Source organism: Sus scrofa, chromosome 4 (genome assembly GCF_054392235.1).
Source record: "Sus scrofa isolate SSC_HxYL_T2T_F1_AM1 chromosome 4, Sscrofa_HxYL_maternal_Yorkshire_Landrace_v2.0, whole genome shotgun sequence".
Taxonomy (NCBI): domain Eukaryota; kingdom Metazoa; phylum Chordata; class Mammalia; order Artiodactyla; family Suidae; genus Sus; species Sus scrofa.
In genome coordinates, this window is record NC_139386.1 from 95253180 (window position 1) to 95323520 (window position 70341).

Sequence of the window (70341 nt, forward strand, 5' to 3'; positions counted from 1 at the left end):
GAACTAAGGCAGTCGTAAACTATAGCAAACTAATTAGGAAGGGATGGATTTTGAGTACTGATCTCCTGTGTCTTAATAGAACTCAAATTTATATAATTTACTTTGTAATAATGGCTACGTTTAACAACTGGCTTATAAACCTTAGGCAGGAGTTCCCATTGTGGCTCAGTGGTAACGAACCTGACTAGTATCCATGAGGATGTAGGTTCGATCCCTAGCCTTGCTCAGTGGGTTAAGGATCTGGTGTTGCTGTGAGCTGTGGTGTAGGTCATGGATGAGGCTTGAATCTCCTGTTGCTGTGGTTGTGGTGTAGGCTGGCAGCTGTAGCTCCAATTGGACCCCCTAGCCTGGGAACTTCCTTATGCCTCAGGTGCAGCTCTAAAAAGCAAAAAAAAAAAAAAAAAAAAAAAAAGCAAAAAACAAAAAAACCTTAGGCAGATCATGTCCCCAGGCAGGCAGCACTGTGTCCACAAAGGCTGCTTCAAGAGAGTTCCCTTGTGGCTCAGCAGGTTAAGGATCTGGAGTTGTCATAGAGCAGCTTTGGTCGCTGCTGTGGCAAGGATTTGCTCCCTGGTCTGGGAACTTCTACATGCCACAAGCACGGCCCCTCAAAAAAGGCCTTCAAGGGAGGGAATTTCAAGTTCAGTCCTGATTTTTCTCTGTTTTTCCAGAGAGATACAGAAAGCACCAAGTCAGCTGTGTTCATCCCACTTCCTAGTTCTGCCTGTTTGTGTCCCAGCTTTGCCAAAACTGAGTTCTAGTTCCTCTGGCTGATGAAAAATTATTCAGATAATTTATATGGCCTTGGTAGCCATCAGAAACCTAACTTGGCATCCACAGAATTTCCATGAATTGGTCTCTCAGGGCGTCCAGCCCTGGGAAATCTACTCAGAAGACATTCTGTGTCCTTCCTGACTCAGTTCCTTTTCTGATCCTCTTGCCCAGGTTTTAGGAAGTCATCCCCTAGTCACCTCTTAAGCCCCACATTCTCAGCAGCGTGACTCTATGGAATCTCAGTGATTTGTCTTCTCTGCTCCTATGAGAGTAACTATGGGTGCTGCCCCATTACCTTTCAATTACTCTAGGCCCAGTCACACTGTGTGACTCTGGGGAGGGATTAATTTTTTTTTTTTTTCTGCTTCGCTGGTCACAAAGGAGTTTTGAGAATTAATTTTCTATTCACTGCTTAGGCAGCAACCTGTCATAAGGCAGGGAACTAGATCTGCACTTTAGCCCTGTCCCCTCTGCTTCCCAGGGGGAGCCTCAGGTGAGAGCCTAAGAAACCTGACTGTGGAGTTTACACTCTTGGTCCATCCAGCCCATCTGCAGAATCATTTTGAGACAAGCTGGGACCTGGGACCTGAGACCCTTTAGGGGTCTGCTTGAGCCTGAGCAAATGTCTCCTAGAGGAATACAAAGAAGCTTTAAGGGACTAAAAATAACTGTACCCATGCGGCAGGTGGGACAAATTATGAACAACAAGATACAAAAAGACCAAGACCCATCGAAACAACTTTCGGTTGAGTGACTCAACAGGGAAGCCAGAGAAGTTCCTAAATCCCTAAATAAATTATTGCCGCTTCCCAGGGCTCATGAGCCAAGGCAGGGTACTGTGCCTGATCCCTGCACACAGCACCACCAAGGGGGTGGGCAGACCACCTAAGCCACCCCTCCAGCCTGACCCATGGGTCCACTCCTACCCTCACTCTATTTAAGGGACCAGCTCGCTGCTACCCAGGGAGCCAGCCCAGGCACCTGTTACTTGCTTTTGCTCCTTTGTGCTGCAGCACAGGCTCCCTTAAAGTCTTGTCTGAATTTCTCATCTGGCTTCTTATCAATTGTGATTAATTGCAGAGTCCAAGAACCCAGCTCAGGAACAATTTCATTTATTCCCAGCGTATAGAAACGAAACAAATTCCATTCAATTCCCTATAGTTAGATTGCGAAGAATGTGGAACACTAAGTGTGAGGGAGGAGACCGGAGCCCTTGTCAAAAGCAGGGTTTTGAATGGTGCGAAGGAGGAGAAGAGGAGTCTGGGGCGAAACTGTTGAGTCCATTTTTTTTTTTTGGTCACACCCTGAGCCAGGGATCAAACCTGAGCCACTGCAGTGACAATGCCAGGTCCTTAACCCACTGAGCCACATGGGAACTCCCATGTGGAGCCCATTTTTATAGCGGCTGAGTTTGAGGTGATGGCAGACCCATGTCTTGGGGAGAAAAGAAGGAAAGGGAGTAGGAAGAAAACTTGTAATAAATATTTGTGATTTAGTCATGTTCACATATGCGAAAGAAAAGCCCTCGGTTTGGGAGTCAGGTAAACTTGGGTTCCTAGTTACTAATAAGCTCCCAAAGCCTCCATTTCTTCCTCTTTAAAATGGAAGAGTGGGAGTTCCCTTTGTGGTCAGTGGTGACGAACCCAAGTAGTATCCATGAGGATGCGGGTTCAATCCCTGGCCTTGCTCAGTGGGTTAAGGATCCAGTGTTGCCGTGGGAGCTGTGGTGTAGGTCACAGACACAGCTCGGATCTGGTGTTGCTGTGGCTGTGGTGTAGGCTAGCAGCTACAGCTCCGAATCGACTCCTAGCCTGGGAACCTCCATATGTTGCGGGTGCGGCCCTAAAAAGATAAATAAAATAAAATAAAATAAAATAAGAAGTGATAAATAGGTCGATTTTGTGTGAAGTGCTGGTTGCAAAGCCTGGTACATAGTGGAGGCTCTGCAAATAGTTGATCGGAAGCCTCGAGCCCTCCATATGTAATTTCATCTCCCACAGGAGGACTGGAGCCTGTGATATGACCACACAGAGGTGGGGTGGAGGCTGAGGCTGTGGGAGGTCCATAGGGCGGCGGATGGAGTGAGGAGAATGAAGTCTTGGGATTGAATTTGGAGATGGCTCACTGTCTGGGGGACAAGGCGAGCAGCCCAGGGAGCAGTAAGTAGAAAAGCAGGATGAGAACCAGGCCTTGCCTCTGAATCCTGGAACCCACGTGCGTGTATTAATATTGACAACAGTCTTCCTTAGTAGAGTGATACCAATAATAACTGGAAGCGCCTGAAACACAGGCTCAGCAGGGTCTGATCCAGGCCTGGGGACAAGCTGCCAGCATTCTCAGGGCCACCTCCCTGGACCAGGGTGTGCCCTCTGTGCCCTTTCACCTCTGCCTGCTCCCAGCTCCTGGCACTCAGCCCCCTGGCCTCTGCCCCTGAGCTCAGTGCCCACTGTGGCACCCCTGGAGCACTGATCTGCCAGCCCCTGCAAGGTGGACAGTCCCTCCTGCAGGGTCCCCACACGGCTCTCCCAAAGCTGAGGAGGGACCCTCCTAGCAGGGGGCACAGAGATTGTCTTCAACATTTTGGGGAGAATCAGCTCCATTTGAAACTGAGCTCCTTCAGAGGAGCAGACCCCATTTGCACCAGGCCCCACAGATGCCCCTGGTCAGCTCCCACCCCCACCCCACTCCTGCCTGGATGCCACCTGCAGCCTTGTGGCGCCTCCCCTCCCTGCCGTGACTTGCCTGAGCTTGCTCAGCTCTGGGGCTCCCCAATTACTGGGATTCAGTCCCTGATCCTGGCTCTAGCTGCAGCCCCCACTGGGGCTCAGGCCCTTTGTGAAGCTGTTTTCCCTGCCTGGCACTCACGCTGTCTCACTTCCCCTCTTAGTCAGGATTCCGCAGATAATGGAGGGGAAGAGGGAGAAGGATGCTGAGAATGGTCAGGTCAGAGAGGTTATGCCTGCCGGTTCCTTGTTTCCCTCCCACATCCTCTTTTTTTTTTTTTTTTTTTTTGGCTTTTTAGGGCTGCAGGTGCAGCATGTGGAAGTTCCCAGGCTAGGGGTCTAATGGGAGCTGCAGCTGTCAGCCTACACCACAGCCACAGCAACACAGGATCTGAGCCATGTCTATAACCTACACCACAGCTCACAGCAACACCAGATCCTTAACCCTCTGAGCGAGACCAGGGACTGAACCCGAGTCCTCACGGATACTAGTCGGGTTTGTTACCGCGAGCCACAGCGGGAACTCCTCACATCCTCTTCTTCAGAAAGGCAGCCTGGCCCTGTGCTATGATTGCAGTCTCCACCCTCCTCCCAGACAAGGGGGAGTGGTGTTTACTTTGCTGTCTTTGCCCTGTCCTTGGAATGTCCTGTCACCCGCGCACATCCATCGGACTGGGCTGCTACTGAAGGGAAGGCTGTGTCACTTCTTTTCTCAACATCTGCTCCCTTCAGGAGTTCCGATTCTCTCTATGAGCTGACCTTCCTTAAGCTTAGTGTGATGGACAAAGATTGTACGTGAGACTTCTCCCCCAGCTTGGGACGACGATAGCCAAGGCCTGTGATGACTTCAGGGGCATATGATGGAAGAAGCCCCATGTATTTCCCCCCAGATCCTTTTCAAATGTGCGTGTGAAAACTTCCCTCCCTGAAAGTGCCCAGCAGCCAATAAGCAGAGTCAGGCAGGTCCTGGGAAAACTCGCACTGATGCTCCAGGCCTCCCTGGACCAGGGCAAGTGGACACGTCAGGCACAGCTCTCCTGGACCTGTCAAGGTGCCCCTGTTCCTTTGACTAACAGGATCCTTTGGGAGCTTTATCCTACACAACATGCAGGCTTCCCATTTGGTTTATTAAGGACTTACAGAGGAAGTTCCTGTTGTGGCTCAGCAGGTTAAGGACCAACTAGTATCCATGAGGATGTGGGTTCAATCCCTGACCTCGCTTAGCGGGTTAAGCATCCCGCATTGCTGTGAGCTGTGGTGTATAGGTCACAGACGAAGTTCGGATCCCATATTGCTGTGGCTGTGGCATAGGCCGGCAGTTGTAGCTCCAATTCAATCCCTAGCCTGGGAACTTCCCTATGCTGTGGGCGTGGCCCTAAAAACTTAAAAAAAAAAAAAATACCACCTTCTGATGACTGCCTTTAAAAAATTGAGCAACAAGTTCTTGGTTAGGAGCCTAATCTACTATTGTAACATTTTTCCAGTGGGGAAATCTGATTCTTTCCCTTAAATACCCATCAGCCCTTCCAGGAATGTAGCACGCAGAGAAAATGAGGAATGAGGATGGGAATCATCTCCTGCCCTGCCCCCACCTTTCTATCCATCCATGCATCTGAAATCAACATGCCTACATCACCGGAACTGATGCACCCAGCCAGGCCCCTCCCCCTTATCTGCCTAGACGCGTAACACACAGACTTAGTGTGTCCCATACCCTGCCCCTGATCTTCCCCAAAGCTGCTTCCCCCACCGTTTGGCCCTTTGCAGCTGATGGCACGCTGTCCTTCCCTAATTCCTTTCTGTTTCTCACCACTCTTCCCCACGACATCTAAGCTGTCAGGAAGTCCTGTTGGTTCTACCTTCAGAGCAGATCCAGAATCTGACCATCCTCCCTCCCCCACTGTAACCTCTGGGTTCCCAGCCACCAACATCTCTTGCCTGGGTTACAGCAGCAGTGTCTCAACCGATCTCTCTGCTCCTATCCTTGTTCCTTTTTTTTTTTTTTTTTTTTTTTTTTGCTTTTTAGGGCCACACCTGCAGCATATGGAGGTTCCCAGGCTAGGGGTCAAATCATAGCTACAACTGCTGGCCTGCACCACACTCACAGCAATTCAGGATCAGAGCTGTGTCTGTGGGACCTACACCACAGCTCACAACAATGCCACAGCTCACGACAATGCTAGATCCCCCAACCACTGAGTGAGGCCCGGGATTGAACCCGCATCCTCATGGATACTGGTTGGGTTGGTTCCGTCCTGCCACGGCGGGAACTCCCCACCTATACTTTATTCTCAACAGAGAAGCCGAGGTGATATAGACTCTCCCATCAGGAGACTTTTGGTGTCCTCAGCGAAGGAATGTCTGAAACATGGTCACTTCTTGACCACCAACCTCTGCATTAACCACTTAGTTCACAAGTATGTTTGGTGATGTCCTTACTGTGTGTTACTGGTAGAACTGGGGTTTTAAACCTGACCCTTCCAGGAGTTCCCATCCTCCCTAGGGAGGCTATTAATCCATTTGGAAAAATTAAATAATGATGCATATGATCGGGTTTTTTGCCTCTTTTTTTTTTTTTTTTTTAGGGCCGCACCAGCGGCATATGGATGTTCCCAGGCTAGGGGTTGAATTGGAGCTGTAGCTGCTGGCCTATACCACAACTATAGCCACAGCAGTATGGGATCCAGCTGTGTCTGCGACCTACACCACAGCTCACAGCAATGCTGGGTCCTTAACCCACTGAGTGAGGCCAGGGATCAAACCCGCATCCGCATGGATCCTAGTCGGGTTCATAACCCATTGAGCCACAGCAGAAACTCCAATGCACATGAGTTGATTCTGCTCCATGCAAGACAGGGCGAGGTGATCCTATGGGATCCCTTGAGGGAGGGCTTCCCAGAGGAGGGGTCCCTAGGGCTGGGTTTTGAAGCTTTGATTGGAGAACAAGGTGGATAAAAGGGTATTCTCTAGGCTGGAGGTGGGGAAGAGCCTGGGAAAGGGGGCCAAGTGCATGAGCTTGTCAGGTTTAGGGGACAGACAAAGGCTGGGCCTGTCTGGAAGGGAGGGTGTGAGTTGGGCTGCTAAGTGCTGAGTCATCTCCATCTTGAGGCCACCCAGGGTGGGGCTGGGGGACAAGGGAGGGGAGGGGTGTGCGTCAGCTGCTACTCTCCCGAGTAAGCAGTAGGGGTGAGCACGAATGGAGGTGTGCCCTCCTCTGTGCCCCAGACCCAGGGCCCTTGTTTCTCCTGAAATTGACCATGAAGGCTCATCTCTCATCCATCTGTAGCTTCCTTCCCATCATCCCCAGACTTCCCCCACCCTCTTCCTCTCTGTAGCTTAAGGAGACGCAGCTGACTCAGTCTGCCAGGAATGGAACTCTGCTCCGATGGCAGCACTGAGGCTCTGTTGGTCCCCGAAGCCAGGAGGCAACTTGGTGGTGAATGTTTGTGGGTCATCAAACCGAGTGGGTTGGACAGCATCATGGGGGGCCGTGTGTGGGGGTGGGGGAGGATGTTCACTGCAGTCAGTGATGGCCTGATGGCCACAGCCTCAAGGGATGGGACACAGTAGACTACTAGTCCATCCTCTGCCGGCCTAAGACTTCCCCTGTCCCAAGGCCTTGACTCATGCTGCCTCTGACTCTCTGCCCTGCCTTCCCCAACCCACGGTACCCATTAGCTCTTCCGAAGAAAAAGGAACATTCCCAGTCCAGAGCCCCGTGTAGCCAGAGAGTCTCTGCTTCAGCTCTGCTCCAGCTCTGGGGCTGAGAGCCCCCTGTGGGCAGGCACTGGTCTGCATTTTAGGAAAGGGCACCCTCCTTAGCATCTAGCAAGGCACAGCGACAAGACTCTCCTTTCACCAGCCAGCCTGACCTTGAGGCCACTCCTCTTGAAGTCCTCTCTGTAAAAGGATGCTCTAGAGAGATGCCCCAGGGGCCTCTGACCTGGCTGCCTGGCTGGTGGGACTTATGGCTGCAGGACAATCACGGTGTCTGATGATGATTCCTCTGGAGTGACTGATGTGCTCCCCTTCTCTGTCTGATCATGACATTGTCCCTTTGCTTGGAAAGACTCTCCTGAGATAGGGCTCCACCTGCAGCATCTAGGTGGGACTCTGAATGCTGTGGGAGAGGGCTGCCTTCAGAGGGCATGGGGGCCAAGTATGACACTTCAGGGCCAGTGAGGCAGCTCCAATTCGTTCCACCATTATTAACCTTGGGTTCTGAATGTTTTGGGGCTTTCTGGAGAGAGTAGGCAGGATGCCAGCCAGGTGGCTAGGGAACCCGACCAGGATAGGACCTGTTGGGCAGTTTGTGCTAAAGATACTGTGGGAGGCTCCCTCCACCCCAGATAGGTCTTGCAGCCTTTTTCAATGTTAAGTTCATGTCGAGGGATCTGGAATGTGATTCCAGATCTGAGTGTAAAAACTTACAGGTTACAGACATGAAACAGCTGTCCTGGATGGAAGAGGAGAAGGGCAGAGAAAGTGATGGCCCCTTTTGTTTAAATCCATTTCCATTTTTTATCGTTTATTTTGTTTTTAATTTTATGGCCACATCTGTGGCATCTGGAAGTTTCTGGGCCAAGAATTGAATCCGAGTCACAGCTGCAGTCTACCCTGCAGCTATGGCCACACCAGATCCTTTTAACCCACTATGCCAGGCTAGGGATTGAACCTGCACCTCCACATCAACACAAGCAACTGCAATCAGATTCCTAACCCACTGTTCCATGGCAGGAACTCCTAAATTGATTTACCTTTAAATGACTAGTTTGCATCATATGAAATTACCTTTGTTTAAGCATTTTGTAACATATAAAAACGACCATTTTCATATGATTCGACTCAATATATTGTTCAGCCTCCAAAGGTCTTATTCCTTTTGAAGTCCTGTTCCCTGATAATAAAGGATTATTTAACTCTTGACTTGTCACCCTAAAATTTGCTCTTCTTTCTGTATTTCCAGTTTTGGTAAATGGCATCTCCAGTCGCCTAGTTACTCAGGTCAGACACTCTCAGTGTGATACCTGACCCCACCCGGACGCTCCTCCCCATAACGAATACCAAGTCCTATCTATTCTAGCTCCTAGATATTTCTTGAATCTATTCACTTCTCTACGCCCCATCCCCGACTTCTTGCACCTCAATTTGAAGCTACCAGCGTGTCTTGCTAGGAACCCTCCGATAACTTCATCATCATGCTCTCCCCACTCAGTCCATTCTCCGCGCACCACCCCCCCCCAGAGTGAGCTTTTAAAATTGCAAGTCTGGGAGTTCCCATTGTGACTCAGCAGGGTAAGGACCAACATTGTCTCTGTGAGCATGCGGGTTTGATCCCTGGCCTGGGTCAGTGGGTTAAAGATCTGGCGTTGCCGCAAGCTGCACCATAGGTTGAAGCTGTGGCTTGGATCTGGCATTGCCTTAGCTGTGGTGTAGGCTGCAGCTCCAATTCGACTCTGCCTGGGAACTTCTATATGCTGCAGGTACGGCCCTAAAAGAAAAGGAAAAAAAAAAAATGCAAGTGTGATCACATCATTTCTCTTCTTAAAACTCTTCAGAGGCCTCCTTTTACATTTAGAATTAAATCTTAAATCTTACCACATTACCACATCCTGCCAGACCCCAGAAGATCTGACCTCTGCTGTTTTCTCCTTCCGGAGTCCCCCTTGTTAATTACCCTCTGGCCATGGGATCTTCCTTCAGACATTCATTTAAAGCAAGGTCTCAGAGTTCCCATCATGGCTCAGTGGTTAATGAACCTGACTAGAAACCATGAGGTTGGGGGTTCAATCCCTGGCCTTGCTCAGTGGGTTAAGGATCCAGCGTTGCTGTGAGCCATGGTGTAGGTCGCAGATGCAGCTCGGATCTGGGGTTGCTGTGGCTCTGGTGTAGGCTAGCAACAACAGCTCTGATTAGACCCCTAACCTCCATATGCTGTGGGTGCGGCCCTAAAAAGACAAAAGGCAAAAAACAAAATGAAACAAAAACAAAACCAGACCTTAGAGAGCACCCTCACTGCTTCTACCAGCAAAAAGACAGCTGCCTGTGAACCAGAAAGTCTGGCTCTCACCAAACACTGAATCTGCTGGTACCTTGATCTTGGACTTCCAGCCTCCAGAAACATAAGAAATCAATTTCTGATGTTTATGAGCCATCTAGATTATTGTGTTCTTTTACAGCAGCTTAAACTGACCACAACTCTGAACAACCTACAAATTTCTAATAAATTCTTTTTTTTTTTTGCTTTAGTTAGAACCAGAGTCGGTTTTTGTTGCTTGCATCCAAAGCTGTCTTCCAATTTTTCTTATTCTCTTTTTTCCTTTCGGCCACACCTGCAGCAAGTGGAAATTCCTAAGCTAGGGATAGAACTTTTGCCATAGCAGTGACAATGCCAATCCTTAACTGCTAGGCCATCAGGGAACTCCCAATTATTCCTAAATATTCTAAAGACTATGATTTTTTAAATGGCTATATATATTATAGGCACTTATTTGGCTGAGTTCCTGTTCGTTTGTGCTTTCGTGACAATAGTATTACTACTTTCCATTAGTTTCCTTTTTTTCACTTCCTGAGGAACATACTGAGCGAAATGGCAGAAATAGGAAAATAGAATAAGTCTTCATGGCTTGTTTCTGATGCCCTAGTGGAATCCGTTCATTGGCCAATTTTGCTCCACTGTCTATTCATTTATTCTTTTTTTTTGTTTTGTCTTCTAGGGCCGCACCTGAGGCATATGGAAGTTCCCAGGCTAGGGGTCCAATCAGAGCTGTAGCTACCGGCCTACGACAGAACCATAGCAATGCAGGATCTGAGCCATGTCTGCAACCTACACCACAGCTCATGGCAACACCAGATCCTTAACCCACTGAGCAAGGCCAGGGATCAATCCTGCAACCTCATGTTCTTAGTCAGATTCGTTAACCACTGAGCCACGAAGGGAACTCCCTATTCATTTATTCTTTAATTTATAATTCATTCTTTTTTTAAAAGGTAGAGTTAGAGTTCTTTTTTATTGAAATGTAGTTGATTTTTGGAGTTCCCGTCGTGGCGCAGTGGTTAAGGAATCCGACTAGGAACCATGAGGTTGCGGGTTCAGTTCCTGCCCTTGCTCAGTGGGTTAACGATCCGGCGTTGCCGTGAGCTGTGGTGTAGGTTGCAGACGCGGCTCGGATCCAGTGTTGCTGTGGCTCTGGCGTAGGCTGGTGGCTGCAGCTCCGATTCAACCCCTAGCCTGGGAATCTCCATATGCTGCGGGAGTGGCCCAAGAAATAGCAACAACAACAACAAAAGGCAAAAAGACAAAAAAAAAAAAAAAAAAAAAAAAGAAATGTAGTTGATTTTCAATGTTGTGTCAATTTCTGGGGTATAGCAAAATGAAATGATTAAGTTATACATACATTCCTTTTTTTCTTTTCTTTTCTTGTTTTTTTTTTTTTTTTTTTTTTTTAATGGCCATGTCATATAGCAGCTTAATATGGGATTTCGGTGCCCAGGGTAGGGGTTGAACCCAGGCCCTAGTGATGAAAGTGCTGAGTCCTAACCACTAGACCACCAGGAAACTCCCTATATTCTTTTTCATTGTGGTTTATCTCAGGATTGTGAATATAGTTCCCTGGACTGTACAGCAGGACCGTGTTGTTTATCCATCCTATATGTAATAAGTTGCACCTGCAACTGCCTATCCTTCTCCCCCTTGGCAACCACAAGTCTGTTCTCCATGTCTGTGAGTCTGTATCTGTTTTGCAGAGAGATTCATTTGTGTCATATTTTAGATTCCACTAAAATTCATTCTTAGTGTTGAGAGGGTCTTATGGACTGTCTGAGGCAGGAATGGTAAATAGGTTTCATCTTGGCTTCCAGCTTCAATTAGTTGGTCATACTTACTTGAATGTCAGGTCGCACGTGGACTCCGCAGGAAAAGAGTGTCATCATTAATTAATTACCTATGTTCAACCTGGTCAGGGAAGGCGGAAGTACCATGTATTTGTCATCCCTGATCTAATGCAACTTCCCACCTAGTCTGAAAAATCTCTAATCTGCAGTATTGCTCTGAGTTGGTTTCTGCTTAAGTATGTTCCTTGTTCACTGGATCAGCTCACTTCATATTTGGATTTCTCCATTTGTTATTAAGTTTTTCCCTGGGAGGGTAGGGTAAGGGGCTGGGCTGATTTAGGTAACCTAAAGCTAATTCAGACTCGGCCACTGATGAGTTATGTGATTCTAGGGAGTAACAACCTCTTTGGGGCTTAGTTTTCCACCTGAGAAATGAAAAACTTGAACTGAGGAACCATAAAGTTTCCTTCCAGCTTTAAGATCCTATTATTCAGGGAGTTCCCGTCGTGGTGCAGTGGTTAACGAATCCAACTAGGAACCATGAGGTTGCGGGTTCGGTCCCTGCCCTTGCTCAGTGGGTTAAAGATCTGGCGTTGCCATGAGCTGTGGTGTAGGTCACAGACATGGTTCGGATCCTGCATTGCTGTGGCTCTGGTGTAGGCCGGTGGCTACAGCTCTGATTCGACCCCTAGCCTGGGAACCTCCATATGCCGCAGGGGCGGCCCAAGAAATGGCAAAAAGACAAAAAAAAAAAAAAAAAAAAAAAAAAAAGATCCTATTATTCATATGAGTCACTATCTGCCTCTCAGAGACCTGGTCCACTGACCTCACATACACAGTCTGGCTTACCTGAGATCCCTTCAAATATTGGAGGACCTATGGCTTTCTGAGTTTTTCATTCTAGGCTAAACATGACCAGTTTCTCTAATTATTTCTCATATGATGAGGTTTCCAGACTTCTCACCATTCTGATATTCTCTTCTGGACACTTGAGTTTTCCAGTGTCTTCCAGGAGGTGTGGCTCCCAGAGCTGGCCCTGGGCTAGCTGTGCGGTGGGGGTATCCCCACTGCTCACCCATGTGCTCAGCTTGCGCCTCCTGGCCAATGGGACTCATGCTGACCAGTGCACAGCCCACTAAAACCCTGCCAAATCTAGTGATGTGCAGTGCGGTTTTAGAGGCCCTCCTTCTAGCTGTGTGCAGAACAGATGCAGGGAGCTGTGGAGTCAGATCTGGAAGGAGATGGTGCTTCCCCTGAAGAAAAGCAAGTCACCAAGTGCCGATGAACTGAACAGGTGCTACTTCGCAATAAGCATGGAAGGAAGAATTGCCAGAGATGTCATTAATGCCTGCTGTTTTTCTTTTTTAAGTTTATTAAACATTTTAAATTGAAGTCTAGTTGATTACAATATCAGTTTCAGGTGTACAATAGAGTGATTCAGTATTTTTTAGATTATACTCCAGTTAAAGTTACGTTAAAATCATGGCTATAATTCCCCATGCTGTACAATACATCCTTGTAGCTTATTTATTTTCTACATAGCATTTTGTACTTTTTTTTTTTTTGTCTTTTTAGGGCTGCAACTGTGGCATATGAAAATTCCCAGGCTAGGGTAGGGGTCCAATCAGAGCTGCAGCTGTGGCCTACACCAAGGCCACAGCAATGTGGGATCCAAGCCATATTTGTGACCTACACCACAGCTCACAGTGGCGCTGGATCCTTAACCCACTGAGCAGGGCCAGGGATCGAACCCGAGTCCTCATGGATACTACCCGGTTCCTTACCGCTGAGCCACAATGGGAACTCCCAGTTTTGTACCTCTTAATCCCCTACCTCTAGCTTGCCCCTCCCCCTTCCCCCCATGATTTTGTTTTTCAAATGAGGCATTGGGTGTCATATCTCTATCGATGAAAAAAAATGTCTCTAACCCTTCTCTTTTGTGATATCCCCCCCCATTTTCTCTGACAATGTGGCACATGACCTCTTTGTCCTAGCAGCTCTTGTATTTGCCCTGTACACAGAAGGACAGTATGAAGCCTCTTGCTCAAGGGAAATAAAATGAAAAAAAGGAAAAGTAAATCCAGATTTAGAGAGGATTCTGATCGGACCGTGAGCCTACTGGAAATAATGGTGCAAAGGTCCATATGGGAGGAATCAGACAGCCAAACAGAAGCAGTGCTCCTGGCTTCCCTATCCCCAGGGACGTGGTGTTCCAAAGACCACAAGGTCCCACGTGCACTTTCCCTTCATAATTTCCCTGCTGCTTAGCTTTTCCTGGCTCCTTCCTTTTACATCCTGAGTTGAGCTGCTTTTTTTCTTCTTCTTCTTCTTCTTTTAGGCCACACCTGCAGCATATTGGAGTTCCCAGGCTAGGGGTCGAATCAGAGCTACCACTGCAAGCCTACACCACAGCCATAGCAAAGCTGTATCCTTAACCCACTGAGTGAGGCCAGGGATCAAACCCACATCCTCATGGATACTAGTCGGATTTGTTTCTGCTAAGCCATGATGTGAACTCCCTGAGCTGCTTTTCTTGAAGTTGTGCAAGAACCTCCTTTCTGCTACGGCAAATTTAATCTCTCTTTTTCTGGTTGCTGTGAGGAGAAAATCACAGACAGTGAGGAGAAAATTTCAAAGCCCACCCCAACTCTTGCAGGAGGCATGAGGGTCAGCATTGAGGGTGAAGATGCCAATTAAAAAGATGTTACCTGCAGGAGTTCCTGTTGTGGCTCAGTGGGTTAAGAACCCAAACAGTGTCAGTGAGGATATAGGTTTGATCCCTGGCTTGCTCAGTGGGTTAAGGATCTGGCATTGCCCACAAGCTGTGGTATAGTTCACAGATTCAGCTCAGGTCTGGCGTGGCTGTGGCTGTGGCTTAGGCTGGCAATGGCAGCTTTGATTTGACCCCTAGCCATGGAACTTCCATTTGCTCTGCAGGTGCGGCCCTAAAAAGAAAAAAAAAGGAAAGAAAAAAACGGGAGTTCCCGTCGTGGCGCAGTGGTTAACGAATCTGACTAGGAACCATGAGGTTGCGGGTTTGGTCCCTGCTCTTGCTCAGTGGGTTAACGATCCAGCATTGCCGAGAGCTGTGGTGTAGGTTGCAGACGCGGCTCGGATCCAGTGTTGCTGTGGCTCTGGCGTAGGCTGGTGGCTGCAGCTCCGATTCGACCCCTAGCCTGGGAACCTCCATATGCCGCGGGAGCGGCCCAAGAAATAGCAAAAAAAGACCAAAAAAAAAAAAAAAAGATATTACCTGTGAAATGGCACCCATCCCAACCATGAGATGTCAACCATCCCTTGATTGTCTGTAATTGTAAATTACCTTTGAGTATCTTTGAGCTCATGAGGACCATGAACTTGGGTGACCTGAAAGCCCTTCAAGCCAGAAAAAGAAACACTTGACCCTCACCTCTCTTCTTTATCAGCTTCTAGACCTTTTCTTATGGTGATTCCTTGGTTGTGGGGAAGCTTCAGGGTCTCAAATTACATGGGGCTGGAAGTGGGGGACTCAAATGTCTACTGTCTGTTAGAGGCTGGGCCCGAGGCTGGGCCCCAGGCTGGAGGCAATCCTTTGATGCTTATGGGTTAGTAGTTGTATTAGTCTGCTAGGGCTGCATAGCAAGATACCACAGAATGGGTATCAACAGAAATTTATTTTCTCACACTTTTGGAGGCTGGAAGTCCAAGACCAAGGTGTTAGCAGGTTTGGTTTCTCCTGAGGCTCCTCTCCATGCCGTGCAGAGTGCTTCCTTCTCTGTGTCCTTTCATGGCATTTTCTCCGAGTGTAAGCATCCCTGGTGTCTCTTCCTCTTCCTCTGTTTGTTTTTTTGTTTTTGGCCACCCTCACAGCATGCTCAAGTTCCCAGGCCAGAGACTGAACTTGCGCCACAGCAACAACCTGAGCTACAAGCAGTGATGATGATCCCTGATCTGCTGAACCATCAGGGAACCCCTCTCTCTCTTCTTGTAATGACATCAGTCATACTGGGTTAGGCCACCTCAATGACCTCATTTAACCTTTTTTTTTTTTTTTTTTTTTTTTGATTTTCAGGGCTGCACCCATGGCATATGGAGGTTCCCAGGCTTGGGGTCTAATCAGAGCTATAGCCACTGGCCTACACCACAGCTATAGCAATGTGAGATCCAAGCCACATCTGTGACCTACACCACAGTTCATGGCAACTTGACCCACTGAGTGAGGTCAGGGATTGAACCTGCCACCCCATGGTTCCTAGTAGGATTCGTTTCCGCTGCACCATGATGGGAACTCTTCATTTAACCTTAACCTTAACCTTATCTCTTTCAAGGCCCTATCTCCAAACACGGTCATATTCTGAGCTGCTGAGGATTAGGACTTCATCATAAGAGTTTAAAGGGGACAAATTCAGTCCATAACAATACTTCATGACAGTGGGTGGAGAGTGAGCACCCTGGGTAATCAATCTGGGATCCTGGAGAACTTCCAGCATCCTTGAGGGGATGTCCTTCTAGGCCCATGTTGCCCAGAGCAGAGCCAGGACCTGCAACGAGGGGAGAAAGAAGGTGAGGAGGGGCTGTGGGAGGTTGTGTCAATGTTTCCTGTGCTCCCAGTGTTGCTCCTTGGGGACTGTTAGGGCCACATCAGACCCTCTTAGGAGCAGTCAGGGCCCCTGAGCAGAGTGTGACCTCAGCTGCTCCCCACCCACAACTTGCCCATGGAAAGAATACACAGGAGCCAGCCAGCCAGCAGCCAGCTGGGCTGCATGCTCAGTGGCTGGGCCAAGACTTTTGTTCTAGAACACGCCCACCAAAAAGAGTTCTAAGTTCTCCTTCTCTTTGCTGACCCACTCTCTCCCCTGGGACCAGACCAGATAGCCTGTCCTCCCAGTGTTGTTTCTTGGGGGCTGGTCCTGGAGTATCATGCAAGGTATGAGGTAGGGGGTCCATGGTGGTTTCCAGGCACCAGCCATGTCCCAGAGCATCACGTGGCTGGGCAGGGGGTTCCTCACCATCCAGGCTTCGTTTCTTTCCTCCCTCAAGGCCCACCCTACACAAGAGGATTCTCTGTCTCTGGAGCCACTTCGTCAGCACAGGCATCTTTCTTCTTCCCTGGCAAGGAGATCGGAAGGGAGGTTACCCCTCCAGTGTTTGCACCAAGACTCTGAATCCCAACTGTCCTGGTCCCAGATCACCTCAGGCAAAGGATATCTCTCCTGGTTTTCTAAGATCCTGGAAAAGGAGATGCTTCAAGGATGAAAAGTTCTTCCTCATGTCTAGCCTTCCTCTGCAACTATGTCAGTCATGTAGCTGCAGAAGGTACAGAAACTTAGAGCTTGGCTAGATCCACTTAGATGACTAGGCAGAAGCCACGTGACAGAGCCAGTGCCAGCTTCCAGATGCCCTGGGTAGCGCCTTCCCACTAACTCAGGTAGTTGAGTTGGCTCTGATCTGTTCAGTGGCCAAAGCTGCTCCTTTCTGAGCCTTGAAAACATTAGGTAAAGTGAAAGAAGTCAGTCACCCCTGACTGACTCCATTTTTGCTAAATGTCCAGAAAAGACAGTCTAAATGCATGACTCCATTTTTGCTAAATGTCCAGAAAAGACAGTCTAAAGACAGAAAGATTAGTGGTTGCCTGGGGCTGGAGGAGAAAGGCAGATTGGGGGAAGGATGGCTAAGGAGCTTGGGGGATTCGTTTTGGGGTAATGAGAATTCTAAAATTGAGTGTGGCGGTGGGTGCACAACTCTGTGACTATAACAAAAGCCATTGGGTTTTATGCTTTAAATGCATGAATTGTAGCGCATGTGAATTATATCTCAATAAAGCTTTAAAATAAAAAGCTTCACTTTCTCTGTCTTCCACCTTCTTACCTGGAATCCTGGGGACAATCAGGGCCAGATCAGACCCTCTCAGGAGCAGACAGGGCCTCGGAGTGGAGTGTCACCTCAGCCCCCACCTCCACCCCCTTGTCCGAGGATAGAATACATGGGAGCCAGCCAGCCACCCAGGCCGCATGCTCAGTGGCTGGGCCAAGACTCTTGTTCTAGGACACGCCCACTGTGAAGAGGTCTAAGGTCTCCTTCTGCTTGCAGACCCACTCTCTCCACCCTGCGACCAGACTAGACAGCCCAGGATGGACATGTCCAGAAAGCCCAGGTCACCCTAGAGGGTGACTCAGGCTCTGTCTTTCAAGGGCTGAGAACCCCGTGGGAGTGTCGAGGGCAGTCAGCGCTGTGACTGTGACCAGGGTGAGCCCTGGAGAAAGGCAGGTCATGAAGTCGGCCTGGGCCTGGGGAGAAGGTCAGGAAAGCTTCTTGGAGCAGGCACACTTGGAAGATAGTGGAGATGACAGTCAAATAAAGAAGGCAATTGGGTGGGAAATCACGGAAAGTGTGTTCCAGACAGAGGGAGGAGAAGGTACAAATGCCTGCAGGGGGACGTGAGAGAGTAAGTAGCTCATTTGAAACCTGCAAAAGGAACTTAGAGTAGTTCTGTCTTATTGGAGACCAGAAGGTTAGGTGGAGAGGACCAGATGATGTGGGAGAGGTAAGCCCAGAGCACATGATGCCTAACTGAGAGGAGGTCCAAACTCTGCCATCCTCCCCGGCAGACCCACCTCTGCCACCCACCCCCAGCCCCTGGGGGGCACCTACCTGAGCAGGGGCCCCAGCACCAGGCAGAGAGACCAGCCAGGATCAGGAGCAGCAAGACGGGCACCACCACCAGCAGTGCATCTTTGTAGGAGGCCTTCCCTGGGGCTGGACATGGGGGAAGCGGGGGCAGGGTCACAGGTGGCCTGGATGCTTCACAATCCCTCAACCGCCGACCCCGTGCCCTTGGCATACCTGCCTCCCGATGGCAGCTCTCCCAGGGGGTGACGGTGGCCAAGTCCCAGCTGACAGGGTTTGAGACGATGCAGGAATAGGCCACGCCTTTGTCTCCTGGTCCCAGTGAGACGCTCAGCAGCTGTCTATCCATGAAAAGTTCACCTGGCTCGACACCAAGGTCAAGAGTCCCCTCCCGTCGCCAGCTATAGGTTATGTCGCTGATGTTGGGGGCCCAACAGGACAGGAACACTTGACAGGTCTTGAGGGGCTGAGCATCCCCTGATATGGCAATGAACACTTGCACCACGGGCCTGGGCACTGCATCTGGGCAGGAACAGCAGAGCCAGGGTGGGTTAGCAGGATGCTGTGCCAGGCCCACAGCTCCAGCTACGGGATCCATGCAGGGCTGGATGCCACCTCCGACTAGACCCCTCTTGCTTCAATACCTTGTTTAGCTTCCCATGACCCACAGGACAGAAGCTGAATTCCTCAGTCTGGTATTCAAAACCTTTCATGAGGGAGTTCCCATCATGGCTCAGTGGTAACAAACCCAACTAGTAACCATGAGGATACAGCTTTGAGCCCTGGCCTCGCTAAGTGGGTGAAGGATCCGGCGTTGCCATGAGCTATGGTGTAGGTCACAGCTGTTGCTCCTATTCAACTACCTAGCCTGGGAACTTCCATAAGGCGTGGGTGTAGCCCTAAAAAGAACCCCTACCTCAAAAAAAAAGAACACTTCATAAAATGATTGATCTCAACCTCTCCAGCTGTACCTGCCACTGATCCTCCCCACCTATCCTAGTCAATTTCCCACTCTCTCAAGCACATCACACTCGTCTATCATGTATCCTTCATGCCTTTTTTTTTTTTTTTTTTTTTGTCTTTTTGCCATTTCTTGGGCCGCTCCCATGGCTTATGGAGGTTCCCAGGCTAGGGGTTGAATTGGAGCTGTAGCCAACGGCCTACAGCTGCCGGCCTACACCAGAGCCACAGCAACGCGGGATCCGAGCCGCGCCTGCAAACTACACACCACAGCTTGTGGCAACACCGGATCGTTAACCCACTGAGCAATGCCAGGGATCGAACCCACAACCTCATGATCCCTAGTTGGATTCGTGAACCATGACGGGAACTTCTCTTCATGCTTTCATATGGCTCAGGTGTACACAGATGCCTGTCTCTCCTCATCCTCCCAGAAAACTCCTACCCAGGCTGCCAGGTCCATCTTGGCCACCTTGCTTACTGCTGTGATTATAAAGCCTTCCCTGATATGCTGGGTATAACCCTGAGCTCTCTAAGAATTCTGTGTATCCCTATCAGAGCATTTCTGTGATGATACATCAGTCAGAGAGACAGTAAGCATTTACTAAGCCAGGCACAAAAACAAACACATTCCTGGACTTTCGGAGGTTATAGGTGAGTGAGGAAGACAGGTTCTGACAGCTGAGTGTGAATAACTAAGAAAATAATGACAAGGATGTACAATTCTGTGAAGGAGCAAACAAGAGGGTAGGGGCTCTTTCTGCCTTGTTGTCTCCATCACCTCTGCCTTTTAGATGCTCAGCTGCCCAAACCATTGGACAAATCGGCGTCCTGGCATCCCAGGCTATCGCTTGCCTTGCCTGTATGGATTGATGAGTGCATCATGAGTCTCTGTGGCGATGGGGGCCAGCGGGAGAGCATTTCGGTGACAACAGGAGGGCTGGGTCTCAGACCACATTCCAAAGTCAAGCCGAGTAAAACCTCATTAATGCCAGCTCAATCTGGTGGGATTTGTGATAGGAAAAAAGGAAAGATTTGCTGGGCGCACTAATAGTATAAACAAAGATTACAGGGGGGGATATTTACACTACTTAAGAGGACAAACCGCTTCCAAACACGATCAGGCACAGTAGAAACACCCATTGACATTTCGAGTAACTGATCTGCTAATTCAAATCATTCTGATCTATTGTCAAAGCAGAGCTCCTAAGGATGGCTGCTTGGCAGCTTTGTGCAATTAGTTCTAATCATGCTATGTATTTGGAAGCAATAAAACAGCAATTTCCTTGAAATCTGTAATTCAGATGCTGAGAACAAGGCATTTCAGAGCTTAGCGGTGTGGGTGCTACATGCGCAATCACATCCAACGCTGTCTTTTCACATGTGTGGCAGCTGAGACTCAGAACGAGAGAGAGGCTCCCCTGCTTCCTGTAAGGTTGTCAAGGCTTTAGACTGTGCCAGGGCCTTTGGAATAAGGGGAGTAAGAGGTAAGAGGGGGTGCTGCGTTCTAGCCAGTCTGCTGCCTGCTAGGCTGTACGACCTGGGTCAGGGCTGTATGCCTCCAAAGGGGTGGCCACTTGATTGCCTGTTGGCAGCCTAAGTGGCTCAGCCAGGTGACGAGCCAGTGCTCGCTCTCTAGGTGTAGGTCTGTCTCCTTCCCAGGTTGGTACTGCCTTCCTCTCCCTCACTCTTTCCCCCCGCCAGCTCTCACCCCTACTCTCCATTCTTAAATATGGACCTTTTCCTCCCCCTTATTCTCTCCAAGGTTCTGAGGCTTCACCGAAATACTGGTTTGGGATTACGACACATCTTCCCCAAGCCATTAGGTAGATGAATGGGAACTCAAAGGCCATTTTATCTTGACCAGCAGAATTATGGTGGCAGTAGTCGAGGTGAGGGTGGTGGAGCAGTTGTGGTAGATGGAGGTGGTGATGGCAGGGGTGGTGGAGGTAGAGGTAGGGATGGTGGTACCATTGAGATAGGGGTGGTGGAGTGGTTGTGTTGGAGGTGGAGGTAGTGATGGTGGTATGGGTGATGGGGGTAGGGGTGGAGTGGTTGTGGAGGGAGGTGGTGGTTCGAGATGGTGGTTGGGGGTGGTAGTGGTGGTGATGGTTTTTGGTGGGGAGGTGGTGATGGTGGTAGAGGTGATGGTGGAGGTGGTGGAATGGTTATGGGGGGAGGTGGTGATGGGGATAGTAGCTGGGGGTGGTAGCGGTGGTGATGGTTTTTGGTGGGGAGGTGGTGGTGGTGGAGGTGGTGATGGTGGTACAGGTAATGGTGGGGGTGGGGGTGAAGTTACTGGAAAGAAAGACCCATTCAGCCCTGGTGAATTCAGCCATCCCAGCTGAGGTGCTGTCAGCAGCTGCATGAATGACCCTAACAAATCTACACAGAGCAGAGGGTTCACTCAGCTGGGCCCTTCCAACTCAGATTTGTGAGAAATAAAAATAGTTGTTTTCAGCCACTAGGTTTTGGGACAGTTTATTTTGCAACAACGAATGACTTAGAGAACCCGTGAATGATATAAAGTTAACATTTTGCAATACATCTAAAAGAGCTCTTTAAAGAAATATGAAATAAAAACTCTATAATTACATTTAATTTTTAATTTAAAACATTATGTCGTAGTTTCACTGCAATGTTCATTTTTCTTTTTAGCGGTGTATAAAATAGTGGCATGTCTTATAATCTGACACCTTAGAACTGATGACATGGAGGCCTGCCTCTAACCTAGATGCTTTCTCAAATGCCACTGATTTTACCTTTATTGATATTTACATGGTAAATATCACGATGCCTGTTTTAGGTCAGTGTCAGGGACCTAAACCATTGTGTCCCAGGCCCCTGAGATAAGAAACTGAGCTAGAATTCAGACCAAGGCTGTGGCTGGCAAAGCCTGGCTGCCCCAGCCAGAAGCGCACCTGGGAGAAGCTGAGGAATTTCCTTACCTGTGGCCATGTGTATGTGTGTGTGTGTGTGTGTGTGTGTGTGTGTGTGTTGGGAGGGAGGTGACTGTTCCCTGAAACAGTCATGAAGTCAGAGGCCAGCAGTTTCTAGAACTTAGTTCTCCCCAGTTCCCAGGACGATTTTCTAGGGCTTTGTGGGAGGAGGTGGGGCGGAGAGCCAGCGTCCAGCACACTCACCATACACCTTGAGCTGCAGAGTCTGTGTCCAGGCCCGACCTTCCTTGTCCACCAATAGCACGGAGAAGTTGCCGCTGTCTCCAGACTCCAGCGGCCGGAGCTCCAGGCTGAGGTTGCTGTGCAGTTGGGTTCTGCCCAGGAAGCGGGAGTGGTAAAGAGTCTCCAGGGAGTCCCGGAAAAACGTGGCCAGGAGCTCCTCTGAAGGCCAGAGACATCTCCAGATGGCCTCACGGACTTGGAAGCCAGGAGGGCGTTCTGCCACCAGCAGGGCTGAGCCCCCCACCTGGCCCTGCACTTGGACACTGGTGACAACGACGGGAAATAGTGCTGAAAGGACAGAGCCCCGTCACTCTGCCTGCCCCAAACCTCATCTCTCTCCTGCACACAGACAAATGAGGTCCCCCTCCACCCAGGCACCATGCCAGAGACTGAGAATAAAGCAGTGAGGACGAGATTCCCATCCCTGGGGTCACAGAGCTCAGACTCTTAAGCAAGCAATTAAAATATATTGGAGTTTCCGTTGTGGTTCAGTGGGTTAAGAACACCATCCATGAGGATGCTAGCTGATCCATCACCTCACTTAGTGGGTGAAGATTTGGTGTTGCTGCCAGCTGCGTAGGCTGCTTCAGATCCCATGTTGCTGTGGCTGTGGCGTAGGCTGGCAGCTGCAGCTCTGATTCAACCCCTAGCCCTGAGAACTTCCACATGCTTCAGGGGCAGCCCTAAACAAAAAGAAAAAAAAAAAAATCAACTGCCACGATGTGGAAAAAAATGGGTGCCCTGGGAGAACACAGGTAGGGTGATAGGGTGAACTTGCCCGGTCTTCAGGGGCTCAGAGAAGAAAGGGTTAAGTTGAGACCTGAAAGAGGAATGGGAGTCAGCCAGGCAAAGCAGAGTGCAGCCTGGATGGGGATGGGGAAGTGTTAGAGGCAGAGGAAGCCGCGTACACATACACAAAGGCCCGGAGGGTGAGAGAGCGCCGTGCACAAGGAACCGAAAGTAGTTATCTGCTAGGGGAGAAAGAAATTGCGTTGCAAGAGTCTGTGGGAGCCAGATCCTGCATGGCCCTGAAAGTAACTTTGGAGTTCAGGCTTTATCCTTAGAGCGATGGGGGGCCTTGGATAGGCTCTAAGTAGGAGAGCAACATGATTAGATCCAGGGTTAGAAAGACCACTCCAGCAGAGGTGTGGAGGACTCGTCGGAGGCGGAGCCAGATGGAGGCTGTTCCTATTAATCCACAGGAGTGCGAGGGAAGCTCATACTGAGGAAAGGAGAGGCTGAGATGGGCTGAAGTGGGAGGAACTGAGAAAGATGAAGGTGCCTAGTCAGTGGGATCTGGTAGCAGATGAGATCTGGGGAGCGAGGGAGCGGGGGGGTGGGGGGAGGCTGCCTCCCAGGTCCTTGGGACCCTCTGGGTGTCCTTCTCTGGGAAACACAACAGGAGGAGAAACAGAATGGGGGCGGGATGGCAAGAGGCTAAGTTTTAATGGGAACATGTTGCGTTCGGCATGTGTGGGTGACCCCTCTGCTTGAAGCGCCCCCGGCTCCTTTGCTGGCTAATTTCTGCTCATCCTCTCAGGGAAGCGTCATTGCCTCCCCTGCCCTCCCCCATCCGTCACTGAGGGTTACAAACTCTTTCTCTGTGTTCCCACGGTGACCTGGTGGTATAGGTGATGGTGGGGGTGGGGGAGGTGGAGGTGGGGGTGGTGCAGGTGGAGGTGGGGGTGGGGGTGATGGGGGTGGAGGTGGTGAAGGTGGTACAGGTGAAGGCTCTAATCCCCCTGTTGTTACTGCTCATTAATGAGCCCCATTAGACCACAGACAGGTTCCTCTTTTCATCTTTGTACTCCTGTGCCCCACTGCTGTTTAGGAGCAGGATGGAGAAGAAGCTCAGTGGATTTGCTCAAGGCATGATGAAACTGGCCACCCCGGCACAGTGGTGGGCACTGGGATGCAGAGCAGAATAAGAGCAGGGGAGGACCGCACCCCAGTGCTGCGAGTGTGGGTGAAGAGATGTGTTCTGGGTGCTTACTCAGCTAGCCTCTGGTGACTCCAGCCCTCCCACCCATCTAACGGACTCCCAGCCCCAATCATCTCAGTCCTGACTGGGGATGGCTTCAGGGCTAATGCACAGTAGAGACGTCATATAGAAAGAGCATAGCACTGGATGCCAATCAAGATTCCTGGGCTCTCCTGCCCTGGCTCTGCTGCAGAGGAGCTGCGTGGACCTTCAGCCTATCACCTACTTTTCTAGGTCCCATCTGTACAACGAGGGAGTGCACCCAATCAGTGCTACTCATCTTGTTTACCAATAAGAAAACTCATTTTTGCTCCCCACGTTCAAGGATTTAAAAGATCTGTGAGCCAAATGGATTTCCTTTTTTCTTTTTTTCTTTTTGCAGGATTTCCATCTCGCATTTAGACATGTAGAAGTCTGCAGGGCTTTTGGTACCAGGAACTCAGGTGGGCACACTGGACAAAGTCATCTCAGAGTCCCTACGAGTCTCTGATGCAAACAAAAGTGTCTGCACCTTTGCTAAGCCCCATGCCTCCTATCCCCTAGCCTAGGGGTGCTGGCCCTTGTCACACTGACCACTTGTTAACGGAGGGAGGGAAGTCAGGCACCATACAGGATGAGGGGGTGGTCGCCCCGTGTTGAAGACCCCTGACGTGTCTCTTCTGACATCACTCAGTTACTGGCCACCCCAAGTCCACAGGCATGATATTAACTTGCTCTTGTCTCTCATTCCTCCTCAATATCCACTTCCACTCCCACAGACCTGCAGGGAGAGGCTGCAGCTTTCCCACAGGCTGTTGGAAAGACATCCTCAGATTGTAAGAGCCCTGCCCTCCCCAGATTGTCCTTACAAGTTGCATATGTTAACATCGCCAGCCCCTGACCATTCTCACAACCATCTCTTTCAAAACAAATGGTATCACCAGCCTCAGTTTTATGGGCCACAAAACAGCTCGTGTCTCATGGACATGGGGGTCCTTGGGCTGCCATCCTTCTACCCAGGACCCTGCACCTCTCTGCCTCTTGTGAGCTTTCAAGGTTACCGAAGAACCTGCTTCAGTCTTCCCAGCCCTCCTCAGCTCCTGTGTGCACACTTGGGATGGGGAGAGGGGGTCCTGCTCAGAAGTCTGACGAGGGACCTTCAGCTCTCTGAGACCAGACCCTCCGCCTGCCCCGCTTACCTTCGCAGAGAAGTAGACTCCACAGGGACCACACGGCCATACTCCAGAGAGGCAGGTGAGCTCCCTCAACAACCAAAATCCAACACATCCCAAGTTGAGTGGATACACGGAAGGAGCTGTGGTCCTTTTGGAAAGTCCCGTGTTCAGAAGAAGGAATCTTGACTCAGAACAAGATGCCCCAAAAGTGAAAACATCCAGAGGAAAGTGGAAGTTGGCCTCGAGACTAGCTGGACTCTATCAGGAGCTGATTCTTGTAAGTCAGCCTCTTTTGAGTGCATATGGTTGGCCAATGCAAGCGACCGGCGCCCACACACAAGCCCACATCTTCCTCTCTGACTCCCGGTAGGGCCTCTCTGCATCCCGCTCTGCCCTGCTGCCTCCTGGCATTCCCGTTGCAGCCACAGAGACCCCTCTAAACTGCAATTCCCATCATTACTTCTCCTCTGCTTCAGATTCTTCCGTGGCCTCACACCACTCTCAGGATAAAGACTAAACTCTTGGCGTAGCATCCAAGATTCTTCCAAGTCCAGCTCCAGCTGCTTCTCCAGCCCCGTGTCCCATGGCCACTCTGCTCTCCAGCCATGCCAAGCCAGATCTACCTCTTCTTAGAACTACCTATTCCATACTTTCATGTGTTGGACTTGGCATGGCTATGTGGGCTAGGTGGCCAGCCGGACTCCCGCCCAAGGCTACTGCACCACAAAGCAGCAAGAGGAACCTCCCCTCCTTCCCTCCACCCCCACCCCAGCTCTTCTGTTATCACTCTTAGCATGTTGTTTTGTAACAGTTTTCTCATGTCTACTGACTGCTTGCTGCCAAGGTCATGTATTCACTTCTGCATCCCCGTCCGTGCTGGGCACCTCATGGATGTTTTGAATGTTTGATAAACGCAAGCATGAATTCTAGATGTGGTTACATATTTTGCTTCCTGGAAGCTCCGCAACTCTTCTCCAAGAGAGTCTTATGATTGTCCTGTTAGAGACAGGGAAGTTTGAAAACCAGAGTGAGGCTAACCCCTCTCAGAGGTCACAGAGAAGTAGAGCCTTAGAAATGTGGTCCATTTTTGCCAGTCACCCCCCTCCACCCCGTTTCTCCTCTCACTTCCAGGTACTTGGTTTCTTGAGTCAGGGAAGGCATCGCAAGAAGATGAGGAAAATCTCTGAGCTTCCTGCCTGTGGCTCGTGGTATCTAGTCCTGCATAGCTTCTGACCTGTCAGTCACTCTGGATGCTCCGGTCCAGACCCAGTCAGGGAGGTGGCAGATGCTGTGGTGGGTGATCAGGAGGATTCCAGGATGGGGTCCGGCCCTCCAGACCCTCACCATGAAATTGTAGAAACAAGATACGCCCTGGGAAGGGAAGCCCCACTGCAGACAGACACGGCTCTGTGCAAAAGGGCAGCCCAGGCAGCTTACAGTGGGAAGCGGTCTCTGGTGGATGTGGGCATGGGATGCCTCCTTAAAAGGTGGAATTTGAGCTGCATCTTGAAGATGGACATGAGATTGGGATAGGCTGAGAAAAGCAGGAGGGTCAGAGGTTGGGAAAGGGCTCTGAGCATGAGAGGAAAGCAGAATGTGTGAGGCTTGGCAGTGGGAAAGTCTCAAGCGGGCTCCTAGGACAGTGAAGAACCAGAGAGGTGAAACTTTAGGGCTGCTGTGGGTAAGATGGAAAGGGAGGTTGGGCTCAGGTTATGGAGGCCTTGAGTACTGGGTGAAGTTTAGGCTTTTCAAACTCTGGAGACCAGCGACTCTCACCCAGGCTGAGTGCTCAGGCATTCTGGTTCAGAGGGGCTGGGCTGGGGCCAGTGTTTTATTATTTTTTTCTCTTTAGGGCTGCACCTGCAGCATATGGCAATTCCCAGGCTAGGGGGTGAATCGGAGCTGTAGCTGCCGGCCTACGCCAGAGCAACAGCAACGGTGGGATCCGAGCCATGTCTGTGACCTACACCACAGCTCACAGCAACGTGACTCCCAAACCACTGAATGAGGCCAAAGATCGAACCCGCATCCTCATGGATTCCAGTTAGGTTTGTTTCTGCTGCACCATGAAGGGAACTCCCTGGGGCCAGTAGTTTCAACAAGCACTGTCCTCCAGGCGATTCCAGGCTGCAGGATGGAGGGAGCGCTCTGAGAAGCTCTGCTTATCCATTTTGAGCTGGGGCTACTTTGCTAGGGGAGGACAGCATGCAGGGCTGACTGGGAGAGAAAGAAGATGCAGGGAAGCCTGGGTAGCAGCTGTTGTGATGGTTCCCGCTGAAGCAGAGAGGAACTCTCTAGAGAGAAAGGGGGCAGAACCAGCGTCGTGATGGAACTTGGATGCCACCCACTTATGGTGCAGGGAGTTCAAAGGAGGGGAATCACCTAGGACTCTGCTGCCAATCCTGTCATCCATGTGTCAGGTATTTATTGAGCATCTACCTACGTGCCAGGTGCTGGGGACACAGAGATGAAAGGCACAGTCCCTGCCCCCAAGGACTCTGCAGTTTAGAAGACAGACACGTAACCCGATAATTACAATCAGTGTGGCCAGAGCAACGCCAGCTGTGTGCATGGAAGGCTATGGGGGCCAGAGGACAGATGGGTTGGAGCCAGCTGGGTGGGTGGGGGGCCAGGAGCGCTTTGTGGAGGGGGTGGTATTTGAGGAGAGCCTTAGGGCACAAACAGATGAAGGAGAGAGTAGGACTGAAGAACTCAGTCTCTAGAGTCAGGCTTCCTAGGGTTGGATCTTGGCTGTGGAACCTTGAGCAAAGTGGCTTCTCTTTGTTCTGTGTCTTTATCCACGAAATAGGCATTAATAACAGAATCGACCTCAGAGTGGTGCTGTAGGGTGAAACCACTTAAAATAGGGTCTTATCAACTATAATAAAAACATTTTAAAAAAAGAATAGGGTGGAGTTCCCCTTGTGGCTCAGTGATTAATGAACCTGACTAGGATCCACAAGGATGTGGGCTCAATCTTTGGCCTTGCTTGGTGGGTTAAGGATCTGGCACTGCCGTGAGCTGCTGTGTAGGTCGCAGATACAGCTCGGATCCAGCGTTGCTGTGGCTGTGGTGTAAGCTGGCAGCTATAGCTCTGGTTTGACCCTTGGATGCGGCCCTGAAAAGCAAAATAAATAAATAAATAAATAAAAATGATAGGGTCTGGTGCACAGTCGTGTAAAATAAAGAATGTTGCCCACCATCCAGTTCTACAAGAATCAAATCGCTGGCTACAGCAGTTGCTGACCTACAATACACTCTGAAAGGAATTCAGGGTGAAGATCAGGATGAGAGGCACTCTGTGTTCTGGGAAAACAAGCAGAACTGGCCCTCAGATAGTTTCAGAGAAAATTTTATGAACCCAGTTTCTTGCATCCTCCCACACTTCGAAAAGCACTAAAATCATTAGAAGATAGCTGTGCTTCGTGACAAGCAGTGACCTTCTGCCGAGATGGCTGCTTGATGCAGGCACCCTTTCTCCATATCTACATATAGGCTGACCTCCCCTTAATGTCTTTGGAACAGTTTCTCATTTTCTGAGAGGCTGTCTCCCAGGCTCTAGTCCTCTGTAAGTCTCCAGATAAAATGAAAACTCTCAGCTTTTCACAATGTGCTCTTTTTTGTTTGTTTGGTTTGTTTGTTTGGTTTTTTTTTTTTTTTTTTTTGCTTTTGCTTTTTTAGGACATGGCATATGGACATTCCCAGGTTAGGGTCCAATCGGAGCTGCACCTGCTGACCTACACCACAACCACAGCAATACAGGATCCAAGCTGTATCTGCAACCTACACTACAGCTCACGGCAATACAGATCCCTGATCCACTGAATGAGACCAGGGATTGAACCCGCATCCTCATAGTCAGATTCGTTTCTGGTGTGCCACAATGGGAACTCCACACATTGCACATTTTAATTTCAATTGGCAGTCAGCACTCAATTTTTTTTTTTTTTTTGGCCAATTTTACTAAGAGGCCAGAGAGAATGAAGAAAGGAGAGCTGGGTAAATGCAGGTAAAGGAGTGTGGAGGTGTGAGCAGCCCTCCTCCAACTCTTTTCTCCAAGCCTGGAAGCTCCCAAGGGCGGGGATCAGGCCCTCTTCATTTCTACAGTTGAGCAAAGTGGCTTCTCTGTGTTCAGTGTCTTGTGCCCTCCAAGCATGTATTGAAGTGAATTGAATGATTCTGAAATGTCAAGGCCAGGACTGAGATGGCCATGGGATGCAGGAGTCTGGCTGGGCATATGGATTCCTTTGGACAAGAGACAGTGGGCAGTCACACTTCTTCTCAGCACAAAGGATGGTCCACAGTGCTCCATCCAAGCAGGAACTAAGCTGCAATCTTCTCTGCATCATCCCTGGGCCCCTTTCCTTTGAGGGGAATTTCTGGGAAGCTGAGGAAGGAGGAGGAGGAGGCTGGGCGAAGACCTGAAGATACCCTACCCACCCCGCTAAAGAGAAAAGCTGCGCGCAGCCCTGTGACAACTGGAGGAAAAGGGACTGATGAAGGCATGGGAAGGGTTAAGTCTGCGGCTGTATGTTCTTCCCTCAGTGCTAATCACTGGTTCAGACCACATTAATTACCCAGCCACAGGGGGAGTGCACGGAGTAAATTAGCTGCCAAGTTCAAAGGGGCCACTCCCCTCATTCCTTAATTAAGAGAGCAGCTGGCAGCCAGGGCTGTGCTCAGCCTCCCCGGGGCTTTTCTGGGAAGCCGGAGCCAGTGGAGTCTGGCCCAGGCAGGCGCAGTAGCTGCATCTGCCAAGCGGAGTGGCCTGTGCCTGCCATCAGCCCACCTTCGCTGTGCCTGGGCCATGGGGTGGGTGGGTGGGTGGGTGGGGGAGGACAGGTGTTGACGGGGTAGGGGTGAGGTGGCGAACCAGCCTCTGAGCTCTACCATTAGCCCTGAGAAGAGCATGGTGCAGGGATTCAGGACTGAGTGGAATTTGGTGGGGTGTGAAAGGTACCCCATCATGTGGCCTGTGCCTGCCCACTCACACTTGTCCTTGCTCCTTGCAATGGCCTGAGGGCAGAAGGGGGCCTTGCTTCTCTGGGAAGAAGTGGGGAAGGAAAAAAATGGCGGGATGTTTGAGAAGGGAGCTGGTGGGGAAGGAGGAGGAGGAGGAAGAGCAGCAGAGATGAAGGAGGGGCCTTCAGCAGGCTTTGGGATGCCAGGGAGAGGGGAAGAGGGTGGGGTGCTGCTGGGGGAGGGGCTTGGCGAGAGGGTATCTAGGTGCCGCTTCCAGGGGCTGGTGCAAGATGGGGCTGAGGGCGCAGCCACCTGAGCTCCATCTTTGTGTCCACCTTCCCTATATGGGTCCCCTAGCGTGGACCAGCTGCTGGCACCATCTGCCAGCCAACACCATGCCAGCCCCAGAGGCTGCCCTGGGCAGGGGAGCCCAGCCAGCTTAGGCGGCAGTGCTGTGACGTGGAGGAAGGCTGGGTTCAAGGCAGTGCCTGCGTGTGGGAAATGGATGTACTTTACCCCACCAGGGAGGGCACCCCTGTGTGTGCACGGCCCTGGGGCTGACTGCCTTCTTCCATATTTGTCCCTAGGATGCTCTCTCTCTCTCTTTTCTATTTTTGGCATTTTTAGGGCTGTACCAGTGGCATATGAAAAGTTCCCAGGCTAGGGGTTGAGTCAGAACTGCAGCTGCTGGCCTACGCCACAGCCACAGCAATAGCAACACCAGATCCAAGCCTTGTCTGCAAACTACAACACAGCTCATGGCAACACCAGATCCTTAACCCACTGAGTGAGGCCAGGGATCGAACCTGTGTCCTCATGGGTACTAATTGGGTTTGTTACCGCTGAGGCACGATGGGAACTCTTTTGCCTTGCCCTCCTCCCAGCCCTGCTGGGAGTAGGTAGAGAGAATAGAACCTTCAATGACCAGGGGAATATGCTCCAGTCGGAAGGAGAGACACTGAGGAGGGAGGAGAAAGCGGAGCCCATGCAACAGCCCATGGGGGACTGGGTGGGAGGGGGACAAGGCTTTTGAGGCAAAGACACACCTTGCTGGAGGGTTGAAGGAAGGCTGCACAGAAAAACAAAGCCACTGCTATGCAGTGTTGAGGTAGAGGGGAGGCTGGAAGCTTGTTTCTTCATTCACTCGCCTTCCCAGCATTTGCTGGATTCCCATCGTGTGTGCACTGAAGTTTATAGAGCGCCCAGCACGTGTGAGCCCTGCCAGGTCAGGAATGCAGGCTGATGCTGGCAGTGACCACACTACTGTCCATGAAAGGAACAGTCACTGTTGATCTGTATCTCACCTGGGAGAGAATTCCAGAAACAAAGACAAGGTTGGCTGTTCCCTTACAGAGAGCTGTGCGTGCTGAAGAAGCAGTCTTGGTGACAGCTGGCTCCAGGTTTGCCTGAGGCAGCTTCTTGTAGCTTTGGCTGCATAGACAGAGATATGAAACACAAAAGCTTGGGTCTTTCCCGTGCTGTGTCGTCAGAGTAGATGAAAGATAAAGGATACAGAGATGTTTGGTGGAAGCTCATTTAAATAAAAAGGTAGGGGGGTTCCTGTTGTGGCTTAGCAGTAACGAACCTGACTAGTATCCATGAGGACGTGGGTTCGATTCCACGGCTGGTCTTGCTCAGTGGGTTAAGGATCTGGTGTTGCCATGAGTAGTTCACAGATGCGGCTTGGATCTGGTGTTACTGTGCTGTGGTGTAGGCTGACAGCTGTAGCTCCGATTCGGCCCCTAGCCTGGGAACTTCCATATGCTGTGGGTGCGGCCCTAAAAAAAAAAAAATAATAAGTTAGGAGATCTACTTCTGAGCCAAATTTAGAATGACAAACCTGGAATTGAAAGAAATTCCAATATATGCAACCTGTCTGGTTCAGGAAAGGGCTAGGCTCCATTTTGCTGTTTGTAGCCACATATAAGACAAGGATGAGGTGTCTAAGGATCTCTTACAACTAAGTCGTCCAGTGAACCCATCAGGTCACCATGCAGGCTGGTGCACAAGTCCCTGACTACCTGAGAGTGCTACCAGAGGGCAGCCTCGAGGCTCTCAGCTGTCCTCTTTCTCCCTTAAGGGACAGCCCCCAGCTGCCACTCCATCCTTATCCCAGTTTAGAAGTTCTTTCTTCTCTTCCTACCGTGTGAGTGATGTATCCCCATGGAGCCCAGGTATCTAGATAAGGCACAGCCAACTCACTGCTGCTGGATAAGTGTTTGCATTTAGCTCTGACTTGGAAAGAAAAATAATGTTTGATAGTTCAGAGCCTTGATGAAGTGTGGCGGCTGCTGGGCAGTGTTGTGGGGGAGGGGCACTGTGGCAGGCTGGGTACTGTGGCTTCCTTCCTCGGTGTCTGCAGGGTCTGGCCCTGGAGAACTGTGAGGGTCCCATGCTGCCTTCCACCTCTGCTCACCAGCATCCTCTAGAAACAGGAGCAGGTGCCTCTTCTGAGGACTGGAGGTGGGATTGAGGCTGGATGTGCTGACACCAGGCAAACCAGAGAGTCTGGGCTGAAGAACGTGGATTTTCTCTGAAAGCTCTATTTCGTCAAAGGTCTTTTGGGGGTTCTCTTTTCCTTTAATTTTCTTTGTAATTTTTCATTTTGAAAAGTTCCAGCTCATTGTTTTATAAACTAAGGGTCTGGGGAGAGAGAGAACTATCTGAGAGACCAGGCTGGTGATGTGTGTGTGTGTGTATGTGTGTGTGTGTGAGAGAGAGAGAGAGATGGCGTGTGTGTGTGTGTGTGTGTGTGTGTGTGTGTGTGTGTGTGTAAGACAGAACTTCTCACCTACCTATGTTGAAGGATCTTTTTTTATTTCCAATCCATTGTGGAGTTATACTTCTATAAAATACAATAGAAACGAATCACTAAAACAAATTAAAGGAGATATACAAAACATAATCGCTAATTTTTGTGATTATATTCAACATGAGTACTCCATCAGATTGCTTAAAGGTTCCAAAATTCTTGTGTACAACTGCCCTGTCATCTCACCTGGCCTGGTAAATCCCCTTCACAGGCAGCCTCCAGTCCATGGACCAGGCACTGGGTGCCGTGGGTGGGGCAGGGAGGAGGGAGGTATGAAAGCTCAGGAAGGAAGTGGTCTGTGGGGTCGACTTGGGGCCGGCTCCTTCCTGGTCCCCCATCCTTAGTGTTCTTTTCATGAGCTGTCTTGTCTATGTTTTGACCATTTAGAAAGGGGTGATTCATTTACACAGGGAGGGTGTGGCTAGGATTTAGGGTCTGGGGGTGCTTCCTGATTGACCCGTGAGGACCCCGTGCTTCTAGATGGTGTGCGTCTCTCAGATGTCCTGGCAGAACCAAGAAGGCAAAGGGGAGGGGGCCCTGGAGTATTCTGGCTGTGGACCGGACTGATGATGAGAGAGAATGGGAGGACGAGGAAGAAGGGTTGGGGTGGGAGGAGGGAAGGGAGAAAAAGGAGCAGAAGAGAAGTGAGAAAAAAAGGCCAGCGTGGGTTTCATAATCTGCAGTCTTTACCCAGAGCTGAACCACAGGCAATTAAGCTCCCAAAGGCAAGGAGTGATTCACTTGAAGTATTCATCTGGGAGGTAGACCAGACTTTTAAAACTTGAATGTACGTACAAATCACCTGGAGATCTTATTGAAATGCAGCTTCTGATTCAGTAGGTCTGGGTGTCTGCATTTCTGACAAGCTCAAGGGGAAATGCTTGCAGTTTGCAGCTCAGGGACGGGGAGGGGGCAGTTGGTGGCAGGAGTTCTCTGAACGCAGACTTCTTGCTAAGGGGCGGGGTGGGGGGCGTCCAGAGACCTCACCTCTGTGATTTCAGGACAGGGGCCTGTGAAGCTGGGCCAGAGCCTCACAGGAGCAAATATATAACTAAGCTTTCACTGACCATTCTGGCTGTGGACTCCCCCCTCTCATCACCTGGTCCGCAGGGAGTCCATTCTTGAACATACCAGACCAGACTATCAGGCAGTACAAATGATCACTACCGATGAACAACAGGAAACAGACTGATAACACCTTTATTAACGGATAGATTCTCCAATCATGTATCTTTTAAAACATGTAAGGGGTTCTGGCTTCTGGGCTCAGGAGCAGGAGGACCCACAGAAGGGGTCCTGGCTTTCTGGGGAGTGCTGGAGGCTGCGGCTGGATGGGCATGCATTGAGGGACTTCATCACTAGCAGAGGCCCTCCTCACTGTCACCAGTGGCATCTTTGTGGCTTTTGCTTCTTCTATTCAGTCCCTTGGCTGGAACCTCATGGGGCTGCAGGTTCTCACCTCGGCGTAGATGACAGAAACGTCCTGTGGGTGAGTCGGGCCAGGGTGAGGAAGCAGATATCACACAGAGGTTAAGAAAAGAGCAAGAGTCCCAACTCACCTTTTTCTTCTGGGTTGGTTTGGCAGGCTTGGCTGTGGGGGGCAAGCAGGATACACAGGTTAGGGTGTTGGGCTCATGGGGTGTCTCCCTCCCATCTCCTAGCTGGCATCTTTCTCTAGGGAGCATGGGCCAGGGCCGGTGGCAGGGCTGCTCCCCTCTTTATTTTTTTCTTTTTTTTTTTTTGGTCTTTTGTGTTTTTAGGGCCACACCTGTGGCATATGGAGGTTCCCAGGTTAGGGGTCTACTTGGAGCTGCAGCTGCTGTCTTACACCCCAGCTCAAGGCAACGCCGGATTGTTAATCCACTGAGCAAGGCCAGGGATCGAACCCGAAACCTTATGGTTCCTAGTTGGATTCAGCTGCGCCACAACAGGAACTCCCCCTCCCTTTACTTCTCAGGATCCCTCACCCTCAATCTGAAAACAGGTGGGCCTGGAAATCAGGAGATACCAGCTACATGACCTGAAGCCCATCACTTGCTCCAAGTCTTGGCTGCTTCCACCAGGAAAGGGGGGTGGTGGTGACAGCGACCGCCTTACAGGATTACAGTGAGAAGCGAGGTGTCCAAGATACTTTGAGAACGTCTACTCCATTAGACACCTACTCTATTGCATCAGGCAACATTTTCTTTCCTATCTTTTTATTAAGGCTGCACCCACGGCATATGGAGGCTCCCAGGCTAGGGGTCGAATCGGAGCTGTAGCTGCCAGCCTACACCACAGCCACAGCAATACCAGATCCAAGCCAGACCTACACCCAGCTCACGGCAATGCTGGATCCTTAACCCACTGAGCGAGGCCAGGAATCGGACCTGCATCCTCATGGATACAAGTCAGATTTGTTCCTGTTGACCCATGACGGGAACTCATGCATCAGGCAACATTTTAGGTGTGAGAATTACATATCTAATGTATCCAGCTTAGCTCTAACAGACATATGATTCTATCTATCTCATCTCACATCAGTCTTGCCAAGTACGGGTCCTTGATTCCCTCTCACATTGGGATGAGAAAACCCAGTGATGAATAACTCTCCGTAGCCAATTCCACAAGAAATGGAACCATGGGCAGATAATGAATCTTTGCAAACATGAAACATTCTTCCAATGGTAACAGAACCCGTATTCCTTTTCCTGTGCATCTTGGAACATCACGGCTCTTCTTCTTTGGGTTTCAGGTCCCTGCACCCCCCACCAGGAAAAGCCAGCTCAGAGCCTGTGTTGGGAGCAGATCGCTTCCCACCCAACTGCTGCCCCGAATCCTGCCTTCACCTTTGCTGTCTGCTAGGACTAAAAGGATCACGTTTTCTTATTTTCCTTAATGTGCTAATGAAAACCACATAGTCTGAGGTTGCCTTCTTTTTTTCCTTCTTATGTTTGGTCCTCACTGTGACTCTTTTCAGGAAGGAACTTTGCCCATGAGTGCTTTTCTACCTGCCTGGCAATGCTTTGGGCAGCACATGATCAGGTCCTGGGTACCCTGGGACATGCCCTGAGTCCAGGAGACTCCTTGGCCGTCCACCTTCCCTAGTACCCTTTATGGGAAGGAGCAGAGCTCCTAAGCTGATTCAAACCCATTTTACAGACCAGAAATTGAAACCTTAGATGGGGAAGACATAAAAGCAAGCTCTCTGTTTTTGAACATACCAATCTTTAAGGTTTCTAGGACTTAGGTTCTATTCCTAGCAGTTTATAATAATCTTACAAAGTAGGCCTTATTGAAACTTTATGTATTAGGTTAGGCTCACTTGCCCAGTCACACAGTGGGTATATAAAGTCAAGTTTTGAACTCAATTCTGACTCAGAAACCCACACTCTTCCCACAATTCCACATTGCCTAAGAGAGAGGACTACCCCATCCCCTGCCTGTCATCCTGACTCTGGGATCTGTAGTCAGGATTCATGGTCTTTCTAACTCTCTCTTACAGCTGGGATTTTCCTAGTATTTCTCCTTGACCACCAGCCAAGACAACAGAAAGGGTCTCTTCCTACCCCTGGACCTGGTGCCCTGCCTCAGCAAGCACCCTAGTTAGAGCTTGAGCCAGTCTCTAACTTCTCTTAATTAATTAATTTATTTTTTTTAGGGCCGCACCTTTGTCATATGCAAGTTGCCAGGCTTGGGGTCGAATTGGATTGTCCTATTTAGACTTAGACTCAGGCAAAGACAAACTGTATCATTCTTTTTCCTTGTTTCTTCACAATGGTTCAAAAAAAAAAAAAACCCTCTCTAGTTGGGATGGTAACAATAGAGGGTGATGATGGCAACAGTAGAGGTGTGGGGGGATCATGCTGAGGGTGGTAATTATGGTGGACGTAGTGGTGTTTGTGGTGGTGGTGGTAGTGAAGGAAGTGCTGACGGTGGTGAGGGCAGTGACAGTGGTCAGGGTGATGATGATCTGGGCGATGATGATGGTCAGGGTGATAACAGTGGTCAGGATGATGATGGCGGTCAGGGTGATGGTTGTGGTCAGGGTGATGCTGGTCAGGGTGATGGTGGTCAGGGTGATGCTGGTGGTCAGGGTGATGATGATCTGGGCGATGATGATGGTCAGGGTGATAACAGTGGTCAGGATGATGATGCTGGTCAGGGTGATGCTGGTCAGGGTGATGCTGGTCAGGGTGATGATGGTGGGCAAGGTGATGATGGTGGTCAAGGTAATGACAATAGGATGATGATGCTGGTCAGGGTGATAATGCCAGTAGTGATACCTTACCCCCAGTTCCAAACTTCCCCTTTATGTTACCAAAGATATCAAGTTTGGCCCAAGATCACTCACCATCATTCTCATTTGGGGTTGTATATACCTCAGAGTAGATAATCCCGTCATCATTCTCATTCTGGCAATGAACTGAAAGAAGGAATGCAGCTTGAATAGAACCCACCTGCCCTCCCACCTCAAGACCTAAATATCCTGAAGACACATGTGGAGGGAAGCCAATCAGAGGCTCTGTTTTGGGGAGAACTGGCAAAGGTAGGTGGTTATTAATGTAGGATATCCATCTTGGCAGGAGGTGTCTGCCCCCTGAAGCAGGTTCTAGCAGCTTCCTCAGCCCCCATATTGTTTAAACTAGAGCTTGGCAAGCCTTTTCTATAAAAAGACAGTGACTACCTGTGCAAACACCCAGCTCTGTAGTGTGAAAGCAGCCGTGCATGATACATCCATAGTGTTCTTTACGAAAATACTTGGTTGGCCAGATTTGGCCCATGGGACTTGATCTAAACCTCCTTCCTGGAAGCCAGACTCCCTTCCTGCCTCCTTCTCCCACCACCAGCTCCACGCACTCGCTCCTCTAGCGCTTCCCAGAAGCCATCTGCCTCCTTCCCCAGATGACTCTGACTCCTGAGACTTCCATGAGCCCTTCCTTCTTCCAACTTCCCTTAAGAGGCCCTTTTTTGCCTTTATGGACTCACCCTGGTCCTGCTGCAAGTCCTTACAATTGATGTTCAGCAGGTGCTGCTCTCCACCTGCCTCTGGGGGCAGATCCTGAGGTGGAAGGGGCCCTAGGAGACGCAAAGGCACAATTCACTGAGCAGGTTGGATGGTGGGGACAGACAAGCTGAGACAAAGAAAGTCAGTTACCTTTTTAGATTGTATTAAAAATTGTTTTAATTAAATTAAAAAAAAGAATGTCAGTAGAGGCTGCTGGAGGTCTGAGGCTGGTTTGTTAATGAGCGCTAATTCATAGATCTGGACATGGTTTATTTTTACGGGATATTTCCTTTGAAAAATAACCCAGAGGGTAGGATGGCTTCATGGGGGTCACAAATGGGGAGGAAGCAGGGTTGGAAAGGATGGTTCACACCTTTTTATCAAAAGGGCCCAGACCCACCAGTCAAGCTGCTTTTCAGAAGGAGGAAAAGCTAATGATTTTGACAGCACACCAAGTGTCAGAAACAAGGCCAGGGAATTCAAGTATAGTGTCTCCTTTATAGCAAAACTCCTAACCCAGGGACTGGCACAAAGGTGGATGTCAAAAAAGCCCCCCTTCCTGGTTCTTCCATGACTGATACTCTTCACAACCACCTTGCAAAGTCGATACTGTGATTTCCATTTTATAGATGGGGTGACTTACGCTGGGAGAAGTGACCCCTCCGAGGGTCACTTTTCATAGGAAAAGTGGTGGAGACAGAATCTTAACCCAGTGCGTACGCTACTTCTCCCCTAACATATTGCCTCTGTGATAGCAGGTGTTTCCAGAACTTTAAAAATTAGCCTCTGGGCTAGAAATTGGGTCACAGGTGGATTTTAGAGCAACTGGTTTGTGCCCCATGTCCAAGAAATATTCATTAGCTCTAATAGCAAGAAAGCATCGGAGTCATCAGGTAGGACCTTTGTAAATAGCTCTTCCCATAAAACCAAGGGGGCATTTGTGGAGATTCAGAGAGGCCCCTGATTATTAAACATTCCCTGATGCTCATTTGTCATGGCTCTGTCTATGAGCCTTCATGCATGAAGAACACCATGAATTCGATGGAACTGGGTTTTATGGGAGGGGTGACAGTAGGAAGTGGAATGAACACTTTTAAACTAACAAAGCAGAACTTGTACACTTATGTTAAGTGCTACTTTGAAGTGGACTTCCGCATGACCTCATCTTAGTTCTAGTGACACCACCGTTGGTCAAAATATTTGGAAAATTGCCTTCAGACATACAGTCTGTGGAATACCTCCAGCGGTGGCATGTTTTTGTTTATTGAGGAATGGATATGCTCTACAGAAATGGGGAAGGGTCTTCTGGAGCTTGGCCTGGAGAAAGAAGCTGTGGTTCTGTGTTTCTCATGGAGCTATGGAATTGGGCCTGAAGGTGGTTTTGAGCTCCTGAGATTCTGAGATGACAGAACCACCACCAGGAGTCTTATTTTCCCAAGACACAGGCTTCTTAATGAAATGGAACCCAGGTGCTCCCAGGTTGGCAGTGGGAATGGGTGGAGAGGGAGAATCTCTGCATGAAAAGGGATGCTCCTTGGCTCCCCATGAAAGGCACCTTCCTCTTGAAGATCTTTCACCAGTGACTGCTCCTCCACCGTCTTGTCTGGGGCTGGGAGGGAAATGGCTGTGCTGTGTTGCTTTGCCTTTAACGCTCTGACCCAGAGGTGAGTGGGGAGAAACACCTGTGTTGCCGAGGCCAGGCTGGACCATTGGAAGGAGGCTCTACGACAGGTGCAGGGATGGTACAACTCACGGTCTCCAGTTCATGGTCTCCTACTGCAGCTGCCTCCCCATCTAACTCCGTTTTTTTCCTACCACACAGGTGTACTTTAAAGCAACTCTGGCCTGCATGGAATCTAGACTCAAGACTAAAGGAAAGGCAAGATGGGAAGCTGGATGGACAGAGGCTGCTAAATTAAAAAGAGAGGAAGTTGGGAGTTCCTATTGGGGCTCAGTGGTAATGAACCCAACTTGTGTCCATGAGGTCATGGGTTTGATCCTTGGCCTGGCTCAGTGGGTTAAGGATCTGGTGTTTAGGTGTGGTATAGGTTGCAGTGTGGCTTTTATTTGACCCCTAGCCCGGGAACTTCCATACACCAAAGGTGTAGCCCTAAAAAAAATAAATAAATAAAGAGAAGAAGTTAGAGGCTGGCTCAAGCTCTAATTAGGGTGCTTGCTGAGGCAGGGGACCAGGTCCAGGGTTGGGAAGAGACCCTTTCTGGTGTTTTGGCTGGTGGTCAAGGAGAAATACTTGGACTGCAGGACTGGGTGGTCTTTCTCAAAGAGTGGTTTGGCTTAGCTCCCAGAAAAGGCAACACAAATTCCTTAAGGGAGGGAGCTGAGAACTTGAATAAGCAAATCCAGTTTTGGATGTCTATGAGAGCAATTACTTTTGCTCCTGGCAAGTGGAAAGTAAAAATGTTGCCTCTGGGGAGGAGGAAGAAGGTTGGTTTGAAGTTCTGTAGGTGGATTTGGAGTCCTAGGAATAATAGAACCAAAAAGCTTTGGCACTGGGAGCATTCCCTTCAACATGGCCCCAAGCAAATAAGGGTTAGAGTTGGAATAAATTTGTAGCCACCCAAGGTGATTGCTCTGGAAGCCAACATTCATGCTTAATTACCAAGACAGGAAGGAGAGTCTGGGAGTTCCCTGTTGGCCTAGTGGGTTAAGGATGGCCTTGTCACTGCTGCAGTGCAAGTTCAATCACTGGCCTGGGAATTTTCACAAGCTGCATGCTAGGCCAAACCAATAGATTACCTAGAAATGCCATTTATCTGATTATTTCCACTTCTTTCTCCCTAGAGAAGTCTCTCTATAGAATTTTTCTCAACTGAATTTTTTTTTCTTTTTAAGGCTGAGCCTGTGGCATATGGAAGTCCCAGGCTAGAGGTCAAAAAGGAGCTGCAACTTCAACCTATGCCACAGCCACAGCAGCACCGGATCCAAGCTGCATTTGTGAACTATGTCACAGCTTGTGGCAATGCTCAATCTTTAACCCACTGAGTGAGCGAGGCCAGGGGTCGAACCTACATCCTCATGGATGTTCGTCGGGAGTAATGGGATCAGTGGGAACTCCTCAACTTAATTTTAACTAAACTTTCACTGACCCTGATCAGAGGAATTAAAGAGTGGATAACAGGAGCAGAGGCAGCTTGGGAACCCACCAGAGGTGCTCAGACGAGAATGAGAATGTACTGAGCCTACTCTCAGTGCCAGGCTAATACATCAGGTATGACATCAGGGTGACTGTGTTAACTCAGACCTTACGACATCCCGAAAGGGAAACACTTAGTGAACCTTAGAGGGAACTGGCCCAAGGTCACCAAATTAGTAAATAGCAGACTGGGACCACACCAACCCCCAGTCCTCTTTACCACGCTTCCTTCCTAAGTGTTAACATCCACGGATGCTCACCCAGGGGACAGCACTGTACGAGAGCAGGTGTTTGTGAGCACACACGTGCACTGGAGTTCTTGTGCCTTCTTTCTCTTCTACTAAGCAGAACAGAACTCTGCTGACCTTAAAGAGAGAGTTGGAGGCCTGAGTTGGTTCCATCATATTTGCAGCCACAGACTCTATTTCCAACGTGAAAGGACACCAGCCTACATCTCTTTGGGCTTATAAGAATTCCTCTGTTTGTGCCCTTATTCATGCTCGGGGGACAGAACTGTGTTTGTGTGCATCTCTGGATGAATGGGTGTGTGAGATAGTGTGTCCATGTGTGTGAGTTCTGCCAGCTGTCAGTGTCCCCCCCCCCATGGGCCCCTTTGTGTGACACATGAAGAGAAGTCCCTCCCCCCGCCCCAATACACAGGAGAAGGAAGCAGCTGGTCCTGTCAGGCTCTGGCTTTCCGACGGCTGGGCTGTGTCTGCCATAGGGATTGAGCAACCAAGAAAGCCGAAAAGAGTTACTGACCAGTTTTTCTCCAGGGTCTGAAATACCCTAGAAGTGCAGCAGCAATGACCATCAGGCCAAGCAGGCTTGCAGGCAGCCACAGAACCAGCCCGTTGCTGCTGGTGGGGGCAGACAAGACCGGAAGACCTGGGGGGTGAGTAGGGGTGACCATGAGCACTCAGGATGAAATTCACAAATGTCCCCCAGACTGGCACAGGAGGGGCACAGTGGCTGGCATGAGCGGGACCACATGGTCTGGAGGAGCCATGCTCATGTAAATTCCTCATGGATCAAAGGATGTCCTCGGGGGAGGAGCAATGCCATGGATGACCATGTGGCTCCCCACTCTCTGTGGACGTCATTGTTTCCCCACCGGGTTGGCTGGACAGATACCCCAAGTAGGTCCATGCCCTGTTGGTCACCTAGTGCCTGTTCTGTGCCCAACACTGTGCCAGGCATGGCTGGAGGAACACAGAGGAGTGAGGTCTGGCCCTGGCAGCTTGCTGGGGCTCAGAGCCCAGTTGGGAACAAGACTTACCGTCCAGGGAGAGGGCCCCAGGTTTGCTTGTCTCTTTGGAGACACTGTTCTCAGCCTCACAGGAGTAGTTCCCAGCATCCCGCTCTGACGTCACCCGGAAGAGGAGGGAGGCGGCTCTTCCGCAGGGAGCCACGCGGTTCCCCAGCATCTCCCCGTTGAGGTAGAAGGAGTACAGGACCGGAGGGGAGCCACTCTGGGCCTCACAGAGGAGCTCCGCCACGTCCCCCACGGCGAGACCGGTGGGTCTCAGGGTGAGTAGCGGTTGGGACACGGGAGCTGTGGCAGCACATAGTCCAGCTGGAGCACCCAGCTCCTCCCTTCGGGACCCCTCCCAACATGTCGGGCACCCCACTGCCCCCTGCCCAGGCCCCTGGGGTGTGTCCCCTTTCCTCACTTACCCCTCACTCTGATCTCCAGCTGAGGGCTTCGTTTCCGGATCTGGCCACTCTCAGGGGCTGCTTCGCACCAGTAAAGGCCGGAGTCCCCTTCCTTGGCTGCTCGGATGTGGAGTTCTGGGTAGAGGACCCTGGTCTGGAGGGGGCGGCTATCCTTGTGGAAGGAGAAGCGGAGCCTCTGGGCTGGCCTCCGGTGGTGCAGCTTCGTCTGGCATTTCAGGGTCAACGGTATCCCCTCAAGGAGCTTGTTAGAGGGGGTGGCCCTCAGCACAGGAGGTGGGAACAGCTCTGGGGAGGGGCAGCCCAGGGCTCAGGAGGGGAGACCTGGACCATTAGGCCCCAGGAGGCCGAGGTCTGAGCTTCAGCACATCCCAGGCCTCGCCTCAGGCCCTGCCCAGCCCCCATGGGAAACTCTGTCACTGTCTCCCAGCGCCTGGCCTCTCATCTTACCCACCAGCTCTGAAATAACACCCACAGCCCCAAGTCCCTCTGCGGTTCCAGAAGGTCAGTGCCAGAAGGTCCTTAGAGGTCACCTGTCCCCAGAGAAGAAGGATCCTTCCCAGGGTCTCAAGGCGGGTGAGCAGTAGGTCTGGATCTGGGCACTTCCTTGCCCCAGCCTGTATCTTCCACTCCTTTTCTAACTCCAGACATGCCCCTTGGGAGGTGTGGGGGTGGGGGTCGGGCATGTGGACAGGATCCTAGACATCTCAGGGCCTGAGGATGCAGTCTGAGAGATCCAGGGCAGCCAGAGAAAGGGGTACTGCTGAAGGCCTGCTGACCTCTGGAGAGCAGACCCCTGAGCAGCACCCAATCCCCCCTCCCCTCAAATGGAGACTCACCTTGGACCTGAACCATGACAGTCTTTGAAATCCCTGTGATCACATGGCGATTGTGTGTCATGTTCCCAGTGCAGTGGTACAGGCCACTGCTGTTCACTGTTGCTATCCCCATGGACAGAGTCTGGCTGTCCTCAGAGAGATGGAGAAATTTTCCATTCTTATAGAATTTCACCTGGGACAGTAATGTGTTATCCCTTCCTTGGCATTTCAGAGTCAGGCTGTTTCCTTCAAACATGGGATTTGGTCGGACTTGGAGGCTCAGCTGGCCTGAGACACAGGAACAGGGTCATCCTGGAGCTGCAGGGCATCAGTCCATTTTCTCCCTCCATCCCCAGCCTAATGCCTTTCCCATGGGGATAGAGGCTCCTGGACGGCAGCTTTGCAGCTGCCACTGTCCCCTGGTCCTTCATGCCAGACTAGGGCAGAGCCTCTGCTTTCCTCCACCCCCTTCCTCCCTCCTTCCTCTTCCCTTCTCTATTCTCCACCCCACTCCTCTCCTCTCCCTGTGTCTTCTCTCTCGCCTCCTTCCCTCCCACCCTCCTTGTCTCCCCTCCCTTTTTTTTCTGTCTTTTTAGGGCCACACCTGCAGCCTATGGAAGTTCCCAGACTAGGAATCCAATCAGAGCTGTAGCTGCTGGCTTACACCACAGCCACAGCAACGCCAGATCTAAGCCACTTCTGCAACCAACACCATAGCTCACGGCAATGCCAGAATCTTAACCCACTGAGCGAGGGCCAGGGATCAAACCCGAGCCCTCATGGGTATTAGTTGGGTTCGTTACCACTGAGCCATAAGTGGAATGCCTCTCCTTGTCTCCTTTTATGCTGCACTTTCCTCCACCACCTTGACAAGCTTGGGTCAAGTTGGGTTCCTTCCATCCATTGTTTGGCCTTGGTCCTCCTGATCCAGTTCTCACTCCCCCAGAATAGTTTATTTTTGCCCTGGTGACCCCGGTGCAGCTCTTTCTGCAGCATCCCTCTCTGGCATCACAGAACATGTCCCTGGAGATCAAGGTGTTCATAGACCAGGGAGTTCCTGTCGTGGCATAGTGGAAATGAATCCAACTAGGAACCATGAGGTTGTGGGTTCAATCCCTGGCCTCACTCAATGGGTTAAGGATCCAGCATGAGCTGTGGTGTAGGTCACAGATGCAGCTTGGATCTGGGGTTGCTGTGGCTATGGCGTAGGCCAGTGGCTACAGCTCCAATTTGACTCCTAGCCTGGGAATCTCCATATCCCGTGAGTGCAGCCCTAAAAAGACAAAAAAGACAAAAAAAAAAATCATAGACCAGAGTTTTCACCTATTTGACAGAAGCTCCATGGAGGTTGGTAGGACAGGACGGATTACAGGGCAAGGGTGGCCTAGGGAAAAAGAAGCTAACCTACAGACAAAGGTACCTGCTTCTTTGAACATTAAAAGAGAGAGAAAGGCCCAGGACCTTGATGAATAGGGATTACAGGAGCTCCAGAGTGACACCAAGAGGAGGAGACAAAGGCCACTGCTACTCGTAAGGGACCTGGATAGAAGCCCAGAGCCATTTTTCTAGGACTTGCGTGCCCTATCATAATGCTCATCCTGAGATGGTGGAGTCCTGAGTTTCTCCTCTTCCTGGCCATTAGTGAAGACTCCTGAGGAAGAGGCCCAGTCTTGTGCTGCTCTGAAGATGTTTGGGGTAGACCCAGTGGCCCTGTCTTGTCCCTATCTGTTAATTTTTGACCCAGAGGCACACTTGGAGATGAAAAGATACAGATAAGACTCACCAGTTTTCCCAACACAGGGAACTGCAAGAGAACAAAGAGCTAGAATTAGATTAAGTAGCAGAAAAAACTTTCTGACAAGGAGGCCTGTCACCCCATAAATGGATGCTAACATCCATTCAACCAATCAGCGACCCAGTCCTCTAAGTACCTAACCATGTCAGCACCCTATCGCTCAGTCATCCAGCCCCTCAACCACCCAGCCATCCAGTTACCCAACTACCCAGGTACCCAACCACCCAGACATCCAGCTAATTAACCACCCAGCACCACCCAGTCACCCAGCCACTCTACCACCCAGCCACTCAATGTTTATGGTGGACCTACTGCCTGGAATCCTTTGCCCTATCTCAGTTCAAATGTTGCCTTCTTAGGTGTTGCTGGGGTCTCCCAGTCAAAAGAATTCTCCTCAGTCACCATCACAACGACCTACTGTATTTTCAGCACACAAATGATCACTATTTGAAATTAGCTCATTCATTAAATTATCTACTTGTTATCACCTGTTGCCCTCTGTCTCGAATGTAAGCTCCAGCAGGCACTCTGCTGCCATGCTGTCTGTATTTGTTCACTGCCGTATTGTCTATGGTGAGGGCCTGTGCCTGGACCATGGTCTGTGTTCAGGAAGCATATGTTGAAAAAAAACGCATGAAGGCTTTCCTTTTTGCACACTCAGGTGGGCAGGGAACAAAAAGTAGAAGACCTAGGACTTCTACTTACAGGATGAATGTGCCTGAGAGTCCTATTCACACAAACAGAAGAACTGAGAAAAGATAGGATCTGATTCCCATGGTCCATCTGTCTCCAGAGCTTTGGGGAATAGAGTATGGAAGAGATCAGAGGAAGGAGGTGAGGTTTCCCAGGAGGAGTAATCATTAAGAGATTGTGGGATGGAGTTCCCGTCGTGGCTTAGTGGTTAGCAAACCCAACTAGCATCCATGAGAATGTAGATTTGATCCCTGGCCTTGTTCAGTGGGTTAAGGATCCAGCATTGCCATGAGCTGTGGTTGTAGGTCACAGATGTTGCTCAGGTGTGGTGTTGCTGTGGCTGTGGCATAGGCCAGTGGCTTTAGCTCAGATTGGACCCCTAGCCTAGGAACCTCCATATGCCACGAGTGCAGCCCTAAAAAGAAAAAAGACTAAAAAAAAAAGAAGGAAAAAGGAAAGGATTGTGGGACTTGGACAGGTAGCACAGATGGATGAGAGGACCATAACAGGCCAGTGCCTCACATACTGTGTTGTACCTTGTACGCACTGCACTATTGCGCTTTTAGGTGAATGACCATTTGAAGACACAAGGTGGCCAGGAAAGAGAGGTTACACTGCAAGAGGATGACAGATCAGGCTGGTATGATCAGTTCAAGGGATGGAGGACCCTAACCTGAGGGACACAGTTGGAAGATATAGAGCAGTAGAGAGTATTCTGGCCTTTGCGGCAAAGGGTAAGATGATGAATGGTGTAGGGCTGAGTACAGTCAGTTCAGCCAGTCCCTAGGCATTTACTTATGTCCTTCATTGCTGACATTGTCCTAGGTGCTGTTCAGAACCCCAAGAAATGCAAGGGTGGCCTTGGGAGGGATGGATGAAGACCCCCTCAGCAGATGTTCACTCACAGGCCATCATTCTTGCTATCCGCATGGCCCAGGACACGTTCTCTATCTACTCAGCTTAGGGTCAGCTCAGCCTCAGGTTCTCAATGTGTGCAGAATGATGAGTCTCTTCCTTACCATCCCTCCATCTGTGCTCCTCCCATACCTCCACCTCTATCTCTGTGAACTTGGTGTAGAGAAAAGCATGCAGGCTTTGGAATCAGGTGACCTGGGCCAGACTCATGAATCCATCTCTTTCTGTGTGACTTTGGACAAGTTGCTCAAAGTTCAAGATTCTCCAGTCCCTGGTTTCGTCTATTTGATGGAAACGATCGTAGTCATTTTCCCCTTACAGAGCAGTTACAGAGATTAGATTGACCCACTGCCCGGGAAAGTGTTTACTACATTAACTGAAAGCAGAAAGAAAGCCTGACCTCAGAGTGACTAAGACCTTACTGAGTAGGGATGCCTCCCTTCCCTTTCTTCTCTACACTGGAAAATGATTTTGCAGCTATGAAGTGATGTGCAAAAGGATTGAGGGAACTGAAGCCTATAATGAGGGAGAAGGCATTCAGAGAGCATGGACACTTCAAATGAGCTCATGACCCCAGATCCCGATGACCTACTGTCCAGGGCACTGCAAGGCCTTGGGGTTGCAATTGCAGAACTATTGTGCATGATCAAGACAGCTGCCAACTGGGGACAAATAGAGTGACACCTCCTTATCATGGCTCCTGTAAAGAGGAACCAAGGGGGCTATAGGCTGAAGATGAGGTGACAGTGTGATAGGAAGCCAAGGGCTATTTTCAAACTCAGTTGCACAATAGAGTTCCAAGTGATGGAGGCAGGGGCCACATTGAACACTGCACTGGTCAGGCCACTGTGGGAGGGAACAGACAGCCCAGTTTGCAGTCCACTGAAAAAGCCCATCAAGACCTAGCAGACCAGGACAACCAACAGAGTCTAGAGACCATCTCCTGTTAGAGGGCATTTATCTGAGAAAGATGAGACAGAGTAGGGATACACAGTGGCTTTCAAATACTTGACAAGCTAAGCTTAAAAGAAGGGAGAGATCCATTACTTTACAGGGCAGAAGTGGAACTAGTTCACAAAGTCAGATCAGAGAGGCAGGTTTCAGCTCAACAGGAGGGATTGTCTCATGGTCAAGCTTCACCACATTGGGATAAGCCACTTTGCCAAGTGGTGGCTCGTGCAGCTGGGAGGGTCGGGTGTCACGGATGCTGTGTGTATATAGAGGGGTGGGGGTAGGATTCCGGTACTCAGAGCGAAGCTGGCTAACACACAGCTCAGAAGAAGAATAAGGTTAACCTGCTCAACCTTAAACACATCTTTAGTGGACAGCCATGTCCCAGCAGGTTCAATGTCAGGGCTCCTAGCCTTGTATCCCTAGGAGCCAATACTAGTAATAGGGACCATTTATTGTATGGCCTCTACCCTGTCAGGAACTTTCCATGAATTTGACTTTCTAGTTTTGTTTTGGTTTGTTTTTAATGTATTGACATTTTCACTCATAAACATACAGTTTGCATATATAGGGAAAAACAGGTTCTGAGGACACAACAGAATACCAGAGACAGGCAAGCAGTCAGAAAAAAGATCACCTCTAGAGGAAAACCATGGAATTGCATTCCATGCTGGTGTCTATGTAAACTCGCATAGGACAATGAAAGATCATACAGGATCACAGTTAATGTAGAAAATAAAACGTGGGTCATTCTGTCTCAATGGCAGGACTTTCTTCCATAAGCCAGATCTCATGTCCTAGTCTGGCTCACGCCCATGACATAAGGAAGTTCCTGGGCCAGGGATGGATTCCAAGCTGCAGCTACAACCTGCATCACCGCTGCAGCAATGCCAGATCCTTAAGCCACTGCACTACAGCAGGAATTCCCTACTTTCTAGTTTTACGTGGTTTGAATCCAACTGCACCCAGACTAGAGGTAGTGAAGTAGAATGGAGACAGCACAGGATCTGACATCAGATAGACTTGCTCTTGTTAGTGGGGTAATTCTAGGCAAGTTTCTTAATGCCTTGGCACCTCAGTTTCCTTGGCTGTTTAATAGGGATAAGAAAAAAAAAAAAAACTTGCCCTATAACATCCTGAAGGTTAGCTGAGAAAACGTACAGACTACAAGTTAGGTATTCAGTGTTTTTTGTTTTCTCGGCCTCTCTGGCCACATCTGAGAGGAAATAGCACCTGAGAGGAAATAGCAGTTCTACCCCCTTTTTTTTTTTTTTTTTTTTTTTTTGTCTTTTTGTCTTTTTGCCTTTTCTGGGGCCACTCCCGCAGCACATGGAGGTTCTCAGGCTAGGAGTCTAATCGGAGCTATAGCCACCAGCCCACGCCAGAGCCACAGCAACACGGGATCCAAGCCTCATCTGTGACCTACACCACAGCTGATGGCAACACCAGATCCTTAACCCACTGAACAAGGCCAGGGATTGAACCTGCAACCACATGGTTCCTAGTCAGATTCGTTAGCCACGACAGGAACTCCAGCAGTTCTACCCTTAACGGTAACTCTGTTCCTACACATTTAGCTGTGGGGTCCATATCTTAGGCTGGTTTTATGGGGTCCGGAGCATCAGGTGTGACTCAGTCATGCATGGGCTCCCCTGCGCTGCCCACTGGTCAGCCAGCCACTGTCTGCCCTTCACTCTCTCTTTACTCTCCGCCATCCAGATCCTGAGTGACACACCAGGAAGCTCTGAGACTTTAGTCAACACCAAGGGCTACTCTCGTTAAAGGAAATGATTGGCCCTTGGGAACCTCCCCTCTGGAGGGTATCCAGGTGGGAGGCCATCCTGTCCCTGCTCTCACTGGGAGCACAGACCTTCTCACTTGTCCAAACAGCCATTCATAGAACACACAGGGCAACATGGTGATGTTGGGGGAGGAAGAGCCCCAAGTGGAAGAGGTATTTTCCTCCCAGGGGCAAAATTCCCACCGACTCTGTCCAGGAAGAGAGTATATTTAGGAATGGCTTTGCTTCTCTGGTTTAATGAAATCAAATAAACAAACAAACTCCTGGGACCATATTTAAAACAAGTCAGCTCAGAAACCAGAAACTGAAGTGAAATAGATGCCCTAGCCTTTTTCCTATTAAGTGTAGCAGGTGACGACGGCTGAGGCTGAGTGGAGTCCAGGGGAGCCCAGTAATCACCACACCCCACAATCCCCTGCCGGGAAGCCACTCCCTTCAGTCACTGGCATGGGGACCAGGTGAGCAGATCAAAGAGAGAGATACAGATTCAGAAGAATAGATTTGATCCCTTTAATCAGCATGGACCAGTTAGACTGAATCAGACCCCTCCCCCGCTCCCGTCCCAACAGAGGATATAGGCAGCAGAAGGATGGTCCATTGGAAGAAGGCTTTGGACACTCAGAGCATAAGCCTCTTGACCAGGTGAGAAGCCCAGTCATTGCCGACGGGTCCTAAGAAAAAGCTAAGGCTTCTTAAAACTCCTTGTAAAACCTCACTGTCCCTTGTTGAACAAACTGCACAGAACTGTTTTTTTTCCCCCCCATTTCCCTGATCTCTCTTCTGACACCCCCAGCAGCTCCCTTTCCTTCTATAATTTCATTTTCCTTTGGAAATAGGCTTGATGGATATTTCAATCTGATTTCACAGGGTAAAATTGTCGTTGGGCCTCAGAAGGTGATTTTCAACCTCCCTAAATTAGCTCTGACGTATCTAAGGGTGGCCCTTCCGAGGACCCAGGAAAATGAACAGGAAACACTGGGACTCCCCCACGACCCATCCCCACGGCTTCCATCCCCGTCTCTCTCAAGCACGCCCATGTGCACGCACCTGTCTCAAGCTCCAGCCATAAACCCACCTGAACCGGGAAAGGTAAAATCAGGAACATTGTGTCTCAGGAATGACTTACAGTCTTTGGTGCCCAGGAGGCAATGCTGGCGCTTGGTAACTTACCAAAGAGCAGTGCCACGGTCCAGAGCAGCATGGGGTCTGGCTTGGCGTGGAGGATGAAACACAGAGGAGATGGAAGGCAGGGTGAGGCTGGCAGGGAGAGCATCTAGGCCCAGGGGTGGGTGGGTGACCCCCTCTGACGTGAGTGGTGTTACCGCTCGATAATCTAAATACAGGAAGTGGGGAAGAAACTTTAAGATCTCAAATTGATAGTTCTTCTTTGGTAGAGGGTGTGCTACATGAAAGATCTTTCTTGACCGTAAAGCATAAGGGGGTCAGCAACATCCCTGGCAAGCATGTTTGGACGTTCTCTCTCTGGTCTGAAAGAGCTCATGCTAGGAACTAGTGTGGGACATGGCTATGGAACGATCCAGAGACTGCCGGAATCTGCTTGGTCTCAGCATCGCTAGCCTGGAAGGAAGCACAGCGCTGGAAACACTAAGATCATCCACCCCCCACCCCAAGTGACCTTGACTTCTCCAAGTTCCCCTCTTTAAGGAGAAATGTGTCTGGACACTGCAGTGAGTTGGAGAAGTGGAATCTTAAACATGGTCCACAGGACCATCAGCTCAGGAGTGAACCCCATTTATCGCGGGTTGATGAGATTGGGGTAGAATGGGGCTGGAGTTTCCGAACCTGAGGCTTTAAGATGGTCAGGTTATCATTTGGAGAACTACTCCTTACAAGATGTTATTACTTTCACTCAGCTATAAAAAAGAATGAAATAATTAACCATGTGCAGCAACATGGATGGATCTGGAGATGATCACACTAAGTGAAGTCAGAGAAAGACAAATATCACATGATATCACTTATATGTGGAATTTAAAAATAATGATACACTGAAATGATTTATGAATCAGAAACAGATTCACAGACATAGATAACAAACTTATGTTACTGAAGGGGAAAGATGGGGGAGATGGATAAATTAGGAGGTTGGGATTAACTAATATACATTAATAGATATAAAACAGATAACCAACAAAAACCCACTGTATAGCACAGGGGACTCTACTCAATGTTTTGTAATAACCTATAAGGTTATTATAGAGATATATAAGACTATATATCTCTCTATATATGTATCTATCTATTTATATATATATATCTACTATAGCAGGTATATATACAAGACTATATATATATGAATATATATCTATATATGTCTTCTATATCTACTAGATATATAAATGAATATATATCTGAATCACTTTGATGTACATTGAAATTAACACAACACTGTAAATCGGCTATATTTAAAAAAAAAAAGACACCACTAAGAGAGTGAATAGGCAAGCCACAGAATATTTTCAATACATACGGCTGGCTAAAGATTCATATGCAGAGTATAAGAATTTCTACCAGTCAATAAGAAAAGGATAGACAACCCACTAGAAAAATGGGCAATATTCTGAATAGGTACTTTACAAAAGCAGATATCTAAGCACCCAATAAACACAGGAGAAGGAACTTGACTTATAAATCACCATAGAAATGCAAATTTAAATGGCAACTGTGCAATAGAGATTCTCATACTAAGTGAAATAAGTTGGAAAGAGGACAAATACCATATGATATCACTTAAACGTGGAATCTAAAATATGACGCAAATGAACCTATCTAAGAAACAGAAGCAGACTCACAGACATGGAGAACAGCCTTGTGGTTGCCAAGAGGGAGGGAGGGTGTGGGGGAGGGATGGAGTGGGAGCTTAGGGTTGATAGATGCAAACTATTATATATGGAAGGGATAAACAACAAGGTCCTACTGTGTAGCAAAGTCTCTCTGTATTTTCAACGTCCTATGATAAACCATAATGGAAAAGAACATTTAAAGAGTATATGTATGTGTGTGTATGTATGTATATATATAACAGAATCACGTTGCAGATATTAACACAACATTGTAAGTCAACTATACTTCAATTAAAAAAAAAATTGCAATGGGCGTTCCCGTTGTGGTGCAGCAGAAACGAATCCGACTAGGAACCATGAGGTTGTGGGTTCGATCCCTGGCCTTGTTCAGTAGATTAAGGATCTGGCGTTGCCATGATCTCTGGTGTAGGTCACAATGCAGCTCGGATCCCATATTGCTGTGGCTCTGGTGTAGGCCGGCAGCTATAGCTCCAATTCGATCCCTAGCCTGAGAACCTCCATATACCGCAAGAGCGGCCCGCAAAAAGCAAAAAAAAAAAAAAAAAAAAAAAAAAAAGGCAATGAGATGCCACTACACCCCCCATAAGAATGGCCAAAACTGTAGACAACCCAGTTGCTGGTGAAGCAACTAGAATTTCTGTATACTTCCAGAGGGAATATAAATTGGTACAATCACTTTGGAAAACTGTGGCAAAAGCTACTAAAGCTGAACATACGGCTGCCTGATGACCCAGCATTTTCACTCCTAGATTCCAAAAGACACGTGCAAGAATGTTCATAGCAGCACCACCTGTAACAGATAAAAAACCAGAAGCTACTGGTCTCCCAACAGAGAAGGAAGCCCCTCATCCGCCCACCCCCATCCTCTGAGGACTGAACATGTGAATTTAAGATGAAGCATGGAGAGCTGGGTAAAATACCAGAAAGCACTTTCTGACAGTAAGGTTGTTCCCGGAAGTCTTTAGGGGAGAAGTTTCATATGGTCGGAAAAGAATTTGCAGTGCTTACTGCCAAAGGCAGGAACCGAGAGGGTGAAGTTTCTAAGTTTTCTTGCCTGAGATTCTGTTTCAGTGGAAGTGGTGATTCTCTTGAGACTCAGATGATGGGGAGAGAGGTAAAAGGAGTGAGGAAGTAAAGTAGGAACTGAATAGCTTGCTGGTTCACCTCAAGGTGTTAACATTTATCCATTTTCCTCTATTGTTCTTTTTCCAACAGATCTCTGGGCTTGAGTTGCCTTGAACCTTGCTCAGCTGCAGGTCTAGATGGTGAGGTGACTCTGCAGGGCTTCAGCTAAGGCAGGAGACAGGGCAACCACAAATGGTCTAGTTTGCAAGCTTGAGGGTTTTTTGTTTTTTAGCTTTTTGCTTTTTAGCATCACACTGGCGGCATACGGAGGTTCCCAGGCTAGGGGTTGAAACAGCTACAGCTGCCAGCCTACACCACAGCCCACAGCAACACAGGATTGAGCTGTGTCTTTGACCTACACCACAGCAACACTGGATTCTCAACCCGCTGATTGAGGCCAGGGATTGAACCCCAAACTTCGTGGTTACTAGTCAGATTCGTTTCCGCTGTGCCACAACGGGCACTCCCACTTGAGGCTTTTTGCAGGCAGAGCCCTTGAAGCCTTGCCCCCTGGCTGCTGCTACTTTCACTGGGTTCCAGCAACCTGAGGGAGACTCCCCTACGTCTCACTCTACCCCTGCAGAATGAGGCTTTGCTGCGCCTTCAGAGGTGTTAGTGACACTGGGTCTCTGAGCTGAACTGGTGGCATACCTGTTTCTTGGGGATGAAGATCACCCCAGGGAAGCAGGGCTACTCCCAGTCTGAATTCTTCTGGGACCTAGGCTGACCTTGAATCAAGACTGGGTTGGAGGGGTAAGAATCAAAGCCCATAATACTAGTACTCTAAGGAAAATGAGGGGTGAAAAGGAGGTAGGGACTAAAGTGGGGGCTCTCATCCAGAAGGGGCCTGACACCCAGGGGCCCTCATTACTCAGGGTCACCTGGCAGGGGAGCGGGTGAGGGACGAGGGCTTCTGGGGGATGGGAAGATTCAGCCCCACTCCTAGGCGCTGAGAGGGGAGAGCCAGGCGGCCAGGATTAGGAGGCAGCTCGGGGCATGGAGACATCATGGTGGGTCCCAGGGCCAACCACCAGAGCTTGAATCCTTGTTCAGGATACTCATCTGTTAAGAACATGTGTTTTTTGTTTTGTTTTTTTTGCCTTTTCTGGGGCTGCTCTCGCAGCATATGGAGGTTCCCAGGCTAGGGGTCGAATCGGAGCTGTAGCCTACGCCAGAGCCACAGCAACGCGGGATCCGAGCCGCGTCTGCAGATCCGAGCCGCGTCTGCAACCTACACCACAGCTCACGGCAACGCCGGATCGTTAACCCGCTGAGCAAGGGCAGGGACCGAACCCGCAACCTCATGGTTCCTAGTCGGATTCGTTAACCACTGCGCCACGACGGGAACTCCCTTGTCTTCAGTTCTTACTAGCCACATGCAGCCACCTCAGGTGGCTAGGGAGGCTGAGGAAGTGAGATTTTAACTGCTTTAAGTTTTTCTTGATTTAAATTTAAATAGCTGCAGTGGCTAGCAGATGCCTTGTTGAATAGGCAGGCTTAGAATAATGCCTGGCAAGTGGCATGTGCTTGATGAAGATTAGCTATTGTTTCAAGGAAAAGAAAGGCTTTTCAAGGAAATGCCTCGGGCCATCAGAGCCTTCCTCTCAACCTTAGGTTTTAGGGGTAAGGCCCAGAGAGGTGAAGTAATCTGTGCAAAGGTACTCAGCCATAAAGCCTGCTGGGATTGGAGCCACACCACTCCCTGGGACTGGAGGCCCAAGGAAAGACTTGACATCATGTCTCTGTGTTAGAGTCAAAAGAGAGAACAAACGGAGGAAATTATCAAAACCCTAGAATTTAGGACAGGAGTCCACTGATGATGGAGCCAGACTGAGAATGAAGTTCTAGTCCGGACCTGCAGGGGGCAGACGATACCACGAGGCATTTGATCACCACCCTCTTTCCTTCTCCCTCCTTAGAAACCTGGAGAGAGCGTGGAGAGGCCAACAGGAAAGTTTGTTTCAGGTCTGCAGCGACCCCTTGTGGCTACATGGACAATTGCCCTAACAAAGGACTCCATACTAAAACATCATTCTCCATCCATCCATCCATCCATCCATCCATCAGATTTTTTTATTTTTCAGCTCTTGATCAATCCCCAGCCCATCCTTGCCTCTAGGAGCTCAGGAGGAGACAGGCAGATATTCAGTGCAGTCTCTGTGCTTCTTAAAGCATTTTTCCATTATCCTGTTTCATCACATTGTATTCAATTTGTTTTATTGTCTTTCTCCAGCTCCAGTCTGTGATCTCCCCAAAGCCAAGGGCCAAGTCTAATCATCATGGTGTCTCCAGGCTTAGCAGCGTAAGAGCTTCAAGATACACCCAAGTGGAATTGTTAGAAGTTTTGGAGTCAGAGTTGAGTTCTAATTCTGGTTCTGCTGCTTGCTATGTGGGCAAGGAGGCTGGGGAGGATGGCTTAATCTCACTAAGCTTAGGCATTAAGTCTCCGTGATGGTAATAACGACGTTGGTTTCTAGAATTGTGGAGAGGACTGCACTTATGCACACATGATATTTTGTACACTCATCCCTCCGCCTGAAATTGAGTCCACGGGTACATCTTCTTAGGCGCCTTGTACCAGCAATGCTCTCTGAACCTTTCTCTCCCACGAGTTCAGTCATGGTGTCTTTTTTTTTTTTTTTAAGGTTTTTATTTTTTCTATCATAGTTGATTTACATTGTTCTGTCAATTTCTGCTGTAGAGCAAAGTGACTCGGTCATATATACATATATATACACACACACACACAATCTTTTTCTCACATTATCCTCCATCACGTTCCATCACAAGTAATTAGATATGGTTTCCTGTGCTAAACAGCAGGATCTCATTGCTTATCCACTCCAAATGCAATAGTTTGCATCTACTAACCCCAAACTCCCCGTCCATCCCACTCCCTCTCCCTCCCCCACTCCCCCTTGGCAACCATAAGTCTGTTCTCCATGTCCATGAGTTTGTTTCTTTTCAGTAGACAGGTTCATTTGCGGTCATGCCCTCTTGACCGGATTGTTTCCACAGATGCTTCTGAAAGATGCTTAAGTCTCTTTCATCTTCAAACCAAACCAAACCACTTCAGCTTCCACAAATGCCCTTCACAATCACTCTCTTTCAAATGGTGGAATATGACGGCCCTTTCCAGCCGGAGTTCTGAGGCTCACTGATGTGTCTCAAATGGTTGTAGGCATTATAAGATAGTGATCTTCACAGCCCTCAGGGCAGCTGGGTGGGGCCACACTTCCAGTGGGGAGCAGCTACCTAGTGTGCCATGTAAATAAAACTTGCTCACTTACCCAGTGTGCCATGTAAATAACACGTTCTATATGCGCCACAAAGTCAAAGTGTTTGGGAGGCACTGACGTGCATTCTTCCGTCTCCGTCTTCATTCTTCTTAACCTGCTCTAGTTTGACTCCAGCCTCCTTCCTGTCTCCAGCGCATCCAACGGACGGGTTTTTGTCCACGTTCTGTTTGATTTCAGGCTCACGTCGTTACTGCTGATTCCTCCCTCCTTCCCTACACGCTGGGTCACCAGGACACCTCTCCTGATGCAGCCTCTGCTCCCTCCTTTAGTGTCTTTGAAGAAGTTTTTCCAACCCCAGTCCAGGGCCCGTTTCTCTTTTCACTCTCGGCATCTCTTGCTAAGTACTCCTGTCTGTGCCTGTGGTTCAAACGATCACTTCTAATGCCATGGCTCCCAGATTTGTCTTGCTGTCCCAAGCCATGACCTTGCATTTAAGACAGGAAACGGCTCACTGAGAGCTCCACCTGGAGGTCTCAGACGTTTCTTAGCTCCTCCTGTTGAGACTGAACCCAGCCTCTGCCTTCTAACCCGGTCCTCTTCTGGTGTTCCCTGGGTTCACTGGCAGTGCCACTCACCTTCCAGCTGTGCAAGTCACAAACCTGGGTGTCATGATTGTGATTTGCGCCAAAGGGCAAAGTAGCCCAGCAAACATGTTGGCATATTTCACCATGACCCTTGTGAGTAACAGATGTCGTGTATGTGTGCGTGCCCACGTGCTTTGTATTTCAGTTGTTTACAGGTTCCCCAAGGTCAGCCTGCCCCAGTCCCGGTCATGTCTCATAGATTTCAATGTATATAACCATTCCTAAGGGAGCTCTTTCCTGACCGCTGCCCCCCACCCCCGGCTGGCTCAGGGGCACCGACATCTGTCTCAGCACTTAGCACATCCACCTGGCACTGCAATCGCCTCGTGTGTGCATCCCCCCCATAGGACTGCAAGCTCTCCGAGGGCATGGGGCATGTTTGTCCTGCTCTTTGCTGTGCCTTCAGTGCCTGGTTCAACGAATACATGTAGGAATGGAGACTGAGATAAATACGTGGACTTTAGGGTAGATCTCCCTACCTAAGCTGCTCTGTTGATGCTGAGTTAGCCTAGTATCCAAATAATTCAGTACCTCTCTTCTTCCTTTCCCGGCAATGGGAGATCATTAATTTCTTTTGGCGGGGGGGGGGGGCCCTTGCATTGAATTATTGCCATTCCTTTGAAACACGACTCCACCCCGGAGCTTCCATCATGGCTCATCGGTAATGAACCTGCTTAATATCCTTGAGTACAGGGTTCAATCCCCGGCCTGCTCAGTGGGTTAAAGGAGTCAGCATTATCATTAGCTCTGGTGTAGTTCCCAGATATGGCGTGGACCCCAAGTTGCCATGGCTGTGGCTATGTAGGCAGGCAGCTGTGGCTGCGATTCATCCTCTAGCCTGGGAACCTCCATATGCTACAGTGCAGCCCTAAAAAGACAACCCCCGCAAACAAAAACAAAACCCTAAAAAGCCCCACCTCTATTTCCTTACTTTTAACTGTAAACATACACATTATTACTATACATGACCATGTATTTTCCTAAGCAGCAGGTTAACAAATTCTCAGTTGTGCTTTAGATAGGGCAGCCTTGACTAGAAGCCTGTGGTCACCCAAAGCAGCCTTAGAAATCAGGGAATGGCTCCAGAGAAGGAGCTGGAAACTGATGGAGGCATTCTTTCCTAGAGACTGAGGAAGAGGAGCATATATAATTAAAGCAATAAATTAGATTGGGGAGGGGGCTGTCTGTTTACCATTGTCAGACATAATCTATTTCATGCATTTACACAGAATGCATAAAATAGGTCAGATTTAATCTTTTTCAGTTTGCTTATTTTCTCCTCCGGTTCCCTGTGTAGACACAGAACCCAGAGGAAAACAGGAAGACTATAGACTTTGTGTTTAGAGAAGGTGGTTTGAAAGGATTCAGTGCACTGGACCCTGCGAGGTGGATGCCCAGGAGCAAAAAAAAACTAAAAAGAGGCAACGAGGTATCTGGGGAAGAGAACAGCCCTGGGTTAGAACCCCTGCTGGGCTGCATTCACTGTGCGGCTTGGATCTCACTCTCATTCCTCTCCCCACTGTGTTCATTCCCTCCACTCCTGCCATCGCGGAGTTCTCTCTCCACTGGGTTCTTTTCATCCACATATGGACATGCACAAAGATCACCCCAGAAAATACACTCGCCCTCTGCCTTCCCCATCCCTTTCAGTTCCCACCTATGTTTCTCCTCCCTTTACTGCCCAGCTGCTTAAAAGAGTCACCCACACACACCGTCCCCTCTTCTGCAACCTGTACCTACTCCTCAGTCCCTGATCTGGCTTCAGCCCTCACTGCACCGCTGACCTGCTTTTGTCACAGTCACAGTGACTCCTGGGTGGCCAGCCCCGAAGACTCTTGCCTGCCCTCCAATCACCTGATACTCAGCCCCATCTCTTGAAATACTTTTCTTTCTTGGCATCTGTCCCCCCACTCCCAGTCCTCCTACCTCTCTGGCTACTCCTTCTCATGCTGTTTGCTGGACCCTCCTCTTCCTCTTGATACTGAGCATAGGGATCCTCAGAGTTCAGTCCTGGGGTCTCTTTTCTTCCTTCCCCCTCCCTTTCCCATCTCTTCTTGCTTCTTTTCACCACTATTGGCATTGTCTCCCTAGTCCTACAGCTTTCTCTTTCTTTCTTTCTTTCTCCTTTATTTTTTCTTCCTTCCTTCCTTCCTTCCTTAGTATATAGCACCATGGTATATGGAAGTTCCCAAGCTAGGGGTCAAATCGGAGCTGCAGCTGCCCGCCTATGCCACAGCCATGGCAACACCAGATCCCAGCTGCATCTGCGACCTATGCTGCAGCGTGGCAATACCAGATCCTTAACTCACTGAGCAAAGCCAGGGATCAAACCTGCATCCTCGTGGATACTAGTCAGATTCTTAACCTGCTGAACCACAATGGGAACTCCCCTACAGCTTTAGTGTATGGTAACCCCAAATTTATGTGTTTGGACCTCACCCGACCTCTCTGGTGGACTTTGACCCCAAACATAAAGGGTTGGCTCTCCTCCACTACTTGGGTAGTTCACAAATAGCTCATACTTAACATAGTTGAAATAAAACCCTCATCCCTCTCCTTCTTGCTGGGAACAAACAAACAAAAAATCATACCAAAGAAATGACCCTTTTCACCATCGCTGGCCTCCTCCCCATGTTTTCTCATCTCAGTGAGCACCACCACTAGTTACTCAAATAGAAACTTCAGAGTCATTCCCACAGCTAATCTATTACCCAGTTCTACTGGTTCCTCTCCAAAATATATCTCAAATTCACCTAATTCTCCCCATCTTTACTGCCACCATTATAGCAGAGCTCATGATACCCTTTGCCTACATTACTGTAAAATCTCTTAACCCCCTCAACCCTCTTACCCTCTCACGTGTTTCACACAGAAAAGACATGACCTACTCAGAATACAAACAGACCCAGTGTAAACACTCCTCTGCTTAAAACGTCCAATGTCTCCCCACTGCACTGAGAATAAAACATATCCCTTTTTATAGCGCCCAGCAGAGGGGGGCCCTGTCTCTCCCACCTCATTTGAAGTCTCCCCCTTCCCTTTGCTTTAGATGATCCTTCAGTTCTGCTAACAACCACAGCGCCCCCCTCCGCCTTCACCTGCCGTTCCCTTTGCGGTGAGGTTCTGCCCCGCCCTCACGCTCCCTCCCCTTGTGATGTGCGCATGCGTGTGTAAGGATATAAACATTGAAAAGTCTAACGTAACAAGAAGCTTCTCGGTACCTACCACCCAGCTCTGTTTAATTCTAAAATGTTGTCATACCTGCTTCAGATTGTTGTCTTTCTTGAAGGCATAACGTAGTATGGAATCTGAAGACCTCCCCTTCTGCCTTTCCCCAAGTCTATTCTCCTCCCTTCCTTCCCAGAAGTAATTCCTGAATTTGGTATTTTCATACCCATGTTGTTTTTACACTTTCCTTACACGTGTGTGCATCCATCAATGATACGAGCATTGTTGGTATAGTTAAGTTTTATGAAAATGGTATTTTACTGTGGGAGGACTCCACAGCTCACCCTGTTCCTCAGCATGGTTTGTGTGATGGATCTATACTGACACATGCGGCTCTAGCTGTCATTTCCACAGTGGCAGCGTGTTTCCTTGGACACGTGTGTGTGTATGACTTGATCTATTCTTCTAATGGTGACATTTTTGATTTGGGACCATTATAAACACCACTACAAAGAACATGCATTGCAGAAGAACTAAATAGGCATTTCTCCAAAGAAGACATCACAACAGGCACATGAAAAAATGTTCAACATCACTAATTATCAGGGAAATGCAAAGCAAACCACAAGTTACCACCTCACATCGGTCAGAATGGCCGTCATTAGTAAGTATACAAATAATAAATGCTGGAGAGGGTGTGGAGAAAAGGGTACCTGCCTTCACTGTTGGTGGGAATGTAAATTGGTACAACCACTGCGGAAAACAGTAGGGAAGTACCTCAGAGAACTAAATATAGAACTACCATATGCTCCAGCAATCCCACTACTGGGCATATATCCAGACAAAACTTTCATAGAAAAAATATGTGCACTCCTATTTCATTGCAGCACTGTTCATGATAGCCAAGACATGGAAACAACCTAAATGTCCAATGACAGATAAATGGATTAAGAAGATATGATACATTATATCTGGAATCTAATATATGGCACAAATGAACATTTACACAGAAAAGAAAATCATATACATGGAGAACAGACTTGTGGTTGCCAAGAGGGAGGGGTAGGGAGTGGGAGGGATTGGGAATTTAGGGTTAATAGATGCAAACTTTTGCCTTTGGAATGTATAAGCAATGGGATCCTGCTGTATAGCACTGGGAACTATGTCTAGTCACTTGTGATGGAACAGGATAATGTGAGAAAAAATATATACATGTATGTGTGACTCGGTCACCTTGCTGTACAGTAGAAAATTGATAGAACACTGTAAATCAGCTATAATGAAAAAATAAAAATCATTATAAAAATAAAAAAACTGTATAAAACCTCACAAAAAAGAAGATATGATATACACAATGGAATACTACTCAGCCATAAAAAATAACAAAATAATGCCATTTGCAGCAACATGGATGGAACTAGAGACTCTCATACTAAGTGAAGTAAGTCAGAAAAAGAAAGAGAAATACCGTATGATATCACTTATACCTGGAATCTAATATATGGAACAAATGAACCTTTCTACAGAAAAGAAACTCTCATGGACTTGGAGAACAGACTTGTGGTTGCCAAAAGGGAGGGGGAGGGAGTGGGATGGACTGGGAGTTTGGGGTTAGTAGATGTGAACTATTGCATTTGGAGTGGATAAGCAATGAGATCCCACTGTATAGCACAGGGAACTATGTCTAGTCACTTGTGATGGAACATGAAGGAGGATAATGTGAGAAAAAGAATGTATATATATGCGTAACTGGGTCACTTTTCTGTACAGCAGGAATTGACAGAACATTGTAAATCAACTATAATAAAAACTCTTAAAAAAAGAACAGGTGTACATATCTCCTTGTGCACACATTTGAGAGTTTCTCTAAGGTAAATAAAACCTTAAAACTGGAATTACTGAATAATAGCATATGCGCCTCTCCAACTTTACTAGATAGTGCCATGTTGCTCTTCAAAGATTTGAACTGATTTCCTCTCCCTTCGCAGCGAGGGCGTTTCCGGTCTCAATCGCTGAGCTGCCGCTCCTGATAAAGCCTCCAGGGGGCGCCGTGCAGCTCGCAGGGATTCAGAGCTGCCAGCGCGAAGAGCTGGTGAACTGCTAGATGGTGGTTCGCGGCACCGCAGGTAGTCATTCTTGTGGATGGGATCCTAGAGGCGCGTTTAGGGTAGGCTTCAGCCCCTGGAGGTCGCTGGGAGATGTGATCTTAATCCTCCTCTCCTCCAGATCTTTTCTAAAATTTGAAAGAAATGCAAAGCAAAAACTTCTCCATCTTGAACTAAAACCAAAAAGGACTCGGGTTGCTAAAACAAACATCTATGTGCATAACATCCAAAATATACAATGCTAACATTTTAACATGTAATTTGCTTCATATGTTTTGTTTGTTTATTTTAAGAAATAAAACATTTCAGTTACACTTGAAATTCTCCTATTCTTTTATTTCCTTGCTTTCCAGGAGGCAGCTAATACCCTGAGTTTGGTGAGTATCCAAACCTTTTTTTTTTTTTTTTTGTATAACATATGTAGGTATCCATAAATAATGTATAGTATTGTTTTTTTTTTTAAATTTACACAAATAGTGTTCAGAATCCAATATTCTGCAGGTTTCTTCCCTGTGCACACAACATTGTTTCCAAGATAAATCTAGGTTGATATCTGTATACAGTGTTTATTCATTCTCCTAACAATGTATTTTTAGGTTGTTTTCAGGTTTGGGTTATTTAAATAATGCTGTATACACACTTCATCTGGATGTTTTTTTGTTTTGTTTTGTTTTTAATGCTGCACCTGCAGCATATGGATATTTCTGGGCTAGGGGTCAAATTGGAGCTGCATCTGCCAGCCTACTCCACAGCCACAGCAATGTGGAACCTGAGCCGCACTGGTGACCTACACTGCAGCTTGTGGCAATGCTGGATCCTTAACCCACTGAGCAAGGCCAGGGATTGAACCAGCATCTTCATGGACACTGTGTCATGTTCTTAACTGGCTGAGCCACCACTGGAACTCTGGGGGTAGAAATTTTTATGTTTTGTTTATTCTTACTTTTGAGCCCCTAAACGTGCGCCTGGCACATAGTAGGGGTTCAATAAATTTGTGTTGAGTTAATGAATAAATGAACAACTTTATACATGTTTCTAGGTTGCTCACATGCAGCCTTTGCCCAGAATATACATATAAAATCCAGTGAAGTGGCTGGATTTTCAGGTGAGCTCTCCATGTAACTCTCCAAGGCTCTTGTACTGATTTGTATATCCACCAACAAACTTAAGAGATTTCACTTCCCCTTAGCCTTGCCAACTTTGGTATTTTGAAATTTGATGTATGTGTGTGTCCAACCTGATGTATATCAAATCACATATTCTTGTGGTAATTTGCATTTCCCTAATTCCTTTCTGACCCCCCACCCCCACCCCACCACCAATTGACTTCCTTTCTGGCTTTCAGGTTATCAGATGAGCAGAAGTGGGTGGGGGTGGATTGAGGCTCACTTGCAAACTGACTCCTTTGTGAGCCTGGAGTTTTTCATGCATTCCATGCCTCCTTCCCTTCCTGGAAGCCCTTTCTTTCTTTCTTTCTTTCTTTTCTTTCTTTCTTTCTTTTTTTTTTTTGGCTTTTTAGGGTGGCACCTGCAGCATATGGAAGTTCCTGGGCTAGGGGTTGAATCGGAGCTACAGCTGCTGGCCAGATCCAAGCTGCGTCTGGGACCTACACCACAGTTTGTGGCAATGCTGGATCCTTAACACACTACTGAGTGAGGCCAGGGATCGAAACTGCATCCTCATGGATACTGGTCCCACTGGGCCACCATGGGAACTCCTTCCTGGAAAGTTTTGAGTGTGTGTACAAGGCCAGATCTAGGACCTTTGAGGAGCAAAGTGTGGAGGCCCAGGGCCACCCTCCCCGCCCAGTCCCACCTTGTGAGAGGCAGGAGAGGGCTCCCTGGGTGCCCATGCTGGTCTGTTATTCCCTGGGTCACTGGCTGGAGGAGGGTGCCATTGTGGAAAGCCCTGCGACCCAAGGTCCCTCTGAAGTTTGTAGCAGCCTCAATGCCTCTGAGGACCCCATGTGTTCCCGTGGTGGGAGCTGTCTTTGGAGTCCCTGGCACTGTCCCTCCTTGGCTCACTCGATGCCCTCCACTTGCAGGAGAATATGCCATCTGGTCTGTTTGGCTCCTCTCTATTTGCCAGATCGACCACCATTTGGAGAAAAGAAGACATGTTTAAAGGTAAGGTGATGGATGCAATGGGAGAGATGGCTGGGCAATGTGGGTGAAACTGAGGTGGAAAGTTTGAACTCACGGGGTATCCTTTGGCTTTGGGACAATAGGGAGAAACACTGGGGCACTGGGAAGAATGCAGCACCAGGGGTGACTACCCTTGGGGGCCTTTGGATCGGGTCAAAAGCCCAACATGTGAAATGTGACACCAGTGGATCAGCCAGAGCAGTGCCAGCTGCCATCTGAAAGGCACACATTTCTAGCATGTAGGGATGACACTTGAGATCCTATCCCATTTGAAAAGCATTAAAAAATCATAACCTGCCAGTCCAGAGGTGAGCACTCTGATTTGACAACCCCTTCACTTTCTTTGGCAAAGCAAGAATGTCATTAACTTCCAGCAAGCACGGAAAGGTTCTTACTTAATGCTTCTCTTCTGAAAAGTCTTAAATATCAGCAGTGGTGAGACCTTGCCTCTCGTTAGCTGTGTTCAATCAGAAAGCACCGTACCACTGCTAAGTAATGGGGCCATTCTGTCACTGCGTAACTTAAGAAAAATGGAACCTAGTGACATGTCCTCTGCTGTGGACCAGATATAATTCTAACCCTTTGGCGTGAGGTTCTGCTGTCTTTTCACTGCCTTAATCCAACCATGTGTTTTCTGCTGCCTACTGGATGAGATTTCTGCCTCGTTCACGCCAACTGACTCCCTACATCTTTCCCTCTCCCTCACTGCCACCCATCCACCCTGCCCACCTCTCTCTCTAAGCCTCCCTCTGTCGACTCTGACACATGGCATGGGTCTGTCTGTCTGTCTGTCTATCTATCTATCTATCTATCTATCTATCTATCTATCTATCTTTTGCTTTTTAGGGCCACACCCTCAGCATATGGAATTTCTCAGGCTAGGGGTCAAATTGGAGTTGTAGCTGCTGGTCTACACCACAGCCACAGCAATGCAGGATCTGAGTCGTGTCTGCGACCTACACCACAAATCACGGCAATGCCGGATCTTTAACCCACTGAACAAGGCCAGGGATTGAACCTGCGTCCTCATGGATGCTAGTCAGATTTGTTTCTGCTGAGCCACAGCAGGAACTCCGGGCATGGGTATTTTTAATAACATCCAAGATGCGTGTGTCCTTTTAAGCTATCTGACCTTCACATCTCATTGAAGATCCAGCTTTTTGAATTTTACCAGATATGCGCCTCTTATCTCTTCAGTTGCTCCAGCATTGCTTAAGTATTTATGTATTGCACCTTTTTAAATTGTATGTATCCATCTCACGTGCATGCTGAGGGGTGTACATGTGTCATATATCCCCCACTAGATCATACATCCCCTAGATTTCTTCTTCTCTCCCTACTTGTGCATCTACGTGCAGATACGCAGGCAAGTGACAACATGTTGGGTGATCAGCTGCCACATGCTTATAGAGCATCCAGGTGCCAGACATTGTGATGGATGCTACAGGTATGGGCACGGTCCTCAGAATCTAGTAGGAAAGAGAGAAATGAAACAACTGAGTGAATCATTATAGGTGAGCGGAGGGCTACAAAGTAGAAGGACAGATGCTTTGGGAATATGTGTGAATAGATGTGATGTGGGGGGGTTGAGGGGGGGTGCTTTTGGAAATGATGCTAAACTGAGACCAGAAGTGGAGTTGGAATTTGGGAGCTAGGCAGGGTTGGGGAACCCATTAGCTCAGACAAAGGGAATAGTGCGTGCCCAGATTGTCATGCAAGAAAGCATAAAGCATCTGGCGGCAGGCAGGAAAGGGTTAATTCAGCTGGCAGTCTTGCCCCAACCTTATACATTCCTAAGGTCTTCAGGACTGCCCGCTTGACCACCTCCTGCAAGATGACCTCTGAGCTCTTGGAATATCTTACCTGATAAGAATGCTTTGTATACCTCAGATCTGGGCCAACCACATCAGCCCCACCTCTGTGGGGGCTGGAGATCAAGGAGCTGAGATCAGTCATGCCTGTGTTGCCTACATGATACATGACCGACCCCCCACCAAAAACCCTGGACACCAAGGCTCAGGTGAACCACCCTGGCTGGCAGTATTTCTTATGTGTGGTCACACATTGCTGCTGAGAGAAATAAGCGATTAAGAGCAATTCTGGGGAGTTCTCAATGTGGCACAGTGAAAAACCCGACTAGTACCCATGAGGATGCGGGTTTGATCCCTTGCCTTGCTCAGTGAGTGGGTTAATGATCCTGCGTTGCTGTGAACTGTGGTGTAGATTGAAGATACGGTTCGGTTCCCACATTGCTATGGCTGTGGCATAGGCCGGCAGCTGAAGGTCTGATTTGACCTCTAGCCTGGGAACTTCCATAAACCTGTACAAAAAAAAAAAAAAGCATACCTGGAACCCTGCCCTGGCTTCTTCTGGACTCTGCCCCACACGCCTTTCTCCTTTGCTGATAGCAATTTATATCTTTCACTAAGTAATCCACCATAGAAAGGATAACAGCTTTCCTTTGAGTCCTTCTAGCAGATCACCAAACCCAAGGATGGTCTTGGGGAGCCCCCACACAGGGAGAGCAGAGAGAACAAGGGCTATGAGGGAGCAGAATGCATGAGGTGAGGAAGGAGATGGAGAAAGAGTCTGGATTCCTCGGGGCCTTATAGGTCATGGTCAAGAATGACATGGTCCTGTCTGCGGGCTTAATTCCAATGTGATTATTTAACTCTATTCCATGGCCTTAGGCTGCATTGAGCCCTGACTAGACCTCACAAAAAGTTCCTATAGAAAAGATGCCAGTTGGAGTTCCCGTTGTGGCTCGGCAATTAACAAACCCGACTGGCAGCCATGAGGACACAGGTTTGATCCCTGGCCTTGCTCAGTGGGTTAAGGATCCAGTGCTACTCTGAGCTGTGGTGTAGGTTGCAGACGCGGCTTGGATCCCGTGTTGCTGTGGCTGTGGCATAAGCTGGCGGCTACAGCTCTGATTGGACCCTTAGCCTGGGAACCTCCATATGCCACAGGTGCTGCCCTAAAAAGAGAGAAAGACAAAAAAAGAGAAAGAGAACATGTCAGTCAGTGAATTTACTTGGGGTGGGGCTGGGGAGCCCAAGCACACATAAAACTCACTGGAGGAGATGTGCAGTGTCACTTATCCAGATGGCTGTACTCCTTAGTTCTCGTATGGTCTGCCTTGACATTGGAGCAGAGCTGCTATTCAATATATATTGATAAAGGAGTAACCGTGGTGTGTTTATTATAAAAGCTTGAGGGGAAAAAAAAAAAATCCCAGAACTGTTTTCCGTATTGAATCCCACATAATGAAAACTCAGAGGTGACATCACCAATCTGTTTCATGATTGCATATCCATGGTGACAGAGTAAATCAAGGGAAAAAGAGGGTGAGAGAGTGGTTGAAGCAATTGAAGCACTTTGTTGGCACAAAGGACTCCGTTATCAAGGTTGCAAATAAGTCATCAACTTCAGGCATGGACGTGCACCAAAGTGTTTCTTAAATTTCTGCTTGCTTGGTCAAGCGTGCTGCTTTCTCAAGAGTATGCCTTGAATCCATAATAGCCGGAGAAAAATTTTAAAGTAATGGAAGAAGTGCTTATGTAATGCATTTCCAAATCAACAGGGGACTATATTTTTGATGGTGCAGGAGGCTTGAGGCAGAAGCCCGTTCGGGGTGATGGCTGTGCTGGTGGCCCTGTGCCTCTGATGGCCTGAAGAGCCAAGGGCCTCGATTCTGAGGATGACAAAGTGCTGCTGTGTAATTTCTAATTATAGTGAAGTTTCTTCTCTCCATTCCCAAGAGAGAAGGTGGTTTATACTTCAACAAACCCAGGTTTGAACCCTGTTCTAGCTGTGTGACTTTGGGGGTGTTACTTCAGCCCTCTGGGCTGCAGTGTACTCACCTCTGCAGTGGTTGTTATAAGTGGTTGTTTATAGGGTTGTTTTGAAGACTCAGTGAGATAATGCCTATAAAGCACTTGGCATAGCGCCTGGCATGCACTAAGGGCTCAAACGACAACACAACCAGAAAGGATATGAAGGTTTTTACTAAATCCTCAGACAGAAAGACATTTTCGAGGGCTCGATGCTGGTACCTCGTGCCCCAAGACTCATGCTGGGCAAGGACATCCATGTGCTCTGAAGCGGATAAGAGTGGATGGGACAGAAGTGCCTAAGGAATCAGCCCTAGGGCTGCATTTTATTTTATCTTATTTATGTATTTAGGGCCACACCCATGGCATATGGAGGTTCCCAGGCTAGGGGTCGAATCAGAGCTGTAGCCACCAGCCTACACCACATCTACAACAACTCGGGATCCACCACAGCACATGGCAATGTGGGATCTTTAACCCACTGAGCAAGGCCAGGGATCAAACCTGTGTCCTCATGGATGCTAGTCAGATTCGTTTCCACTGAGCCATGACAGGAACTCCTCGGGCTGCATTTTAAACAGCACTCAGGTGCTGCTGGCCTCAGTGTCAGATGCAGGGCTGTTCTTTGGCTTCCTAAGAGGATAAAGAGAGTGAATGCTGGAGGCTGTGCTGCGAAGATGGCCCTTGGGGTCAAGCTCTGATCATGAAGACAGACGCCCCCTCACACACTCTGTGTAACTGGGACCAGGAGAAGGTCTTGGCAGGTGGGATGTCTGGTTGAAGGAGCAAGAACCTGGAGGTTTGATTCCAGCTCCTTGCTACAAGTGTGGGAAGCTCTTCACCTGCCAGCGTGAGGTTTGGGCAAGTTACTGGTCCCTAAACCTTGGTTCCTTCATCTACACAAAGGGGAAAATATCTGGTTTGCAGAGGGACTGCAGGGATAAATTGATACAGTGCAATGTGTGTGATACACCTGCTACATGGCAGGCACTTCATAAACGATGATGATTATAATGATATATGTAAGCAAAGTACAGTCATGACAAAATGTGAAATGCATTAGTGGTAATTGATATTGTTCTGTGATGAAGCAATCCTCTGAGATTAAATTAGTTTCTTTCTTAGGAAGAACAGCAAGATACAGACAGCAGCTTTGATAAGAAGCTTGGCAGATGAATGTGCTTCATTCTGGGAAACGGTTTATGGTTTGGATCGAATCCCTGCCCCTGGTGACATGTTCATCACTGCCCCAAGAAGACCTGATGCAGGGGATGGGGGTGTGTGTGCAGGGGATGGGGAATATAAGGGGGACCATCAGTGACAAGTCACCCTATAGAATGTCATGAGCGGCTGTAAGGGGTGGAGGGCAGCCGCAGTGGGTATGCAGGACGGAGGCCTCTCTTTGCAGCAGGGAGCTGTGTCTGGGACACGTGGTCTGGGAGGCTGTCATGGTACCTGGAGACCAGAGAGCTCACAGACCCCA

At 48.9% G+C, this 70341-nt stretch overlaps 3 protein-coding genes across 5 annotated transcripts in view; 1 reads left to right on the forward strand and 2 right to left on the reverse strand.

The window, feature by feature from the left end:
- The window catches only part of VSIG8 (V-set and immunoglobulin domain containing 8), a 10273-nt gene extending 9867 nt beyond the window's left edge, over window positions 1-406 (forward strand). Inside the window, exon 7 of the mRNA XM_003125667.5 lies at window positions 1-406. This exon is cut by the window's left edge and continues 2936 nt beyond it. The gene's annotated coding sequence lies outside the window, so the exon portion shown is untranslated.
- A 12278-nt stretch (window positions 407-12684) lies between these two features.
- On the reverse strand, window positions 12685-25423 carry SLAMF8 (SLAM family member 8). 3 transcript variants are annotated; one of them, XM_085022615.1, is made up of 6 exons: window positions 25238-25423; window positions 22040-22170; window positions 18153-19897; window positions 17961-18065; window positions 16319-16418; window positions 12685-15850 (listed from the first exon to the last, which is right to left on the reverse strand). In XM_085022615.1, exons 3-5 carry the CDS (start codon window positions 18532-18534, stop codon window positions 16357-16359), a joined length of 549 nt encoding a protein of 182 aa, XP_084878741.1. In that variant the 5' UTR covers window positions 18535-19897; window positions 22040-22170; window positions 25238-25423; the 3' UTR covers window positions 12685-15850; window positions 16319-16356. The 3 variants fall into 3 exon arrangements, with proteins under 3 accessions (XP_084878741.1, XP_003125718.1, XP_003125716.1); XM_003125670.4 differs by having other exon boundaries at window positions 18153-18458; window positions 22040-22237; XM_003125668.6 differs by having other exon boundaries at window positions 18153-18458; window positions 22040-22366.
- An 8746-nt stretch (window positions 25424-34169) lies between these two features.
- On the reverse strand, window positions 34170-60742 carry FCRL6 (Fc receptor like 6). Its single transcript, XM_021089590.2, is given in 14 exon segments — window positions 34170-34440; window positions 34443-34470; window positions 34547-34578; window positions 37321-37392; window positions 37956-38045; window positions 41389-41493; window positions 41891-42016; window positions 42408-42683; window positions 42806-43090; window positions 43642-43908; window positions 45404-45424; window positions 50946-51108; window positions 53317-53390; window positions 60707-60742. Coding segments are annotated over 12 exon segments (1500 nt in total). The 5' UTR covers window positions 51049-51108; window positions 53317-53390; window positions 60707-60742; the 3' UTR covers window positions 34170-34345.
- Window positions 60743-70341: the final 9599 nt, after the last annotated feature.

What these genes read in the sequence shown, in the direction of transcription:
- SLAMF8 (XM_003125668.6), bottom strand. Translation starts at nt 25,325, where the DNA reads ATGTGTTGGATTTTGGTTGTTGAGGGAGCTCACCTGCCTCTCTGGAGT. An exon ending in TCTGCAGCTCAAGGTGTATG is followed by an intron (nt 18,459 to 22,039) that starts GTGAGTGTGCTG and finishes GTTCCTGCCCAG; the next exon opens with ATGCAGTGCCCAGGCCCGTG. An exon ending in GAGCTGCCATCGGGAGGCAG is followed by an intron (nt 18,066 to 18,152) that starts GTATGCCAAGGG and finishes CCCCATGTCCAG; the next exon opens with CCCCAGGGAAGGCCTCCTAC.